Here is a 72,089-nt window from a genome sequence, read left to right as displayed (position 1 = left end):
CATTTGTTAATTGAGTATTTCAACCCAGATTCTTACTATGGAGGAGACTGATAGTGCCATTGAGCCAAAAGGCTTTTGACGAATATTACCTTTCTGTTCACAGTTACTGGGATATTTTTGCAGTACTACATTTGAGCAACAAATTGATTAGTTGAGGAAACATGGCTTGGAGATAAAAAAAAAAATACAACACTACTCATCTTTCTTAAATATTTTGAATCTGAATTTTAGTTGTGCTGTTTAATTTCTTAAATAGTTTTTAACACAATCATTTAACACTTTTCTTTGGATTGAGCAGTTTCAGCTGGCCTTGCTCTTCTTCAATTCTGCAACCTGAATAGCTTCCGGACAAAATTCATTCTAGGCTTTTCCCTCTTCATGGGTCTTAGTGTGCCTCAATATTTCAACGAATACCTTTTGATAGCCGGTCAGGGACCTGTCCACACTCGTTCTATATGGGTGCGTATGTTCACCTTTTCTTATAGCTTCATATTTATTTACTTTTCGTATGGTCAAATTGAAGTTATAAACTTTTAATCTGTTTGCACTTCGGACTACTTTCAGTTCAACGACTTTGTGCAAGTGATTTTCTCTTCCCCAGCAACAGTGGCTGCTATAGTTGCTTTTCTTTTGGACTCCACTTTGAGCCGTAGCCACGACTCAACCCGTCGAGATAGTGGGAGGCATTGGTGGGAGAAATTCAGATTCTTTAACCAGGATACTAGGAGTGAGGAGTTCTATGCATTGCCTTGGAAGCTTAATAGGTTCTTCCCTTCATTCTGATTTTAGAATGGAGAAATTTTAATGAACATCTCAAATTTGTTGTGCCTATGGCAGTCTTTTCTTCTGCCATTGCATTTCCTAGTATAGAATGAGAAAATATATAGCAACAGTTGAGCATAAGACACTGACTTCTTGTTGCATACATAATTGCCTAAGTCTTTGTATATACCTTCTTATAGTCTTCTCAAATATATAATGAGAAAATATATAGCTACAGTTAAATTTGTTGCTTTTATAAAGCCAAAACTACATTAATTGTTGCATTCTATTGTGAAGTGAAAAGTCTGTTTAGACCTCTTATACTAATTGAAATAATTTTTATTTTGACTCCAACCAATTTATATGGTGGAATAAAAAAAAAAAATACTTTTAACAAGTTCCTTCACAATTTTTCATACAAACAAATATATTAATCAAAGGTATCAATATTAAATTTAAGGCAATAATAACAATAATAAAAAAGAAGTAAAAATATACAAATTTGGTAATGAAGTAGTAGATCAATGAAGAATCCTTCAATGAAAAACCACTTCGGGATCCAGTCCTATAGAAAATTCACTATAAAGGAATAGTTACAACAATCTATTTACAAAGTTTCTATACATTTAGATTCTCTGGAATCCTTTTACAGTAATTTTCTCAATGAACTCCTCATTGGCTTGGATTAGAACATTTGGCAATTCAAAGAACCTCTTTGAAGATTTGCTGCAATGAAGTCATTGGAAAAGCTCCTTTCAAGAAAGGATCAAGACTCAAGTTCTATAAAAACATAATTTTTTTTTTTTTTGAAATAAAGCAAAATTATAATTTATTTGTTTATAATTTGGAAGATAGGAACAAAATTAAACCTGTTTAGCCCTAGTATACCCTTCTTTCTTACATCTAAAAGGCGTACAACAAGTAATTTATATAGGTGCATTAAGTAGGGTTAAAACTAAGCAAAAACCCCCTTTTCTAAAAGTGGGGACGATAAATTGCCTCACCTAAGCAAAATTGTTGTTTGCTTGAGCGAAGTTCTTGGATTTAGCATAGCTGCACTAACTTTAAACAATCATATCTTAATCGTTTCATACCAAATTGGTTCAAATTTGTTTCAATTTGAAGCAGCGAATGTTTACTTTTTAATGAAACGATTTTCACTTAAAAAATTCATTACAGTGCAAAATATGTGGGGAAAAGATCATCAACTTCTTATCTTTGAATATATTAAAACATTATCTTCTTTGAACAACTTTTGATCCAGATTCAACCCTCACAAAATTTATTGATTCAATCAAATTTTAATATGTTTTGTTTCTAGGATTTGCCAACATATCTTTGAACCCTAACAATCTCCCTATTTGACAATTCCATGACAATACAAACTCAATGTACTACAATTAAATCTCAGAAACCACATACCAACCTAGACCTTTTTTTTGTTGAGGGAATCATACCAACCTAGACTTAGTTTCAGCTACATGACATGTCTAGATAATAAAATCTGTCTTTTCCTGAAACATGGACAACCGCATTAAAAATGCATTAAGAAAAGGTATAGGTAAAAGTGGTTAGTCCTTATTAAAAAAAAAGAAAAAAAAAAAAAGTCAGCTTTCAAACTTTAACATAACACAAGATTGTTCTATGTAAATCACACACAACTAGCCGCTTAAAAAAAATTAATCCTATTCCCAATTTTGTCCGCAATGACAAAAGATATGAATTCATGAAAGTCTATACAACTCTCCCTTAATAGAGAACCTCCATGCTTTCTTCCCCTATGATGAACATGGTTTAAAAAAAAAAGAACTCTCCCCTATGGAAAAATACATAATGATTTCAAAATACTCTTTAGAAAAACAATTTGGAGAAAAAACTCACAGAAACAAAATGCTATTTAAAAATAATGGGAGTCCATAGAATACTAATATTTTGTTTTTCCTTATATGCAGTTTTTTTTTTGTTACTATGTGACCCATTAACGTCTTTATTTAGACACTTCTAGGCATAATTATTTAAGAATATGCATCGTATATAACAATGATATAAGAATTCAAATATGCAAAGTTCTTTCATGTGTTAAAAATGTTTTGTGAACTCAAACCAACCTCTAAAGTAGAGGAAAAAAAAAATTATGAAGTCAAATATTATTAAAAATTCAAGGTTTTCAAATCAATCAAATCTATTTAAAATTGACTCCATTTTTTTTTTTTTTTTTCACATGTTCACTTTATCTCTATATTAAGAGCATTCTTATCAAGAATGCTAAATATTTTAGTATTTACCATTTCAAAATCCTACTTTATCAATTTTAACATACTACTTTACAATCCACCAAACATCAAAAACTTCTATTATTTTACAACTTCATTTAAATATTCTTTTTTTATTCTTTCTTTATGTTTTCTTTGTTCCTTTTTTTTTTTTTTTTTCTTTTAATGTTTTCAAATAACTACCATTAAACAAATACTTTTTTTTTTTACAATCTTGCTACAGTGAGCTGCTAGACATAGCAGTCCACTGTAGCTGAATTGCAAAATAAATAAGATTTGAAAGTATTGATGGAGTATACTTTTTAGTATTTATAACATTTTGTATGTTAAATTTTAGCATTTATAGCATTTGCCCTTCTTGATAAGAATGCTCTTATGTACTTAAGTCTTAATTGAGTGGTGATTTTCACAATATTGAAACAAAACCTTCTTTATAATTCATACATCATAGTGGCTTTACACTAATTTAGAGGTAACCATTTCCATTATCTTTTTAAGGGATTTTTTTTTTTTTTTTATTATTATCAATGTTCACATCAATGCTTGAATTAAAAAATCAACCTTTTATATAAATGTTTGTTACATAAACTTAACCTCAATTGAGTTTAAATATTAGTAAACAAGTGTGAATTTGATGATAGAAAATACAATATGCATACATGACTTATACATTAACACCATAAATTTACATTTATCTTAAAATTAGTCATGCACTTAGTTTTGATACACACTCACACACACCCACTTTCTATGTTGTTCCACAATGTCAAACATGTTCTAAGTCAAGAGAGAGGGATTTATATTCATGTTATACACTTTAAGATTTTCAAAAATAAAAATATCAAAATACACAAAACAGATTGAAAGGATTGATATAGGAGTAATGCAAAAGAACATTCATTTGAGAGAATCTTTCTTCACCCACATAACACGACTTAAGGCTTTATAGGTGAAGAGAGTCGAGAAAAGTGGAGTGACTATCAAAAGATTTGGAAGTCCTTTGAGAGAATGACAATTTTATCATTTGTTTTGCAAGGGTCAGTAAGCTCATGCTTCTCAATTGAACATGATTAAAGAGATCCAATTGTGTGGAAATTCTACCACAGGGAGGCGTTCTTTCTCCTTCATAGGTTTGGAACACATTTTCTATAGTGTGACATTGAGTTTTACAAACATCACCCACATTCACATTAGGATTTTGAACAATATCAACTTTTGGTCCTTTCACCTTTAGGGTATCAATTTAAAATTTTCCTTGGCTTGATAGGCAACATATGATACATACCATTTATATCTAAGGAGGAAACAACTTGGTCTTAGAGCATTTACATCCGAGGGTGTAAAAAAAGACTTATTTTAATTTTTACATCCTTAAATACTACTTTATTTATTTTACTAACACATTTATGTGACCAGCAATACCATAATGGTAACAACTAACAAGTAAGAATAAACTTACATCTATTTTGCTTCCTAGGAGGGGGGTCAAGAATGGCTCCGTGACTTAAACTTCATCTATAGATCTTTTGCCCTTATCTTCTATAGCAAGTTCAATCTAGCTATTCTCCTTGAAAATATCTCAATTAGATTGATAATTTTGTATGAGCTATGGGCTTTCGCGGTGGTGGTGGTGGTGTCAATCTAGTAGTTGCTTAAAGGGTGGCTAACCAGTATCTTCAAAAAAAAGAAAAAATGAAAAAGAGGGCCTAGTAGTAAAATGAGCTTATTTCCCCAATAATTGCATTTTGGAGATCTTATCAAATGCACAAAATCGCATTTAAATTAAGCCAACATCATTTTTGGCCAAATTAATGCTAACCAAACGGCCACTTGAGCTTTTTTGATTTAGGTGATTAAATTCAGGACTGTGTGGGAAAGAAGGGGAATGTGTATTGATTTTGAAGAACAAAGCTGTGTGGTGACCATGATGGAGCTATTAGAGGATTAGAGACTAATTGATCTCTGTAGTTGGAGAAGGGGTGGTGACCATGATGGAGCTATTCAATGGGAAAGGAGAAAGGAAAAAAAAACATTTGGTACTAAAAACAATTAAAAAAAAAAAAGAATATATATACACACACATAAAACAATGTAATTTTAATGTATTAAATTTACGTCGTTGTCCACCTTATTAATGGACATGAACGGAAAAATCTTTTTCAAAATACAAGATAGCGTTATGGTTGCGAATCAAAATTACAAAAATTTTATAGAACATAATCAAAAGACACCAAATTTTAAAGGTGCGAATTTGTAATTTAGTCAAAAAGTAAAATACCATGTTAACATCATGGATATTATTATAATGCATGGATTGTAATGTGTGGAGGAGAGGAGAACTCGTGGTTAGCAAGATGAGAGTATAGTATGGTATAAACGTATAGTATACTCTCAATTCAAAGTCTCAAGTCAAGTATCGTGGCGCTCCTAAGTCATAACTTGAATTCTGGCACGAGTTAGACAAAATTTTTTTTCTTTTTTAAGAGAGAATTAGAGCCTGTTTGGTTTAATTGTTTCCGTAACTCAATTCTCAGTTTCCATAACTCATAACTCAAAAATGGTGGGACCCATAGCAAAAAGGTTGTTTGGCTAAACGATAACTCTGTTTCCATAACTTTGTTTCCATCACTCAATTCTCTGATTTTTGAGTTATGAGTTATGGAAACTGAAAACAACAAAATGCTGTTTTCAGTTTCCATAACTCATAACTTAATGACATTTCCGTAAATAAACACACATGAGGGACCCATAGCCGCAACTTTTGACCACCTTTTTTTTTCTGGGTTGGTGTTGGCTGTTCATTCTTTTTTTTACTGGTTCAGTCTGTTCTGTTCTATTCTTTTTTTTTTCTTTAGTACCTAGACTTACCAAACCTAGTGAAAAAAAAAAAAAAAAAAAAAAAAAAACCAGACCGAACAGCCAACCCAGGAGGAAAAAAGAAGAAGAAGAAGATGCTAGTGGAAAAAAAAAAAAAAAGTTGCACTGTGACAGGCGTGGGCCCTCCAAATAGTGTGAAAAATAGTGAGTGATGGAAATTGAGTGATGAAGGCAAACGGATGTGAAAAATTGAGTGATGAGTGATGAGTGAAGGAAATTGAGTGACGGAAATTTGTTGGCCAAACAGGCTCTTAGGCAAATCAAATGCTTAAATGCATTGGTAAAATTCAACTCTAATTTAGACTGAAATTCTACTACAATTTTTTGGGGCCTTGCATTTATATAGTTATCTTGCGCTTTCAAATTCGTGGGAAAAGTTGACAATTTTGAGGAGAAATTATTCCTTAAATTTGATGTATTCCACATTCCTTTTCCTATTCCTTCTGACTAATATATGTGTGAATCTCATGAGCAAAATCTATAGATTTTTTTTTTTTGGGCTAATAGTGCAGAATCTATAGATGAAATATAATACACAATATATATTTATTAATTTCACGAGTTTTATAACTTAATTTGTAAGGGCACGATTTGGTTCCTAAGTCCAAAAAGTAAAAGGACCAAGGCTCAAAGAGCCTAATACAATGAATTTGTAAAGAGTGGGCTAGAAACTAGACTTCAATGAGTAGGATAACAATCACAGTAGGTTAAAGGTTGCTAAAAAATGAAAATAAACGGGTTTATGTAAGGAAAATCTTCTTTGGCAAAGTCCGAGGAGAGTGGTTCTTATATATTTCTTTTGAACTTAAAACACAATTTAGAGCTCTTATGACCACGGTGTTTCTTCTACCAATTCTTAGATGATCCTTTTGTAATGAGGTTTTTCTTCTTTATATTCCCTTGCTTCACTTCATCTTAGCCTTCTATGTGTGAATCAAGTTGTTGGTTTTGATCATTGTCCTATCAGCAGTTTCTTGAAGTCCTTGGGGGTAGTTGTAAGGTTGAATATTACTATTCAAATATCACCTCCACATTAATGCGGTCAGAGAGTTAGTTGCAGAACATTCAATGTGGTGGTAATAGCTTTTTCTTAAATATTTCTCAGCTTGCTTTTGTCTTATTCCCTTTTGATACTTATCCTTATCGGTATGACCGTCTGGTGCGTTGTCCTTGATGAAAGGTTAGGTCTTTGACCTCTGCCCTGCTTAGCCAAGGAGGTGTCTCTCCTCGGACTACACTTCCAACCCTTTACAACTAGACTTCTTTCACAGCCCACTAATTTGTATGTCCTTGTTAATGTCATCTTGTTCTCGGACAACTTAATGTCATCGGATACGGCCCATGGCCCAATATCCCTTTATGGGCCTTTTATCCTTACATAATTGATTGATATTTGTTAATAGATTATTTTAAGAAAGTTTTTAAACAATTTTCATGGAAAATATAAAAAAAAATGTCAAAACAATTGATTATTATTTTTTTCATTTTTTTATAAAAAGTTTTTATAAATATTTATATTCATTTTCCACAAAAAAAAAAAAAAACCTTATTCAAGAATAAATAGCACTAATTACTTTGGTGGAAAACTGGAAATAAACAACTTACAATCATGATGTTTATATTAAAAGTAATTGACTTTATTCAATATATTTATTAAGAAGTGCAAAAGATTCCTACTCATAAATGCATACAGTCCCAAAGAAAAATCACTGATTCAGGAAAAAAAAAAAATCAGAAGAAAAATACTAATTTTGCGGACCAGATATATTTCGAATTGTTGGTCCTTAAATCTTAAATGGAGAGAGAAATATATTTGACAAAAAATCTCCCATTTCCATTTCTTTCTTTGACATTTATTTATGAATAAGTTTATTGACATGTATATATTTTTATATTCATTAAATAATGTAAGTAGAAAAAGAAAAACCTGCAGAAATTAGTACATCCCGACATCTCAACTATTAATCGCCATTTACATTAAAAGCTTACAGCTACCAAAACCAAAACTCCGCCTTTCATCTTTGTCCACATGACCTCTTCTCGTTCCTCAACACCCACACCCTTTTCTATTTCTGTAATCCACCAACACCCTTTTTCATTGAAACAAACAAATTGAGTTATTACTACAAATAAACTATATTAAAAAAATTAAAAAAAATAATAATTATAATAGAAAATAAATTAGTGAGTGAGAGACAGAGACATATATATGTTTTCCCATTCAGACCCATATAGAAAGCAATGACCAAAACCTTAAAAGACTTCTCCGCCACCACTCTTCGTGTCGCCGCCGTCACCAATGTCGTTAAATCTCCGTTAGTTTCTCACTCTCTCCGCCGCCGCACCAATGTCTCACTCTCGCTCCTCCACTTCTGCTACTAACTTGTACTGCGCCGAGGACGCAGACGGCGTCGTATCATGGGAAGCTGGTAATGACGACGACGACGACGACGACGACACGTGGATCTCATCCAATCACCGTCCATCCTCCTCCGATGATGATGGTTTCGATATTTCCAGAGTCTTCGAGTCGGAGCCCCACCACATGCCCCGCCCGGATTACCTCTCACGCTGTCGTGACCGCTCCATCGACGTCACCGCTCGCCAAGACTCCATCAACTGGATCTTAAAGGTATGGGCATTTATCTTACTATCAGCGCGTAACGTGTGCGACGAGTAGGCTAGTATGATTTTTCATGTGTGGAATTTTTTATTAGGTGCACGCTTATTATCACTTCAGACCCGTAACGGCGTTTCTGTCTGTAAACTACCTCGACCGTTTCCTCTCATCGCATTCTGTATCGGTAAGTATAAGACTAATTTTTTTCTTCAGTAAAGAAATAATATATATGAATGTTTAACTATGTTATAGGAAAATGTCTGATATTTCAGCAACAACAACCAAATGGGTGGCCATCTCAGCTGCTTTCGGTGGCATGTTTGTCATTAGCGGCCAAATTGGAAGAGCCCGATGTGCCACTCATATTAGACCTACAAGTATCGGACGCCAAGTACGTGTTCGAACCCAAAACGGTTCAGAGAATGGAGCTCCGAGTCCTGTCATTTCTCAATTGGAGATTACGCTCCGTCACTCCCTTCGATTTCCTCCCCCATTTCATCTCCAACCTCCCTTCCACTTCTAAACCCCACTCCTTCAATCGGGTCTTCTCCGCTTCTTCGGATCTCATTCTCAGCACCACCCGAGGTAACTAATTTCTAATATTACAGATATTAATAAATCAATCTAAAGATTAATTTTAGATTTCACATTGCAGTTATAGATTTTTTGGGTTATGCACCATCGACAATAGCAGCAGCGGCTGTGCTTTGCGCTAGCGGTGAAGCTGGTTCATCTGCTTGTCCGGTGGTTTTTGATAAGAGAGTAAACAAAGTATTATTCTGTGGTCTTTTATATAATTTCTTTATTTTTAAGGAACTGTTGTATAAATAATTGTTTTCTTTTTAGCAAGACTATAATGCTCTAGAGTGTTGACTGTTTTGTTTGAGTAGCGAAGCATAGAAAGTTGTGTAATATTTTTTTAAAAAATTTTGGGGTCTTTTGTTCTTTTTGTTTTTTTTGGGACAGGAAATGGTGAGAAGCTGTCACCAACTGATGGAGGAGTATCTGATCGACACGTGTCCTTTAGCTCGCCTTAAAGAGCGGAGAGCAGAGCAGGCGCCGCCTCCAAGCCCAGTTGGCGTGCTCGACGCCGCAGCTTGTGGTAGCTGCGACACGCGTTCCGAGAACCCCAGCTCAACTGGCTTAGTCGAAGCCGAAGCGGAAGCCGAAGCCGAGCCGCCAATCAAAAGGCTACGATCCTCTACCCCGGATGTACAGAATCGGTAGATATAAGGCACCCAATCCAAAAACAAGCCGTAGTATTTCTATCTCTTTTCACATCTTTTGTCAGAGAGAGAGGTTTTTTTCTTTTTTTTTTTTTGCTGTCCCTTTTCTACTCGGCATTAAATTCTCATTTTGTCGTTGATTGTAAGATGGACGGTCAGGATATCAGGAAGGGTTAGGGAAGAGGGATTTTTCATTTTTATCAGCATCTTATATAATATTGGAAAAAAAATGATATAGCAAATATTTTTAATTTTTAATTTTGTAGTATGTGGAGGGCATTTTGGTCAATAAAGAAAGTGTATTTATTATTATTGTTATTATAATTTTTATTTTTTGATAAGAATAAAGAAAGTGTAGTTAAGTACGAAAAAACTGTATCTACAGGGATACGCTAATGATTTTTCAATTATTCCCGAAAGCCACTTCAATTCTCAATCATATCTGCATAGAAGAAATCCAATGGGTCATGATGGAACCCAACTGTTTATTGAATGTGTTTTGTCCAAAATGCCCTTGTGAAATGGTATTTCCATTTCCGTGGCATAAACCATGAAAGAAAGGAGATTATGCTCCAAAAAAAAAAAGAAAGGAGATTATATATTTTGATGGGTATGTGTATCTCTACGAGGGATTGAATTTGAGGGTAGTTTTGGACCGTTGCTGATTGGGAGTAGGTGTGTTTATTTTATTTTATTATACTAATGATCCAAAATGGACCTATACAGTGCCCGACAGGAAGTACGGTCAGTGGGTTGCAGTTTAGGGTAATGTCTCAAATCCGTAGATGTGGAACAAGGATCCCTTAGAAAAGCGCAAGGGTAGTTTATAAATGTTGTTTAACGGACAAAATTTTAGGCTACATGTTTTCGGTTTGGTTTTTAAACAACATTATACAAATTTTTATACTTTTTTATGTATATGTATTTTTTTAAAAATTAAAAATTATTGTTTAAACATTTATACCAAACAGGCTCTCAGTGTTTAAATAATATTACATATATTTTTATATATATTTTTTACTCGCATATATTTTAAAAAAATTCAAATAATGCTATTAGAAATCTTTTATCAATCGGACAACAAATTTATGAAAAATTGGACAGCAACTAAAGATATTGTATTTTTATATAGGATAGGATAGATTGTTCTTGCAATTAAAAAAATTATTTTATTTTATTTTTTTAATAATAAAAAAGGTATTCACAAATCTCTTTATTGTTTTTATGTGTAAACAATCAAATATATGTGGAAATAAGTGTTGTTAATGTGCTAAATACGTGTCAATCTTTAGAATTGTATTTCATATAAAAACATATATATACATCAAGAGTTTTTTGGTATACTCAAAATTATAAGGGTGTGCACGTTTGTGTTTGTTTCTCCAAAATAAATAAAAAATAAATTGTAAGGGATTCAAGAATCAAGATATTAATGTGTTTTATCAAAAAAAAAAAAAAAAAAAAAACATAATAATTTGTGAATGTTTATTTATTTTTAGGTGGAATTAAGGATGAGGTTTGTAGGTTTTATTCTTAACTAATTAACAATGATCTTTAAAAACACAAATTCGTACTTGTTTGTGATGTGAGATTAAATATATGAGACTTAAAAATTTGATATCACTTGATATGTAAGATTTATAAAATTATGGAGTTTTGAAGCTAAAGGAAAAAAAGGAGGATAATTTAACGAGTCTTAGAGTATTATAAAATAATTTGTGATTACAATATTAACAGACACTACATTATATAATTTTTTATGAAAGTGATATCAAAATTTTTTATAAAAAAAAACTAATTAACAAATGCTGCAAAGACATTCATTAGTCAACCAAAAAAATAATTCCGCACACATAACAATTTCCACACGATTGTTAATTTTCCAAATTACAACTTCTCTGCGTAAGTTATTAAACCGTGAAATAGAGTGCGAGATTAATATTTTTTTTTTTATATTAATTCATAAAGAAAAACGTAATTAGCTCTAAAAAAAAAAAGAAAAACGTAATTGGTGGTGGGGGTCGTACATGTCCATAAGACACATGTGTATTCAGGGTGACAGTGTGAAAGATATGACGTGGGCAATGACGGGTCGAAGCCACGTAAGAGATAGTGAAAAGGCCGAAAGAGAGAGAGGAATTGGAGGGAAAAGATCTGAGTGGAGGGGTTGATGGGAGACAGAGAGGTAAATTCAATCAGGACCGTCCAGCTGTAAAGAAGATCCCAGCAGTAGTACTATTTCCACTGAGGCAAAGATTTGATTTGATGGAGGGTGGAGCCACTACTTGTCACATCACCTTGGAGCTCGAATGGCAATTTTATGTTATGTTAAATTATAATATAATTCAGGAAAAGACTTGTTTCGTCTCCTTGCTTGTAAGTTTATCAGTCTTTTTCATTTTTTTTTTATTTTTTATTTTTTAATTTTTTTTAATGAAAGTCCGGAAACATAATTTAACAATAAAAATTTCAATGATAAATTATTAATAGTAAATAAATAAAAATTTTAATTATAGATAAATATTAGTAAAAATTTTCCAAACCCTGTGAAAAATATAATGAAATTTTTTATGTAAGTAGATTTATTTATTTATGGACTTAGTTAATGGGTTTTTTTAGGATATTTGTTAATGAATATTTTAGAAAAAAAAATTAAAACTAATTTTATGAGAAATATAAAAAATTATCAACAAAATGAATTTTTTTTTTGACCATAAAAAGTTTTTGAAAATATTTTTTTAAAATAATATCCTTAAGGGTAAGAGTTAGATATAGTACTTAGGTGTTGTTCCTTAGGTTCCCTTTTTAAAATTCTGTCACGTGGATTTTTCTTATGAGATGGAAGTGTATTTTTTAGTAAAGTAAATAACTGGATCTTAAGAGAGAAACTTAAAATGTGTTGTACCTAAGTTTTGTCATATTCTTAAATTATTAGTTAAAATTTTCTTTTATTTATTGTTTATTTTTAATATTTAAAAAGTTGTTGGTTTATCGGTCTATCCACGGCCATGGGATGACTTTTTTTTTTTTTTAAGAAATAGTAATACTTGTTAGAACATACAAACATAAAAGTAGTATTTAGAGTTTTTTAAACGGACTTATAATATATTATAAACCTAATTAAAAAACTCTATATACTACTTTCGTATTTGTGTGTTTTAATAAGTATTACTGTTTTCTAAAAAAAAAAAATGTTTATCTCATATTAGTTGTGTATGTTAGAGTTTCAGTTTTTATAACCTCGGGCTATTACTATAAAGGTTATGCTATTATGTAATATATAATAAGTATGTTTTAAAAAACTCTATGCAGTGTGGCCGTGGGATGACATTAATGTTACATAGTACATACACAGAAAAAAGAATTCCCATACCCTTGAGCTTACTATTCCTAGTACGTGTCAAAAAATTTGTCTGAGCTACAGTGCACCTCCTTGTAGCTAATAAAAAAAAATAGTTTATTAAAATTTATATTATTTTATTGTGTTGGTGGTAGTGGTTATTATTTATTGTAAGATATATTATTTTATGGACAAAATTTAGTTACAAAATTGGTTGTAGTTTAAGATTACAATTTTACTCAATAAAATAAACATTATTTTATGTTTTGAAAATTTAATAGGTAAATTGCATGTTTTTTATGCTCTTAATACACACATCAAACTTTGTATCAATCAGATATTATTTACTAAATAATTTATAAACTTATATTTTATGCATAATTTTAAACTATAAAAATTTGCAATTTAAACAATTTATTGATAACATTATCTATTGATCTTTAATTTTTTTTTGAAATTTTGTAATGATGCAGGATATAAGAATTAGATGTAATCCAATAGTAGATTTATCAAAATTCATTTCTAATAAAAATATATTGAGTAAGGTTGTAGCCGAAGATTATAACTAATTTTGTCCTTATTTTATCGTGTTGTTTATATTATTTTATTGTATTAAATGCAAAAATAAAACCACTTATATTGGGTGTTTTGTAAAATAAGGTGATAAAATAGATAAATTAGCTTTTTATAGTATCAAATTGCTAAATTTTTGACACCACCAATGCTGATAGCCTTATGGTAGTTTAAGGCTTTAAGGAGTCTGAAACTTTGAATGGCTCCTAAGAAAACACATTTCTGTTAAATATTTCTGTTAAATGTTGTGAAAATGATGGAACAGTGTTACACTTTCAATTTAATCCGTCCAGCTGAGGTTGGAATTGTCAATTTTTATAAGCATTAGATTCCAATTCTAGAAATGCAAGGAGACACATTTCCATGAATGGGACTCCATCTCATTCATTACATTTAGTGTCCGTTTGGCATAAGTTGAAAATTTTAGTTTATTTACAATTTCAATTTATTTTTGCTACTATTTATGGGTCTTACTGGACTTTTTGGTATTATTCATGGGTTCCACTATACTATTCAGCTAACTTTTACTTTTATTTACAGTACTTTCAGTAAAAAGTTTACTACATATGTCACCTTATCTACATTACTTTTTTTATTTGCAATTTCAACTTATTTTTAGTACTATTCATGGGTTCCGTTACATTTTTTGGTACTATTTATGGGTTCTACTGTACTATTCAGTTAACTTTTACATTTATTTATCGTACTTTTAGTAAAAAGTTTTCAATTTCAATTAAATAAGTCGTTCCAAACGGAATTTGGTAGTGCCAATCTTGAATTGAAAAGCTTTTTGGAAAACACTATTTAATAGTGACTTTTGTTTTGCATACCCAATTAATTAGGATTGGAAATACAGGATTTTCATATATCTAAAGGGAGCTTTCAAAAATAGACACATTTGTTTGAAAACTGACCCAACATGAAAATGCCCTTAACTTTGTTTTGGCTTTGGGTATTCTGTATCCACAAGCACCTCATCAAGATGTCGATTTAATGAGTGTTGCACCTTTATTTACCACTTTTATTTTTTATTTTAATAATGAGCCATTCATCATTCATCAGGTGCTCTCTCTTAATTGAAAATTCCCAATAGCACTTTTTGTTCTGTATTGTTACATCAAGATTTTATCTTTTTCACCTTTGATAATATACATATAATAAATTCTTTCCTTGCTTGTAGTTCCCAGCTTAAACATGATATTTCAGTTTCTCTCCCGGCATAGAGCTTTATATTATTTGTCTTTATGGCTTCATCTTCATATGCCTTCAAGAGAGCTAAAATGGGGCCACCAATTTATGGCTCTGATCTACAAGGTCGGTCAAGGTTGGGCCCCATTTCCAGGCTGTATGAAAAAAAAAGTGGGGGTTGAGGAACCAGATTTATTCATATCAACTGGAGGAACAGGATATAAATGAAGCAATTTTTTTTTTTTTTTTTTTTGGGTATGTTTTAATGTCCCCAATGCAGTCCCACGATGTTTTTAATATCCCACCCCCCCCACAATGTGTATACATAATACAATGAAGCAAAATAGTATGTTATCAAAAAAATGAAGCAAAATAGTAGAGACACAATTATTTTTCACCCAATTTTTCAATTTGTTAACTTGTGTAATTATGATTGATCAATAATTATAACAAGTTGTGCAAAATTGGATATATGATTGGGTATGTCTCTAGAATTATTCTACAACAAAACAAAGTATTAATTGTTGCAAGAATTTTTTATTTCTATTTTTGTGGTTTTTATTGGGTGAGGTAGTTCTGTTGTGTTGTGATTTGGAATTTAGGAAAGTGTAGAGTGTACATGTGAAACCTGGGCTGAGACAGGGAATGGACCCCTCAACGCCCACAAGAAGACAAGAGGGCTCACAAACAGCCTTTTAGTAATGGTACTAAAAAGTCCCTTACGTGCAGGATTTAGGGAGGGGTGCCCTGACCATTTAGGACATGCTCTATAGAATGGAGCCAACGCATGAGACAAACCAGCATTAACAGCCCTTCACAAGCACCACCAACTATGTCCCTCCATATCATAATACCTATTTCCTTCACTTGCATGTCCAGTTGGGATGTCTCTCTCATCAATATTCCCGTTTTAGCTTGTGGGTTTTTTTTGTCCCTGAGTCCCTTGCTTTGGTCTTTTAAGGAAGAGAAAAAACCAAAAAAAAAAAAAAAAAAGGCGCAACATTTTTAACCTAGTGTATTTTTACATCACCTAGGCCTAAAGCTTCTCTCTTGGAATGGCATTATGAAGCTTAAGAGGAGAGTGATACAAAGTTAGGAAAAATTATAGCTAAGGTTGTAATTACAAACTTGAGTTTTAATTTCCTTCTTGCTCCACTACTAAATGAAATATGGAGTTAAATTGAACTCTTGCCGTTGCTGATAATACTAAACACTTAACAGTGAAGTGTGCGCTTGGTAATTGTCAAAAAAGTTTTAGTTTTTTACCTTTTATCTTAGCTTTTAGTTAAAAAAAAAAAAACCTTTAACATAAAAGTTACTAAAAATTATATATTTTGATAAATACTATACAAATATCTATTAACTATATAAAAAGTGGCTATGCCATTACAGTATTTATGTACCATTCATTTAACATATTTGTGGAAATTTGGTGAGGCACTTTGCTTTTGCTTTTATTTTTTTTATTTTAAGTTTCAAACAGTAGCTACAGTACCAGGTGGCACTGTAGCTACAATATTACAGTTTTTTTTTTTTTTTTTTGGGTCTTCCATTTGTACTTTTTTTTTAATATATATTGTTATACTGAGACAACAAATTTCATAATATTTTCACAATTATTGAGGTGCCAATTTCTTATAAGTCAAAATAAAATAATAAAATATGAAATTGTGACCAACCACAACTGAAAATAAATATTTTGTGAAAATGTTGTAACACTTGTTAGGTGAATGTGTAAAAGCTATAGTATTTTTAGTTTGTTCAAGTGGCACTGTAGCTACAGTAGCTACAACGTTTTTTTTATTTTTTTATTTTTTTTTCTTCAGTCTTCCTTTTGTATTTTTTTCTTTTAAATATTTATAAGAACCCGCATATATATTGTTATATTGATACAACAAATTTCACAATATTTTCACAATTATTGAGGTATTAATTTCTTATAAGTCAAAATATAAAATAATAAAATATGAAACTGTGACCAACTACAACTGAAAATAAATGTTTTGTGAAAATGTTGTGACACTTGTTGGGTGAATATGTAAAAGCTACAGTACTTTTGGTTTGTTCAATATGTACTGTTCATCGCTTTTATTTTTTCCTAGTCATCGATTTGTGCTATTTTTTCTACAGTATTTTTGCACGGTTCATACAGTGTTTTTTTATTGTTCATCTACAGTTCCATTTTGGTTAGCCGCTTTGTCTTTTTTATTTTATTTTTTATTTTTTTAAGTTTTGAACAATAGCTACAGTACCAAGCGGCACTGTAGCTATAATTTATTTTTTTATTTTTTATTTTTATATATATCACTGTACATCTAGTGTTTTTGCGCTATACATCTACAGTGCCATTTTGTTGAGCCACTTTGTCTTTTTTTTAAAAAAAAGTTTTGAACAGTAGTTACAGTACTAAGTTGGTTTACTCAACTTTGTTGAGCCAAAATTCACTATTCCACGTACAATTTTTTTGGGTTGCCTTTTTGTATATTTTTTTCTTTACACACTATTTTAAATAAAAACACACACAAAAAAAAAAAAAAAAAACTTAGGAAAAAAACATTTTTCATCCTTTATGTTTGGGGTAGTTTACAATTCTTCCTTAAACTTTAAAATCATTCAATTTTTCCCTTAATATTTTGGAAAAGAGTAAATATATCATATTATTATTCTCTTAGTTAAACCCTAATGAAAGTTTATGATTCTTAAAATATTTTTTTTGTGTAATGTCTAAATTACTCCTGCTAAATTTTAACATCCTAAAAATTTTCTTTACGTATTTTGAGTTTTAAATGATAAAAATTATTAAAAAGATAGAATGATGATTTTCAATGACACAAGCCTTTTGTTATTTTTTTTTAAATTTTTTTTAATAAAAATTTCTTAGCAAAACTCAGTTGTTTATTGTTGAAAGATGATGATATTCGTTATCATTCTTAGAAGTTTTTAGAGAATAGATATATTATCTTTAGCAAGTAGGTACTAAAAAACTATTATAGTTAAATAAATATTTATATGTTAAATAGGTACCCTTACTTTGTGGTTGATCAAAATTTTTAAATGAATGAGATTAACTTTTTTCGACATAATTATCAAAATTCTTAAAATTAATGTCTCTTTTGATTAATGTAAATCTCTCTATACTTTAAAAATCAAATGATTCATATCTTTGTTTTATAATATAAATAAAATCTAGAATTGACCTTAATTACTACAGTACTTTTTTCCCACGACAAGCACGTGTCTTGCATGTGTTGCCCTAACTAGTGCTATAGAAAATTAACAATTCTTAAATGGAAGCAATATTGGTGATCATTTGATTCTTTCAAATAGATTGTAATTGCAAGACATTAGACATGGCTTCGGTCATTTAGAATATTAGCTCATTAGTATCACGAATCTCAATTTGTAGATGTAACATTATAGGGTACTGAAGGGGTAAGAAATCGCGGAACATTGGGCCTGACGGATTCGGACTCATGGGCCAATATTAAGCGTGGGCCCAGGGCTTAGCATCACTTGAAATACTTGGTGTACACGTTTGGAATCTGAGGGAATCCTAGGGAAATCAGGATGTTTGCACAAGGATAATTCTAGAAGATCCGCCTTAATGAAAAAACCCACTCTACAAGGAAATATTTGTCCATCACGTTTGGGATTGTTAGAGGAAGAGTCCCATAAGGAAAAAACTTCTAGTCCAAGGAAGGGAAGCCGGCTTTCTTCTACTATAAAAGCTTCAATACCCTCGCAAATCAAGGTACGCATAATTTACTCTCTTTAGCACTAGAGTTGAGAACAGTTCTAATTTGATCGTCGGAGGGTATTTGGTCGACACCACACCGGTGCCCACAACGAGATCACTTTTTCTTCTTGCAGGTTGTTAGCGGGAGCGAGCGTGGATTGTGTTGCTCACTGGTGATATTACGGCATCATCAGTTGGCGCCGTCTGTGGGAAAAACGTGAAAAGTCTAAGCTAGATCATTGCCTCCCGGACATAAGAGTCGCATGGTACTCACTCGCTCGATGGCTACCACCAACAACGCTCAAGAAGAGGAACCACCGAGATCTACTGCATTAGAAAGGCAGGTCCAGACACTCATGACAGCAGTAGAATGACTCACAAAGCAGAACCACGATCTGGAGGAGCAGCTACGACAAAGGGATGTAGGACCCAACCTTCAGGAGCAAAACCAGGAAGGTAACAGTGCCGAGCGAAGGGAGCAGGAGAAGCCTGAAGGCAGCAATGCCCCAAGCCGACTAGAGCGGCAAAACGTGAGCCTTCCGTCTCTCATGGATTTTGCCCCCCCGCCTATCGTCGCCGAGATGCAGGTGATGAACGCCCTCAAGGGGCGAGTATCTTCTGATCTCGACGATTTAGTGAACAGGACCGACTCACCATTCACCATGTCCGTCAACTCATTCCCCCTGCCACAAAAGTTCCGGATGCCGCAGATCGAAAGTTACGACGGGGTCAAGGATCCACTCGATCATCTAGAGACCTTTAAGACCCTGATGCACCTTCAGGGCGTACCAGACGAGATCATGTACAGGGCGTTCCCGACCACGCTGAAGGGGCCTGTGAAGGTCTGGTTCAGTAGGTTGACACCAAACTCCACCAATACTTTCAAGGAGTTGAGCGCCCTGTTCACCTCACACTTTATAGGCGGACATCGATACAAAAAGTCCACCGCTTGCTTAATGAACATCAAGTAGCGAGAAGACGAGACGCTGCGAGCCTATATAACTCGTTTCAACAAAGAAACCCTTTTGATTGACGAAGCTGACGATAAAATACTCGTAGCCGCGTTCACTAGCGGGCTACGGAAGGGTAAGTTCTTGTTTTCCCTATACAAGAATGACCCAAAAACCATGACGGACGTCCTGTGCAGCGCTACCAAGTACATGAATGCAGAAGATGTTCTGCTGGCCCACGAGGAAAGGCCTAAGAAGAGGGAAAGGCAGGAAGACACGAGAAAAGACAGGGGATGAAAGGTCGCTAAAACCAGGGATCAACGTGATGAAAAGCGCTCCAGACCACCCACTGGAGGGTTCACCAATTTCACCCCGTTAACCGCCCCAATCGACCAAGTATTGATGCAAATCAAAGATGAAGGAGCATTGAATTTCCTTGGAAAGTTGAAGGGAGACCCCAACAAAAGACCAAGAGACAAGTATTGCCGCTTTAACCGGGACCACGGTCACGACACAGCTAACTGCTATGACCTAAAGCAGCAGATTGAGGCCCTAATTAGGCAGGGGAAATTACAGAGCTTCGTCAGCAGGGAAAGAACTGATACGCCGGAAGAACAGGCTCTACGAAGGGAGAATGACCGCCCTAGACCACCCATAGGAGACATACGAATGATCGTAGGGGGCACAACTGCAGCCGGATCCTCCAAGAAAGCTCGCAAAACCTACCTCAGGATGGTCCATAGCGTCCACCTCACAGGATCAGTACCAAAGATGCCGCGGATAGATAACCCCGTCATAAAATTTTCAGAGGATGACGCTCAAAGACTTCACCATTCTCATGACGACGCACTAGTAGTCAGCCTGCAGATTGGGGATTATAATATGCACCAGGTCCTCGTCGGCAACGGCAGCTCAGCAGACATCCTGTACTATCCAGCATTCCAGCAGATGAGGATTGACAAGGAACGATTGTCCCCAACGAACGCCCCACTCGTAGGATTTGGGGGTACGAAGGTCTTCCCTTTGGGCGCAATAACGCTAGCTGTGACGGCAGGTGATTATTCTCAGCAGATCACTAAGGAGATAACGTTCCTCGTAGTCTACTGCTCGTCTACTTACAACGCCATCCTCGGGCGACCCACTCTCAATTCCTGGAAGGCGGTAACCTCAACATACCATCTAATGATCAAATTTTCGACGGAATATGGGGTAGGAGAATTGCGGGGGAATCAAGTAGCAGCACGAGAATGCTATATCGCCATGTTAGAGATGAAGGATCAGCAGCAGACAATGTGCATCGGGAAACAGCGAGCGTTAGCAGAGCCGGTTGAAGAGCTAGAAGAAGTAAGACTTGACGACACACGGCCTGAACGAATGACTAAGATTGGCACACTAGCTAGTTGGCTCGTACGCCAGACGATCACAACTTTCCTAAGAAATAACCAAGACGTATTCGCCTGGAATCATGAAGACATGCCGGGAATTGACCCATCGGTCATGGTCCACAAGTTGAATGTGTCGCCCTCCTTCCCTTCAGTCTGGCAAAAGAAACGAGTCTTCGCCCGGGAGCAGGATAGGGCCATAGCCGAGGAAGTTCGGAAGTTACTAGAGGCAGGTTTCATCCGGGAAGTATATTATCCCAAAGACAGCTACCCGCTCCTACGGATAGATACCCTTGTGGATTCGACTGCAAGACACCAGTTCCTAAGCTTCATGGACGCTTTCTCTGGCTACAACCAGATCCGGATGGACGAATCTGATCAGGAGAAGACCTCTTTCGTCACAAGCCAGGGATTATTCTGCTACAAGGTGATGCCTTTTGGACTAAAAAATGCTGGAGCAACATACCAAAGGCTAATGAACAAGATGTTTGCACATTAGATTGGCAAGAACGTTCAGGTTTATGTTGATGACATGTTGGTTAAAAGCGTTCACGAAAAAGATCACCTAGACGACCTCAGAGAAACATTCGATATGCTTTGATCGTTCAACATGAAGTTGAATCCGAACAAGTGTGCATTCGGAGTAACTGCGGGAAAATTCTTGGGTTACATGGTATCCCAAAGAGGAATAGAGGTCAACCCGGAGAAGGTACGGGCGATAATGGAGTTGGAACCACCAAGGACGGTCAAGGAGGTCCAAAGTTTAAATGGGAAGATCGCAGCACTAAATAGGTTCGTCTCAAGGGCGACGGATAGGTGTTTGCCATTCTTCCGAACTTTGAGAAAGTCATTTGAGTGGACGGATGAATGCCAAACGGCTTTCAACGACTTGAAGACGTATCTATCGTCTCCACCGCTGCTCAGTCCGTCCATACACGGAGAGGAACTCTACCTTTATTTGGCAGTCTCGAGTGCCGCAGTAAGCGCAGCCTTGGTAAGGGAGGAGGACGGTATACAGAAACCTGTCTACTTTACCAGCCGTGCGCTCCACGGAGCAGAAGAAAGGTACCCTTAGTTGGAGAAGTTGGCTTTTGCGTTAGTAATTGCTGCGCGGAGACTTAAGCCATACTTCCAGGCGCATACAATCATTGTCTTAATGGACAAGTCGCTGAGAAAAGCCATGCATAGCCCAGAAGCAGCAGGAAGGATGGCCTTGTGGGCAATAGAGCTAAGTGAATTCGACATCCAGTACCGCTCGCGGACGGCCATAAAAGGACAGGCAGTAGCTGACTTCATCGCCGAGTTCACACTCGGGGGGGACCAGTTGGTAAAAGAGAAGGAACAGTGGAGTATCCACACAAACGGATCCTCAAACAGACAAGTCGGAGTAGTGATTAAAACTCCACAGGAGGACACGGTACAGTGCATGATCCGACTGGATTTCCCAACAACCAACAACAAGGCAGAGTATGAAGCCCTGGTCACGGGGCTAGACCTTGCGAGGGCCGCGGGTGCAAAAAGCATAATTGTCCACTGCGATTCACAAGTGGTAACAAGTCAGATCAATGGCAACTACGAGTGCAAGAACGATAGAATGAAGAGATATCTGGAAGAAGTAAGGTATCGAATCAACAGCCTCGAAGTCGAATTCATTCAGGTCCCAAGAGAAGAGAACGAATGAGCTGACCAACTAGCAAAAGCTGCATCAGCCGAATTCATGCTGGTTCCCGAACAGGTATTATCATTCGTCCAAATATCTTCACTTATCGATGACGGGACAAATATGCAGGTGGTGAACTCTGAACATAACTGGACCACGCCATTGATCTCCTACCTAAGGGAAGGGGTGTTACCAGAGGAAAAGGGGCCGCAAGGAAGTTGAAGGTCTAGGCGTCACGGTTTGTGCTGATGAAGGATGTCCTATATAAAAGGGGTTTCTCTCGACCGTACCTAAGGTGTTTGTGCCAAGAAGAAGCAGATTATGTGATGTAAGAAGTACACGAGAGTATTTGCGGAAACCATTCAGGCGCACGATCATTAGTACACAAGTTGATCCGAGCAGGATACTACTGGCCTACAATGATGAAGGATGCGCAAGCTTATGTCCAATCTTGCAACAAATGCCAGAGGTTCAGCAATTTCATAAGGCAGCCGTCCGAAGAGCTGACACCTATGACGGCTCCCTGGCCGTTCGCACAATGGGAACTTGATATTATGGGTCCGTTTCCGACGGCTATCCGGCAACTGAAATTCTTGGTCGTTGGCATAGACTACTTCACTAAATGGGTTGAGGCAAAAGCTTTAGCCACCATCACGGAGAAAAACATCTGAAACTTTGTCTGGAGAAATATCATATGCAGGTACGGGATACCCAGGGTACTGGTCTCTGACAACAGAAAGCAGTTCGACAACAGCATGTTCAGAGACTTCTGCGCGAAGCTAGGGATCAAGAATCACTACTCGTCACCCGCACACCCACAGGCAAACGGGCAAGTTGAGGTCACGAACAGGTCCCTGCTCAAAATAATCAAGACCTGTCTCGAGGGGGCAAAGGGTATCTGGCCAGACGAACTACCAAGCGTCTTATGGGCATATCGGACCACAGCGAGAACACCTACTGGAGAAACCCCATTCCGACTCGCATATGGAACCGAACTGTCATTCCCGCAGAAGTGGGGCTCACGAGTTATCGGGTGGAGAGCTACGACGAGAATACGAATAAAGTGGGTATGCGCCTCCAGCTTGATCTACTGGACGAAGTTAGGGCAACAGCAGAACAGAGGTTGGCGCGTTATCAGAATCTCATGGCGAAACACTACAACAACAAAGTGAGGCACAGGGACTTCCAGGTCGGGGACCTCGTACTACGGAGAGTAATGGGTGCTGCCAGAGATCCTTTGCAAGGAAAACTCGGCCCCAACTGGGAAGGACTCTACAGGATCGCATTATGGCAAAGGAAGGGAACCTACCACCTCGAGATGATGGACGGACGAAAGCTACAGCACCCTTGGAACACGGAGCATCTTCGGAAATACTACCAGTAGAGGAAAATATGGGGAACTGGTGATTTCCAAAGTTTATTTTATTCTATTCTTTTAGCTACAATTTACTAGTTTTTCCTTTTTACTTTTGCTACAATCTACTAGTTTTTCCTTTTTACTTTTGCTACAATCTTTTTGTGCCTTTTTAAGCCCATGGGGGTAGGTACTTTTTCTACAAACACATTTTCTTTAAAGAAGAATATTCAGACAAAGTTTTGAATTTTCACATGGATATTACACAGGCCAGGTCCACAAAGTGGACGGATCACTAAGGTGATGAAAAATGTTTACAAAGTGGACGGATCACCAAAACGGTGAACTAATTTACAAGTCCACAAATGGGACGGATTACCAAAATGGTGAACTTATTTACATTATCCACAAAGTGGACGGATCACCAACAGTGTGAAAGAACTGTCCGCAAAGTGGACGGATCACCAAAACGGCGAACTAATTTACATGTCCACAAAGTGGACGGATCACCAATAGCGTGAAATAACTGCCCACAAAGTGGATGGATCACCAAAACGGTGAACTTATTTACATTATCCACAAAGTGAACGGATCACCAACAGTGTGAAAGAACTGTCCACAAAGTGGACGGATCACCAAAATGGTGAACTAATTTACAAGTCCACAAATGGGACGGATCACCAAAACGGTGGACTTATTTACATTATCCACAAAGTGGACGGATCACTAATAGCGTGAAATAACTGCCCACAAAGTGGACGGATCACCAAAACGGTGAACTTATTTACATTATCTACAAAGTGGACGGATCACCAACAGTGAGAAAGAACTGTCCACAAAGTGGACGGATCACCTAAACGGTGAAATAGTTTACATTCTCCACAAAGTGGACGGATCACCAACAGTGTGAAAGAACTGTCCACAAAGTGGACGGATTACCTGAACAGTGGAATTATTTACAAATCCACAGAATGGACAGATCAATTTAACGATGAAATAACTGCCATAAAATGGACGAATTACCGTGATGGTTAAAGAACTGCCCACAAAGTGGACGGATCACCATGACGATAGAAATAGCTGTCCACAAGGTGGACGGATAACCTAAAACGACGAACTAACCTACAAAGTCCACGCAGTGGACGGATCGCCCAAAAGATGAATATATTCACAAAAATGGACAAGTCACCCAAAGGGTGAGAAAGGTTACAAATCCACATAAGTAGACGGACCCCCTAAAAACTGAGTTTACATCCACAAAGTGGACGAATCCCCATAGTGCAAGACTGATTATACGTCACTCCCAAAAATGGACGGATAGGGGAGAACCCTTATGAGGATAAATGCTCAATTGTCAACAAAGTTATGTATAGTCAGATGTTTATGCTCCAAAAATCATTATTCACTATAAAGGCTGATATAAAGCAGAAATAAAATTTAAAGTAGACAGTGACGGATAAAACCAACAGAGTATAATTGTTTAATACACAAAAGGAGGACAAACCCGTCCTCAAATACCAAAAACATTACAAAAGGTCAACAATCTACATTTTTTGGGTCAACGTTCGGGACATTATTCGGCAGGATTGATTCCCCGTCACCTTGAACTGTTTCATCTCCAAAAAGGTCCTCCGTATTTTCAGAAGCGATGGGAAGAGCAGAAGTCTGGCCTTGATCGTCAACTTTGATCATTGACACATCCAGATCAGGATAGACCTTCTTAATCTGACGGAGCGAGTCGCCAAAGCCTTGAAGAAAAGAGTCCGCCAGCTCGCTCATTAAGGATTCAGAATTATGATACTCCTGAACGACTACTTCTTTAGCATGACAGACCCTTTCCTTCAATTCTTTGATTTCCTTATCCTTCATCTCCAAGGCCGTCGACGCCTCATCCGTCTTTTGCTCTAGCTCCTTCCTTGCTTTTTCCGAGAGGTCCAGCTTCTTCTCCATAGTGGACTTCCACTTGTGAAGTTGACCAAGCTCTTCCTCCGTCTGCTCAGCCTTCGCACACACCCGGTCCAAAGTGGCCTCACGGTTGAGACACCGATCCATTAAGCCCTTCATCATGATCAAGGACTAAAAGAAAAAGAGAGCCCATATCATGATCTGTGCTAAACAAAGACATAGATGGAAACAAACCAGGGTTGATGGTCATAAATTACCTGAGCAACAGCGAAGAGACCCGTCTCTCCCATTGCCTCCGTCGAGTGATTTCCCAGATCCTCGTAGTCCTCCATTGTAATAATAGACGAAAGCTTCTCCAAAGCAAACTTAGAGTCATCACGGAGGAAAGGAGGAGGTTTCTCTTGGTTTGTGGCCGGAGCTTTCATCAAACCCTTTCCAGTCTCGTGCTTAGCTGGGGCGACGGTCTTCGCACCCTCAGCCATCAAACCCATGACAGGTTCAAGAGAGACCTTTTGCTGTTTCAAAGGACGATCTGATTTTGTTGACGGCTTCCTCTTCGAAGATGGGGCCGTCCCCTTGGGAACCACCTTGCCAGTTTCCTTTTTCTTCGCGGCTTGAGCTTTGATCAATGCCCTCCTCTTTGCGTCGTCCATCTCTGCAAAATATGACGGATGAAGTTATTTACATGACGATTAAATAAACTGTTTAAGTAAAACATTGATGGGCTTACGTCTGTGAACCCTCTCGTCGTATCTAATGGCCTCTTGGGTAGGCTCAGACCGTCACAGTACAAATGTATTGTTTTTGGGTTCACTAACTTGGCCCAGATCCTTTCTTCCGGCTTAGTCTTTTGGAAAATCTTTTCAAGGAAACCAAATTCCTCAAGACTAACTTGTGGGTGCCGTCTACCTGCAGAGAAATAGACGGTTATAAAAATTATAATGGACGGTATGAAAAGGATTACAAAATTCGGACGGGTGCATACGTGAAGGGTGTATTACTCCCCAAGTTGTGTCAACAAGCATGTACTTCGTCTCCCCAGGACGGTTCATCCACGTGTTACCCTCTAGAAAAAAGTAACGACTCTTCTAGTCTCTATTTGAGTCAGGAGTCTCAAAGATGACCTTCAACAAAGGGCTTCTACTAGCAAAACTATACATCCCCCTTGATCTATCGATCTCATCTGAATGGTAGCAATGAAGGAATTCACGCACCGTCAACCTCCTACGTCCGTCTGACATTGCTCCATAGAGGATTTCCATCGCTATGAAGACCCTCCAGGCGTTTTGAGATATCTGGGTGATGGACAGTCCTAGATAATATAAGAGTTCTCTATGAAGTGTACTTAGCGGAAACCGAAGTTCTGCCTTCAGCATCTGCTCGTACACTCCGACACCTTCTACGCCTTCGTAGTAACACTTCTCCGACACATATGGTAGACGGATGGAAATGTTGTTTGGAATTTGGAAGTTGGTCCTAAAAGTGCTGAAGTGTCCTTCCTTGATGATGGATCTGAATCTATGCACCGTCCACTCTGGTAGCATGATGAACTCCCTAAGTCCATCAGCACCAACGACGGGTCCTAGTGCTTGATCCCCGTCGTCATTAGAAGAACCTTCTTCTTCAACCATCTCCATATCCTCATCTGCTGAGGATGAAGAAGAGCCAGACGGACTCCTATCTTCGCCGGGACTCTCTTGGTCTTTATGACCGGACGGGTATACCTCCTCGTATTCCGTCCCGTCACGAACCACTGACTGGTTACTTGACGCACTAGACATTTCCTACAAATTGACGATAAAACCTAAGACTGACGGGTCTAAAATTATTGACGGGTGTGTAGGTCTAACAAAAATGTAGATACAAAATGTAACTTAAAAAAAAGATGATGATGAAAAATGAGAATGAAGTACTTACCACATTGTGTAAAGAGTAGTTGACGGATGAAATAACCGACGGGTATAGATTCTCAACGGAATGCTCTGACAAGGCTGACGACTTCGCTCTGACAACGATTTCTTGCTGAAAATGTTAGAAATGAAGGGAGAGAGGTGCGCTATATATATATGAGAGATGCACGGAAGACGAAGCGACGCTTCGATCCGATACACCATCCAATCCAAGAATGACATGTGGCATGCCTCATTAATGTGACAACCTGGCAACACGCGTCCACGGATCGTACCCTTTGAGGAGCCGTCAACTTCATGAATCTTCATCCGTCAATATGTTCCATCTGGAAACGTTAAAGTTTTCAACCGTCACCATTAGCAATCCTTGATCGTCATCCCCAGTTACATTTAACCGTCACCCTAATGATTCGACCACTTAAAAACATGACGGACCATAGGGTGAAGGGGGCAACTGAAGGGGTAAGAAATCGCGGAACATTGGGCCTGACGGATTTGGACTCATGGGCCAATATTAAGCGTGGGCCCAGGGCTTAGCATCACTTGAAATACTTGGTGTACACGTTTGGAATCCGAGGGAATTCTAGGGAAATCAGGATGTTCGCACAAGGATAATTCTAGAAGATCCGCCTTAATGAAAAAACCCACTCTACAAGGAAATATTTGTCCATCACGTTTGGGATTGTTAGAGGAAGAGTCCCATAAGGAAAAGACTTCTAGTCCAAGGAAGGGAAGCCGACTTTCTTATACTATAAAAGCTTCAATACCCTTGCAAATCAAGATACGCATAATTTACTCTCTCTAGCACTAGAGTTGAGAACAGTTCTAATTTGACCGTCAGAGGGTATTTGGTCGACACCACACCGGTGCCCACGGCAAGATCACTTTTTCTTCTTGCAGGTTGTTAGCGGGAGCGAGTGTGGATTGTGTTGCTCACTGGTGATATTAAGGCATCATCAGGTACATAAAAGATAATGTTGTATTTTAGTGATGTGTGAGGACTCGATCAAAGTGACTTCAGGGGTACTTCAAGTGCCATTCGAAGGAGAGGGAGGGGTTGAAGGAGTACGAATAGCATATGGAAACAATGTCTAAAAAGAAAATGATATAATAGAAGATATATGTATGCGACCAGTGGATATATCAAAACACTGGACCCCTTTGATTGACAACATATACCTAGAAAATATATTCATATACGAGTATTAAATTTAAGTTTGGAACAATTAAAGGGAACCATGTAGGAATAAATAACAAGCAACAATAAAAAAAAAAAAAAAAAAAAACACATCCAAAGACACATTATTAAAAATGAAAAAAAGAAGAAGGAAAAGCACAACCAAATAAGAGAGAGAGAGAGAGAGAGAGAGAGAGAGAGCTTTGTGAGGAAAACACATTTCATAAGGAGAGCAAGTGCCAAGCACTTCAAAGTGTTTTATAAAATGTTTTGAAGAATAAGAAATAAATGAGAGAAAGCCTTCTTACTTACTGTAGCAATTTAGATGTGTAAAGTTGTAATTTACAACTATTTTGTGTTGGCTTTAGTTTCGTGCCAAATTTGATTGTAATTATGTTCAATCTTATGTACCTTGTATTTTATGTGGGATTTCTTTGTAAGAGTTGTGTGTGAGAGAGAGTGTGAAGACTCAAGGCAAAATGAAGAGCAAAAAAGTTTTCGTGGGTAGCTCGTGAGAAGCCTTCTCCCGAAGTGAATCATGTGCTCAGCACATGATTGGAATGTGAAGAGTCATGACAGATGGTGAGAGCTGATTTTCGTGAGTGTCTCGCGGGTAAGGCCTTCCCGCGAGATACCCACGAAACATTTTGTTTTGCCAATTTGTCATATCTGATACACTAGGTCTCTACACACACTATATATACCTAAATTACCCACATATTGATGGGAGTGCTTTTCAGAGAGAAAACCCTAGCCACAATCTTTGAGAGATAGAGATTTTTATACCCATAATCCTCTACACAATCCATTGTGGTTTTTCTTAACTCCTATCTCTCTATTTCCAAATCCTTGAGAGGTTGATAGCCCAAACATTTACCACACCCATTCTGAGTGTAAAGTGAGGTTTTGGTGCTATTGGGAAGCATTGGAAGAAGCCATATGTTTGATAGATGCAATCGGGCTAAATTGCGTGATTCGGAGAGTTAGAGAAGACAAGGCTTGGTGAAGTCAGTTGGTAGCAGGAGTTTGGAGGGCTCGAGTACATGGGATAGACTAGCTTGGAGGGTCTTTTGTTATTTGTGTACTCTAACTTATTCTCTAGTGGATCGATTTACCGCTTGGAGGGCGGCGGAGAGGTTTTTCATCGAGGTCTTCGGTTTCCTCTTTGATAACACATCAGAGTGTTATCTTGCGTTTGCATTCTTCTTCCCTACTCTTTTAACTTTCATTTTCCTGCTGTGTTTTAATGAATATGGCTTAAAGTAGTTATTTTGTTTATTCGCTCGCATTTACTCTATTCCGCACTTAGTTTAAGTTAGAGTAAAATTAACTGAGCTGTAATCTTTTAATTTGAGAGTCTAAATAGTTTTTGTGTTTTCACATATTTTCAAGCTTCCAAGATGTAACATGATTTTTATGGTTTGAGGTGCTAAAATGACTTTTTAGTGGTTTTACAACCACCAATGTAAATGCTCTTATTTGGCTTGTTACGGAGTTAACAAGATTCCTTATTTTAGAATAAAGGCTTACAATTTTATAACAATTGAATTTGCAGTGAAAATCCTTACTAGATTTTAAATACAAAAAAAAAAAAAAAAAATTCATAATTAAATCTTGAGTTCGATTGAATGGCAGTTGAAATCCTAACGTAACAACTTCTTTAAGATAGATCTTTATACTTCATTCTTGAACACTGTATGACATATTATAGACTCATAAATTATTACATTGTTATAAAATTTGCAAACGTAAAACCTAACAAATAACAATACAGGAGAAAAATCCTAACAAAAGCCTAATACTTTTATTTTACTAAATACTATATGGGTCCGGTTAACGGATGCCCTTAAAGTATTTGTTAATGGACAATTTTAGAAAAATTTTAATATCACTTTCATGAAAAATATAAAAAATTGTTGAAAAAGTTAATTACCTTTTTTTCCCATAAAAAAATTTCTAAAAATACTTCTTAAACCAATGCCGTTAGGGATCCATTAACTTTTCTCACACTATATGGTACTATTAGGTTTATTTAGGTTACCAACTTGGACCAAAACTTTTTCCTTGAAACTAGAACAGCCAATTGTCTACATTAAAAAAAAGTAGAAGCAAATATTGACCATGTAACACATGGTTGAAGATGTTAAAAAATGGGAGTAAGGCTTGACTCTGGTGCACTGGAGCTGATGCGATCCAAATATGTGTGAAAATCGAACACTTGTCCGCATTGTATTGACAATACACTGAAAGTAAGCCGTGTCCTAAAAGGAGGGGGACCCTAATTGAAGATGTTAAAGCAAGGCCATATTTTTCTATATAGAATGGGTGGTGAAGGTTCTGCAAGTACTAGGCTACTAGAACCTTAGCCCAATATGCACTTTCACAGTCCAATAAAGTTTGGATGGACCATTGTCATTCTTTTTTAATTCCTGTAATCAATATATTGACAGAGGATGATGACATTATGTAATCCTTTTCATGTTTGAATAAAATTGCTATTTTAACTAAAAAGAAATGCATTAGTAATTTTATATTCCCAATGGAAAAACAAAATTAAATTAACTAAGGAAAAAGAAAAAAAGACAACAGCAGAATTACATTACGTACACTCCAAAAAAATTATTGTTATTCAAACAAAAAAAAAAACAAAAATTTTAAATTAAAAAAAATAAATTTAATTGCAGCAGTAATCCATTGATTTTTTAAAAAAAAGAAAATTTCTCATTTAATTTGATACGTAGCCATTACTTTGAGCCTTTTATCAATAAAAATGACTAATTAGTATCTAATTAAATAAAATATATTCTAATAAAAGCGATTCATGCATTGATGACCAATAATCATATATATAAATATATAAATATATATTTTTTTAAATACAAGATAGAATTTCTACTCTATCCTAATCTAAGTATATATGTGCGCAAAACTCCTTCCTGGAGAGTTGAACTCTGGCCCTTGTGGAATGACCATCGCACCAAGGGTGTACAGTAGACTAATAATCATATTGAATACCAAACAATGTTTTAATGCATTAAATTTAGGTTTGTCTATTGTTGAGTGGTCTATTTATGGACTGTTGAGCAATGCTAATGAGATTAGTCATTGTTTTGACTTATGTGCATTTAGCTGGGTTAGAAGAGAGGCAAATAGTGTCACTCATATTACCTTACCTCAATATAACAAATTTGCTTTTACAAATAGGTCTTTTGTTTATTGTAATAAAATTTTGTTCCCTCTCTTTCGGTTTTAATTAAATCATGCATTAAAAAAAAAGAAAGTCATTGCTGTTGGAAAATCTAGTTTTGTATTTCATACAAAACATACAGCGGAAGCAACAAACACGGATCTACTTCATTCATGAAAGATAACATGTAACCTTGAATTATAGAATAAAGAATAGAAAGCGTACCTTGGTACGGTGAAATTCAAAACCAAAACTTGAGAATTACTTGGGAACACTTTTAATTTTCACTCCAATTCCACTTGATGCTCAAGAAGTGTGGTCTCTCAATCAGTTTCCAAGAAGAGAATAAGAGAGTGTCCAACACTCACATACAAACCATTTCATTCCTTGTATGATCTTAATGAAAGACCCTTATGAAAAGTCTCATATGAAAACCTTATGAAATTCTGTATGTTTCTCTCTTTATATATAACTGATTATCTAATTGGACTACCTTTTTGAGCCTTTTCAATTGGGCTTAAGTGTGTGGCTTGGAGTGGGACCAAAAGGGAACAATAAGACACTAGCTCCAATGGGCTTTGAGTTTTTCTGTCAATTCTTGATAAGTCCAAAGTTACCATTAATTGTATATATATATATATATATATTTTTTTTTTTTTTTTGAGAAAGCCATTAACTATATTTAATACCACTATATAAATATAGTTGCACTCTAGGCCTTATCTATAAATTATATTCTAAGACTTTATTATACATACAACCCCTTCATTAAAATATTCATAGTAATACAAAGTTATGAATGTAGACTGCCACTTTGAAGATTATTACATCTTAATCATTGAGTACCCGGTTTAATCCTTTATGTTATTCATCATATATTTATGAAATCCAATTTCATAAATATATACTTTAGTAACTTTTTACTAAAGTAGTTGGGCCCAACACTCTGAATAACCAAACTCATTAAATTTATCTTAAGAGAATATTTTATATCTCCGTTAAGAGATTATGAATTTCATTTTGAGAATATATGTTCCATCAACATTAAATGTGGCTGCCCAACATACTGAGATTTTGACCGTCACTAATAGATCTCACTCCTGATATATCAAAGCAACCTACATCTCATGATCAAGTCCATTATTTTCTCAGGATTTAGAGTTGATATAAATAGAAGTCGTGAGATTTATTATTCATTTGACAGTCGTTAGGAGAATAATAAATCTCACAGCGGTCTAGTTCAATATGTCTTAACTCTTAAAATATATCAACATATCAACTAGAAGTCTCCACTTCCATGACCAAGACAAATTATCTTAGTTGATATGTTATAGTCTTTGCAGATGAAATGCCCAATTTCATCATCGATTACGAACTAAAATTCTGAGTTTACAAAGAACTTGCGATTTATATCTTCTGTGACTTTTCACATAAATCACATACTATGCATCTCATGGACTAAGATAATGTTCCATTAGTTCATTTATAGATAGTCTCATATAATTAAACTATTTAATTATTTATGACATGCCAATAAATTGGATTTTAGGGCACAAATCCTAACAATCTCCCACTTGCCCTCAAAGACAATTTATCATATATCCGACACTTATCTCCCTTTAGAGTAATTTATAGTCACTCTAAGGCAAGGTTTGGAAAAAATTTTTAGCCAGATTTATTGCATAAATTATCTTTTCTACTACTACATCTCACGTACTCATATCTCTCTAATGAAATAATACTTACACTTAATGTGTATTTTCACCACCTAGGATGAACACATATCTTGAAGTCCAACTTCATGAATTACAATTAAACTACAAGTCAGTATTTGTACAACCAGTAAACATCAAAACTTCACTTTTATGGACAAGCATATAATCTCTCATTCTCCTAAGATATTTGAGTATATGCTTTACTCCTACTAAATTAAGTAATCTTTGATTCAATTAATATTTGCTTACCATGCCCACTGCAAAATAGATATTTAGCCTAATATATAGCATAGCATAAAAACTTCCTTTTAATATGGTATAAGAAACCGTCTTAATATACTCTTTCATTTATATGTCTTAGGACCATAGTCCTATATAAAGGAACTTCAAACTTAAAAGGAAAGAATCATTTCTTAAAGTATTACATGCTATACTTGGCTAGAATCTAATCTATTTAAGCAGTTTGAGATAGACTCAACATCCTAATTTCAGAATTTAACAAAGTTTAATTCTTAGGATGTGACTAGTCTTTCCCAAGAACTTTATATCAAACTAGACTAGACAACCGAAAACTCCATTGATGACAATAACTTTACATCATTCTAAATGATTAGAATGTCATCAACATACATTAAGAAATTTATTATTCTATATAACTTTTACACACATAAGGCCTTTTAATATTTGATCAAAATCAAACAACTTGATTGCTTGATCAAAAATGATATTTTATGATTCAGATGCTTGCTTTAGTCCATAAATGGACTTTAAGCAACTTGCATACTAATCACCACTGGTTCTTTGCTATGAACAAGTCTAGTTACATCATATAAACGTCTTCCTCAAGATTGCTACTAAAAGAAGCTTTCTTGATATCCATTACCATATTTCATCCAAATGAAATATAATGAATAAGAGAATCTAGATAGAGTCAAAACTTGACTTTTGGTGAAAAAATCTTTTCATAGTCAAACCATTTCTTTCTGAATAAATCTTTTCGCCACTAGTCTTGACTTTGAAGGTTTGCACCTTCAAATCTATCAATCTCATTTACTTGTAGACCTATTTGAAAACAATAGGCTTAATGCTGTTAGGCGCCTCTATAAGTTCTAGACTTTAAATAAAATCTAATTCTATTCACATAACCTTGATCTAGTAATTCATATTTATATCATCCATTGCCTTTACGTAGGACCAAGGATCAAATTCATATCCTTGTACTGGTGTAATAGTTATCTACAAAATAATGTCTTGTGGTGTATCTAATACAACCATCTCATTTCCAAATGTATTTTATAGTTGTCCTACAACAAATTCTGACATTTTTCTTCTAGAACAATCTACCTTTAAAAGAGCCCTATTCCTCCCTTATGTATGCACTAACTTAAAGAAGTCATTGGAACTTCATTCCTTTACAAAAAGGAACCCTAGATCTTATTATCCTCTAAATAGAATTCATAGATTGAGAATATAATGAAATAATGGTTCTAAAACCCATCTTTCACCAATCTTGAATATCATTTAGATTAATAAGATCTATAGACATAAGTGCCAAAACATACAATTACAAAGGATGAAAACTTTCTCTTTAAAAAGTAAAACATGTAAATTTCCATCTAGAAGACAATCATGGACAATGCTTAACTTTACCAAAATAGAAATACTTTCCTTTTGGTCATTCTTTAGAGTCTAATTTTTTTTTGGCAACTACTAGGGCAACTAACTTGTCCAATTGTTTGGTATTATAATTCCTCTTTTTACCACTCTTACCTTTCGGTTTAGGCTAAGAATTTGAATTAAATCATATTGATCCTAGCCTTAGCTTTTTGGATGTCTTTCATTGCGTAGAACTCACTCATTAATTCAGGTAACATAAAAAGAATTTAGTTTCAAAACAATCTGAATTGATCAAATGATTCTAACAAGGACTTGTGGATCATATCCAAATGAGATTAACATTTAATCTCTACATCCAAGAATTCAAATTCATTTAAAAATAAAACATTTTCATAAAATAATTTAGAACTTGAACTCCTTAAGCCTTTCTTAGCACTCAATATGATTCATACCAAACATCTCATTTAGACTTAATATAAAGTCTAAGTCTTGTACTATCTCTTGCATCTCATACTGTAGTATAATTGAAATTGAAGCCAATGTAGCATATTAGCATTTCAGTGGAGACTATGATCATATCATATGCTATCTTCCATCAATGCATCATGCATAGGAAATTATGACAATGCTGCTCAATCGAAACATAAATATGTACTTCAGCTCCTTTAAGCATCATGTCCAAAATTATTTCTTAGTTAATGTGATTCAATTAAAATAGTAGCTAGAGAACAAAATTTATGACAACTTTATTTTGAGACAATGAACATAAATGCCAAGACATTATCATTTTGCATCCATAACCATATAATATGAAACCTGAAAAACATACTATACTAGGTGCAACGACAACCTAATTCCGCAATTAATATTCCTCAGAAGCGAGGTCATACCAATCACTATGATTAGGAGAGAATTATTCTCATTATTAATGCTATCATGGTAACTGTGGTGGGTAAAGTCTGTCAGTTGATGTTGGGCCGTAACTCATGTACCAAGCCCAGCCGCGATAAAGAAGAAAAGGCATGGGCGTAGGATATCCCGTCCCAATCATGATGGGCCGGGCCTGCTAAGGGGCGTCCGAGGAGGAACACCTCCTCGGACTCACCAAGTAAGCATCCAATTTGCACCCCATACTTAGCGAAAGGTCGCCCAATACGAAGAAACAATGCGTGACACTCAGGAAGGAGGAGGGGACAATCACAACTGCCGCATTAAATGCCAAGGAACTACTTTTCCAGCCGCATTAATGTGGAAGGGACAGGAACGTAGAATGACCTTGGCCAGTGCAACTCACAGAAAGGAGGGAGGATGACCTATGGGACAGGCACTCGAGTGGAGGATCGGATGACTGACAAGTGTAGGGACATGATCTCAAGAAGGGTGCTATATAAGGGAAGGAGATCCCCATGGAAAAGGGATCGCAAGCAGAAAGAAGAAAGGATAAAGAAGGAGAAAAGAGAGAGAAGTAGCAGGAACAACCTCAGGGACCGTTACTCCAAAAGCTCGAAGGAACATCCCTACGTCCAACTGGTTGCATGGCTTGGTCGTAACTTCGTTTCTCCTGTCAAAGACCTAGTTCTATAACCTGCTCTCTACAAATTCATTGTTGAGGGACTTTTGGGCCAGAATCTCCCACCTGTTGGGCCTGAACCCCAAATTCGTCACCCTACAATTGGCGCCGTCTGTGGGAAGAACTTGTGTCTCGACAAGTGAAACAGCAAGGGATGGAAGGATCAGGTCCGCGCCAAACCGGACGTACTGAATCTCAACGACAGGACAACTTTGTAAACCTTGAACGAGCAAAAGACCAAAATGATCAACGAGAGGGCAGTGTGAACACCGCTCACACGAGTAAAAGTCTCTCGAAAGGGAAAGACCATGCATCCCACCAGCACAACGAGCATAAGGCTCTGCAGCAAGAGATTGAGGATTTGAAGAAAAGGCTGCGGCGAGCCCAACAAAAACGTCCTTTGCCCATTTCGGATACTAGCAGTGATGAGGATGATGAATACAGACGAAGGAGGAGGACCCCCCCGAGCGAGACGTTCTCCTATGAGGAAGAGAGGCCTCACAAACGCGGCCGCAAAAGCCCACCTTACCAAGGCTTAGTCAATGACGCCATGAGCAAGGCCCTGGATCGAATCTCCCAGTCGCCATTTACCCGTAGGATAGAGCGGGCGGTGCTCCCTCGGCGATTTAATCAGCCAACGTTTAGCCTGTACAATGGTCGAACTGACCCAGTGGAGCACGTGAGCCAGTTCAACCAACGGATGGCCGTTCACTCCAGGGACGAGGCGTTAATGTGTAAAGTGTTCCCCTCCAGCCTGGGGCCCCTGGCCATGAGATGGTTTGATGCCCTCCCACCAAACTCTATAGACTCCTTCAAACAGTTAACGCAGGCCTTTGGCTCCCGCTTCATCACCAGCACTAGAGTCCCTCGGCCCCTCGATTCCCTTTTATCTCTGTCCATGCGAGAAGGAGAAACGCTAAAGGCCTACTCGGACAGATATTGGGAGGTGCACAACGAGGTAGAAGGGAGTCACGATGACGTCGCCATCAGTGCCTTTAAAAGGGGCTTGCCGACAGAGCATGGCTTGAGAAAGTCTCTCACAGGGAAGCCAGCCACCAGCGTGCGGCAACTTATGGACAGGATAGACAAGTATAAGAGGGTCGAGGAGGACCAGCAAACCGGGAAGGGAAAGGCGAAGTTTGTCCCCCAGGAGAGAAGGGACTTCAGGTCGGACCGCTTCAGTAACAGTAATAAGCCGAGAAGAGATTATGCAGAACAGTCGGGATCTACAGGGGCTCAGGTAGTCCACGCTGTGTTCCGAGAGCCATTACACGTGATCATGGAAAAAATAAAGCACGAGCCCTATTTTCAATGGCCAAATAGGATGGCAGGTGACCCCTCAAAACGCAATCAGAACCTATATTGTGCGTATCACCAAGAGCCCGGCCACGTCACGGACGAATGTAGGAATCTGAAGAACTATGTGGATCGACTTGTCCGAGAAGGAAAGTTAGGGCATCTGTTGCAGCGCCCTGAGCAGTCAAATGTCGATACCAGGCAAAGCACCTTGAGGCCACCCATCGGCACGATAAATGTCATTCTTGCCGCACCTGGGAGAACCGGTTCCGGCCCATTCAGAGTAATGTCAGTAGGTAGGTTCCCGATAGAGCCAGGCGAAAAGGAATCCAAGAGGGCTAGAGGGAGAGTGCCATTAATTGGATTTACGGAAGAGGACAAGGAGGGAACTATTCAGCCCCATGACGACGCCCTAGTCGTGACACTCAGAATAGGAGGTTATGACGTGAGGAGGGTGTTAGTTGATCAGGGCAGCGCCGTGGAGGTGATGTACCCGGACCTATATAAAAGGCTGAATTTAAAGCAGGAGGACCTGTCGCCATACAACACTCCTCTGCTTAGCTTTGAGGGAAAAATCGTCATCCCTAAGGGCATGATCAGATTGCCTGTGCAAACAGACATAGAAATAGTGGAAGTGGACTTCATTGTGGTGGACGCATACTCACCCTACACGGCTATTGTGGCACGGCCATGGCTTCATACGCTAGGGGCTGTGTCGTCTACCCTGCACCAGAAGGTGAAGTATCCCTCAGAGGGCCGAATCAAAGAGATAGTGGGGGATCAAGGAATGGCCAGGCATTGCATGGTATCGGCCATTGCTCGACGATTAAGCGACGCGCCTTCCACTTCAACCGGGAATACCTTATAGCAATCAAAAACCCCGGTCCGAATTGCAGGTAATGAAGGACCGGACATGGAGGTGAGTTGTGAAGAGCTAGAGAAAGTGCTCGTCGGATCAGACCCCGAAAGGTTTTTCCAGATTGGCTCGGAGCTACCAGCACAGGAGAAGTCGGCGCTAATTGATTTTCTGCGTCGAAATGAGGATGTATTCGCTTGGGATCCTTATGAAGCCCCTGGGGTTGACTCAGACCTAATACGCCATCACCTTAACGTTAACCCAGCTATTACCCCAAAGAAGCAGCCCCCTCGGCGCCCGTCAAGGGAGCATGCAGACGCGGTGAGGGAAGAAGTGGCGAAATTGAAAAGAGCTGGGGCTATCAAGGAAGTGTTCTACCCCGAATGGTTGGCGAACACAGTCGTGGTGAAGAAGAAGAGCGGGAAGTGGCGAGTCTGTGTGGACTTCACGGACTTAAATAAGGCTTGCCCGAAGGATCCTTTCCCAATGCCGCGAATAGACCGACTGGTCGACGCAACTGTCGGGCATCCCCGAATGAGTTTTTTGGACGCTTTCCAGGGCTACCATCAGATATCCTTGGCCACGGAAGACCAGGAAAAAACTGCCTTTGTCACCCCAATTGGCAACTATCATTACAAGGTGATGCCTTTTGGCCTGAAGAATGCCGGTTCGACCTATCAAAGGATGATGACTAGGATGTTTGAACAACAGATGGGAAAAACTGTCGAGGTGTATATAGACGATATGGTAGTAAAGAGCAAATTGGTTACTGACCACATCAGGGACCTTGACGAGGTGTTTCACATCCTGAGAAGGTACAGGCTGCGACTGAACGCATCCAAGTGTTCATTTGGAGTGGGATCGGGAAAATTCCTTGGCTACATGGTAACCCATCGGGGGATCGAAGTTAACCCTGACCAAATAAGGGCCATTCATAGTATGCAACCGCCTCAGAATCCCAAAGAAGTCCAGAAGCTTACCGGCATGATAGCAGCTTTGAACCGTTTCATCTCCCGCTCGGCGGACCGATGCCGACCTTTTTTCCTCCTATTGCACAAGTGGAAGGGTTTCGAGTGGACTGAGGAGTGTGACGTGGCTTTCCAACAGCTCAAGGAATACCTCGCCCGACCTCCGATCATGTCCAGCCCCGAGGCCGACGAGGTACTCTATGCATACATCGCAGTCGTCGATCATGCAGTCAGCCTAGTACTGATCCGAGAGGACAACGGCAAGCAGCGGCCCGTGTACTACGTAAGCAAGTCGCTACAGGAGGCAGAGACCCGGTATCTCCCCCTCGAAAAGGCAATATTGGCTGTCGTGCAAGCTACAAAGAAGCTTCCCCACTATTTTCAGGCGCATACAGTGGTTGTGCTGACCCAACTTCCATTGAAATCAGTCCTCCGCAGCGCCGACTACACTGGGAGAATCGCTAAGTGGGGAACCATCTTAAGCGCCTTTGACATCAGATATATGCCGCGCACCGCCATAAAAGGTCAAGTCCTCGCTGATCTGGTAGCTGAATTTGCGGAGCCAACCGTGGAAGGGGTGGACGTGTCGGAATCACCTAATAATGATACGAGACTGGTCAGCACGATTTCTGTGCAAGAGCACGATGAGTGGAGAGCATACATTGATGGTGCAGCGAACCAAAAGGGGTCCGGAGTGGGGCTCGTTCTAATCTCTCCCGAAGGTATAACCCTGGAGAAGTCGTTGAGATTGGGATTCCCAGCAACGAATAACGAAGCTGAGTATGAAGCACTGCTAGAAGGGATGTCGATGATCCGGAAGCTGGGTGGGAGATGCGCGAGCATATTCTCGGATTCAAGACTCGTAGTGGGGCAAGTAAGCGGGGAATTGGAGGCGAAAGACGAAAGAATGCAACGGTATCTTGCCCAAGCTAAACGCCTACGCGCCCACTTCGATGACTTCCGTTTGATGCATATACCCAGAAGCGGGAATACTCACGCCGATTCTTTGGCAACACTGGCCACATCCTCGGCTCAGCCCCTTCCGCGGGTTATCTTGGTCGAGGACCTCTGTCGCCCCACGGAAGAGGAGGCTAAAGGTATTCGGATACACAATGTCGGCGAGGGGCCAAGCTGGATGGACCCTCTTGTCCAATTCTTGAAGAATGATTCCTTACCAAACGACAAAGTCGAGGCCGACAAAATCCGGAGGAGAGCTTCTCGATTCTGGTTGTCCGAGGACTCCAAGCTCTACAGACGTTCATTCTCGGGGCCATACTTGCTGTGTGTACACCCAGGCGCAACTGAACTCATTCTGGAGGAGTTGCACGAGGGGATTTGTGGGAGCCACACGGGGGGCCGGTCCCTCTCCCACAGGGCTATGACGCTGGGTTACTGGTGGCCAAGCATGCATAAGGAAGCTCTGGAATATGTGAAGAAGTGTGACCAATGCCAACGGTTCGCTCCGAATATACATCAGCCCGGTGGGGTACTTAACCCATTGTCCAGCCCTTGGCCATTTGCACAATGGGGCCTAGACATATTAGGTCCGTTCCCCAAAGCTGCCGGGAACAAGAAGTTTCTTCTCGTCGGCACCGATTACTTTACGAAGTGGGTTGAGGCTGAAGCGCTGGCAAACATTAGGGATGTTGATGTCAAGAAGTTTATCTGGAAAAACATTGTCACCCGATTCGGCACCCCACACACCCTAATCTCGGACAATGGCCTGCAATTTGATAGCAAGGCCTTCAGGGAATATTGCAGTGAATTGGGGATAGTCAACAGGTACTCTACACCAGCCTACCCGCAGGGTAACGGACAAGCCGAGGCAGTTAACAAAACCATAGTGAATGGGCTGAAGAAGAGGTTAGACGACGCGAAAGGGAGGTGGGTTGAAGAGCTCGCCCATGTTTTGTGGACGTATCGCACCACGCCCCGCCAATCCACGGGAGAAACCCCCTTTTCGTTAACCTACGGGACCGAGGCCGTCATCCCATTAGAGATAAACTTTCCCTCCCAGAGGACTGCTACATTCGACCCTATTGTTAACAACTGGCTTCTAGAGAAAAGCTTGGACCTCCTTGAAGAGAGAAGAGATTGCGCGATGGTGCATCTAGCTCAGTATCAGCAAAAGCTCAAGCGGGGCTATGACGCCAAGGTGAAGTCAAGGCCGTTGACGCCTGGGGACCTAGTGCTGAGGAAAGTCCTCGGCAATGCGAGAAACCCTGCATGGGGAAAACTCGGGCCGAACTGGGAGGGTCCATACCGTATCACCTCTGTGGCTGGCATTGGAGCATACTATTTGGAAGACTTGGACGAACGTGTAGTGCCACGTCCATGGAATGTAAATAACCTGAAAAGGTACTTTTATTAATGAAGAATATTTTACTTGATGTCGTTCTACTGTACAATTCTCAATAAGAGTTAAACACACAATTCTTTCATCAAGGGTTAACCGTTTATGTTTCACGAAAAGCGTTAAAGGGAAGCCAAGTCCTGCGCGGATTCTTAGCCACGGACTTGGGAAAAAATCAGCATTGTAATCGTTGTTGCTCGACTACAAAGTGTCGCAATTTTATCGTCTTTATTCATTATTGTTCGACTTTAAGCAGTAAAAGGGTAAGACCGATATCCATTCATGATGAAAACAAAATAAAGTAAAGCAGCGATATATGTAATTAAATAACTTTTGTCATATAATGTTCAAAGTAATTCAGTCCAGAAATATTATCAAGGATCAAACAAAACAAAGTACAAAAGCGGGACAGACGAATTCCTATTCTACGTCCCTAAGGGCCCTGAGTTGGGGAGGGCTGATCATCCACTGCTGGGTTCTCCGGGGCGATCTCCTGGGCCTGGGCAAGGATCTCGCTGATGCGAAGACTGTCCTCGGGTGACTGGCCCTGCGTAGCTTGCTCCATGCCTCCAGTCTCGAGAATGGGGGAATCTGCTGGAAGAGGTTCAGTGGAAACGACCTCCCCAGGAGTCTCACGTATCTCCGCAGGGTAAAAGATGTTCTCAGCTTTCCTGAGATCAGAATCTGCGGGGACGGCTGCCCTATCCATGGCCAACCCCCAGGTCGAGGTGACATAATCCCTGCAGACAGTGGCGATTTCCTCAGTCAACCTTTCCTCAGTATCGTGAACCCCACGTTCATACGAAGCCGCCACAGCCTTCTCGGCAACCTCCCTGGACAAGCGGGCTTCCTCCTTAGCCCTTGCAAGCTCAGCCTTAAGCTCCGAAACCGCTTGTTGCTCCGCTGACAATTTTTCCTCAGAGTTTCGGAGCTGCTTGCGCAGCTCTTCGGTTTGCTTTTCAGCAGTCTTCAGGCCAGCCTCTGCACTCGCATTGGCCTTCTTCACCTCTCTTAACTCATGATCCTGACGATCAAGATCACGTTTGAGATCGCTCGCGGCCCTCTCAGCTGTAGCACGGGACTGAGCCTCCCTATGCACATCCTCACGAGCTTGTTTGGCCCATTCCTCAGCAACATAAATTTGTTGGGTGACCTGCACTCAGACGGAAATGAAGACGATACCAAGATAAGACGATAAGAAGGTTCTCAACACAAAAATAAGATAGAAGATTCCACTTACCACAGCCATGTCCCTCTTCAGTGACATGAAAAGTTCTGGTTGACGAATCTTCCTGAGGCCTTCCATATCACGGGGCAAGAGAAGAGGTTGCTGCAATGCTTCAGCCAAGAACGAAGCTGGCTCACGCTGGGTCTCCCATAGGGTCGCATCCCAGAGGATTGGAGCGCCATCTAGCTCGATCCGAGGAGACCATGTCCGAGGTCCTCTCTGAGTGACCGCCTCATCTCGGCTCTCAGTGGACTTTGTTCTTTTTTCCCGGGGCTCTTTCGTTTCCTTGCTCTTCTTTTTAGGCCCGACCTTCTCGCGGGCAACCTCTCCCTCCTCTGCCTCTTCTACAGGCCTTTTCCGCTTTAGATTAGGCATAGGCTTCAGCGCCGCGCCCGACGAGGGAGGGGGAGGAAGAACGGGGGCTTTGGAGACGACCTGTCCTTTTGAGATCTCCTTAGAGGTCTGCCCTTTGGACCTGTTGGATAAGAGACCCCTGAGGCCAGTCCTCGGCTGGAGGTCCATTCCTTCTTCTTCCTCGGTGTCCTCGCTAAGATCAGGCTGTGCGATGACCAAACCAGTACCAGGAGCCGCTGAGGCACGGTCCAAATCAGCGTCAGAGTCGGAGATCTCTACTACTCTGACCGAGGCCTCCCCTTCCTCAGAAAATTGGAACCGGTCTATCTGATCCTCTAAGGATGAATGCGAAGAGCCGGACTCCACCTCTGGGATAACTACTGGGGGAAAAACGTGTTGGGGGGGTAACTGAATTGGAGGCAAGTCTGTATCAGCGAGGAACCCTGGTATGGACACGTCAATCCGTGCTAATCTCGGACTACCGGCCCTTATAGCTTGTCCGGCTTTTACCTGGGCTCGAGTGAGCGGAGTATAATCCAAAATTAAAGGAGCCGACCGTAGTTGTCCATCCCTGCTAACAAAAATCTCGGACCTCAGGAGGTAATTTAGAGCCGGGACATTGACTAGGCTCAGCCGGGGAGTGGTTAGCTTCTTGTCTACAAAGACCGTCAAACGATTTATGTTAGTCCGAGGAGACATGCAATCAAACCAACAAATCTAAAGCAAGTAAAAGAAAAAGGGGTGGAGGAGCTTGAAACCAAAATCCTCCCCATGGCATCTAGTTCTACGACACCCCACCTGGCTTTCCCTCCCTAGTTGGACAGTGAGGGCCGTCAGACCATGGCCCGGAGACGATCAAATGGTCGTCCTTCAAGCCTTTGCTAGACTTCGAAAGGCAAGATATCAACCTCACTGCGTCAACCCTAGACTTTAGATAGTATGTGTCGCCGAGCTTATGGCATTCGTAAAGATGAACCACGTCGTGCCATGAGAGGCCGAGGTTCATCTGATCGTTCAGGGTTTCGACACACCCCAGGATCCGGAATACATTAGCGGTGCATTGATGGGGGGCCAACCTATGACCACGCAGATAGTCCCTAGTTATTCTCCCCATCGGAATAGTCATTCCTCCTTCCACGAAGGCTATCATTGGAATTGCGACTTCTTCTGTTCTCCGTTTCATCAAAATGTCCTCCAGATGACAGTACTCTAACCCTACCTCCGGTGGGATACGATACTTCGCCCTGAAGCCCGCCATACCGGCCGGAGAATCTACCAGTTTCTCAAGTCTACCCATCCCCTCTAATCCTAAAAACAACTTGAAGGCAGTATGATTAATGAAGAATAATGGAGAAGAAGCGCGAACTTACGGGTAAGAGGTTCGAAGGAGTCTTCAAGAGAATGGCAGCGGAAGCAAGAACAGACTGAAGGAATAGGCTCTGAGAAGCTCTGAATATTGGAAAGCTCGTCAAAAATGAGAGACGAACGCCCTCAAAACCTATTATACTCGGTAGAAGTCGAACAGACGCGCTCGCGTCTAAGGCATGCGAGACGCTGTCCACCGTAGATCCTGCCTCCAACCGTTGGATTGAGCGAGTGTAAAACCTCAAAAGCTGCGGTTACTTCTCCCTGAGTCACCAACTGCCCACAGCATTAATGAAGCACGTAAAGGCGTGCCTTCCCCCTTCCACGTGTGAAGCAGTGGTTCGCCACGAGCCGTCTAGTGGGTATCAAAATCCCGCCTTTTCTCCTCGGACTCAAAAAAGGCAGGCATTTTGAGGGGCTATTGTGGTGGGTAAAGTCTGTCAGTTGATGTTGGGCCGTAACTCATGTACCAAGCCCAGCCGCGATAAAGAAGAAAAGGCATCGGCGTAGGATATCCCGTCCCAATCATGATGGGCCGGGCCTGCTAAGGGGCGTCCGAGGAGGAACACCTCCTCGGACTCACCAAGTAAGCATCCAATTTGCACCCCATACTTAGCGAAAGGTCGCCCAATACGAAGAAACAATGCGTGACACTCAGGAAGGAGGAGGGGACAATCACAACTGCCGCATTAAATGCCAAGGAACTACTTTTCCAGCCGCATTAATGTGGAAGGGACAGGAACGCAGAATGACCTTGGCCAGTGCAACTCACAGAAAGGAGGGAGGATGACCTATGGGACAGGCACTCGAGTGGAGGATCGGATGACTGACAAGTGTAGGGACATGATCTCAGGAAGGGTGCTATATAAGGGAAGGAGATCCCCATGGAAAAGGGATCGCAAGCAGAAAGAAGAAAGGATAAAGAAGGAGAAAAGAGAGAGAAGTAGCAGGAACAGCCTCAGGGACCGTTACTCCAAAAGCTCGAAGGAACATCCCTACGTCCAACTGGTTGCATGGCTTGGTCGTAACTTCGTTTCTCCTGTCAAAGACCTAGTTTTATAACCTGCTCTCTACAAATTCATTGTTGAGGGACTTTTGGGCCAGAATCTCCCACCTGTTGGGCCTGAACCCCAAATTCGTCACCCTACAGTAACTCTTACCAAACAAAAATAATTTTCCAATTTTCCTTTAGCCTCTAAGTAATAATGACATAGCTTCGAAGGGAGGTTAACATTACACTTAGTCTAGTGTACACCATTGCCTAGAATCAATGTGAGTCACCAAGTAACTCCACGGAAGCGTGGTCGTTCTCAATGTAAAAACACACTTTATCCATCATTAAGAAGTTTAATTTGTAGTACCATGAATTAAACACCCTCCGAAGGGAGCAAGGCATATACGCCAAGGCGAGGTGCCTAATCACATTACTATAAACCAGCAATGGAGGCCGTGAGAATTAACCCTTGAATCTCTCTCCCACTAGAAATTTTAAAACAAGTGGATTGTTCTGAAATCATTGTGATCTCATCACAATTTTAACCCTACACATCAAATGTGTTTAATTGTTTAAATTCGATGTGATATTACTAAGTCACGTGCATAACGAATAGTCGCGCAATCACAAAGAAGTTTAACCTTGTAATCCATGAAATAAATACCCTCCGCTTGGAATGCAAGACTCGAAGTCAGGACAAGGTATCTATTCACATTACAATAAACTTAACAAAATGGTGATTTTAGAACTCCCACTCATTATTTGGGTTTTTCTTTAATAATTGTGAACCCATCACAACTAATAACCTTGCACTTGATGAAGACTCTAATCTTATTAGAATCACTAACTAAAATGGAAGTCCTAAACTATTTAGGATTCCTTAAACACTAATGAATCAAAAATTAGTTATATAGAACTCTATCCTTAATTTACTAGATAAAGTATTCTAATCTCATTACAAACTATATAACTTTAATTAGAATTTTAATCTCATTAAAAACCTCTAATTAAAATAAATTAAGGACTTTTAATCATAAAATGATTTAGTACTAAGAGTTCTATTTAACTAACCTCTTTGATCTCATTAGGTCTTTTAGTTAGATAATGATTAATAAATGTCCTTAACTTTTAAGGACTATAAAATTAATCACATAGCTTTTCTTTTAATCAAAGTTTTAACACAGTCAAAAACAAGTGAAAATTCAATAAACAGGTATCAGAATTTTTTGGTGACTCGCCCAGTCGCGAGTTTTGGCGACTTGCCCAGTCGTGAGTTCATCTGGAAGCTTTGGCGACTCACTCGCGACTCGCCAGTCGCGAAAACGCCCAGAAACAACTGTTTTTTCTGTTAACCGTTTTTGATGTTTCCATTGTTCTTCTATTAAAAACACTTTTTTGATTTTATCAATGAGGATTTATAGATCAAACATTAGGGTTTTCAATATCAAGATCAAGAACCATAATAATGCTAGAAACCTTGAAAACATAATCCTAATCTCATTAGGAATAAATTTCATTATCCTAGCATTAACATATTGTTTGATCATAAAAAATATATATTACTAGACTAACATCTGTACATGTACATCATTCAATGTATAAACAATTCAATCATACATGTAAGTCCAGTAAAAATATAAACCAACAAGCATTAATAGCAAGTTGTATATGAAACATGGGTCCCACGATATTCATATCATGATATTCATCCAATAACTATATCCAAGCAGTTGAATTTAACGTGTTCATCATTAAAACAAATACTATGAAAACACGGTACTGTAAGTAAGAAACATGAACATGAGCCACTTCGAATGACGCATATAGGTATACTGAACATAAATTCATAAACAACAATCATTGAATAAAATTCAACAACTAAGCCCAATTGCCAACAAACGAAGCAGTTCAATAATATTCATATTCTTAAAAATCAAACCATGTCTTTCATTAAAGAACACGACACATGGATCCATTGATAACAAAAATTATGCAGAATTTTACTGCAGAAAATTAAATCATCAAGAAAACTATTTTCTTTGATTCTAAAAACTCAATCACATGTTATAAAAACATGATATTGAAGACCGCTCTGATACCATTTGTTAGAAAATCTGGTTTTGTATCTTATACAAAACACATAGCGGAAGCAACAAACACGAATCTACTTCATTTATGAAAGATAATATGTAACCTTGAATTATAGAACAAAGAATAAAAAGCATATCTTGGTGCGGTGAAATTCAAAACCAAAACTTGAGAATTACTTGGGAACACTTTTAATCTTCACTCCAATTTCACTTGATGCCTAAGAAGTGTGGTCTCTCAATCAGTTTCCAAGAAGAGAATAAGAAAGTATCCAACGCTTACATACAAACCATTTCATTCCTTGTATGATCTTAATGAAAGACCCTTATTAAAAGTCTCATATGAAAACCTTATGAAATTCTGTATGTTTCTCTCCTTATATATAACTGATTATCTAATTGGGCTAACCTTTTGGGCCTTTCTAATTGGGCTTAAGTGTGTGGCTTGGAGTGAGACCAAAAGGGAACAATAAGACACTAGCTCTAATGGGCTTTGAGCTTTTTTGTCAACTCTTGACAAGTCCAAAGTTACCATTAACTATATATATTTTTTGAGAAAGCCATTAACTATATTTAATACTACTATATAAATATAGTTGCACTCTAGGCCTTATCTATAAATTATATCCCAAAACTTTATTATACATACAACCCCTTCATTAAAATATTCGTAGTAATACAAAGTCGTGAATGTAGACTGCCATTTTGAAGATTACTACATCTTAATCCTTGAGAGCCCGATTTAATCTTTTATATTATTCATCATATATTTATGAAATCCAATTTTATAAATATATATTTTAGTAACTCTTTACTAAAGTGGTTGGGTCCAACATTCTGAATAACCAAATCCATTAAACTTATCTCAAGGGAATATTTTATATTTCCGTTAAGAGATTATGAATTCTCTCTTGAGAATATATGTTCTATCAACATTAAATGTGGCTACCCAACATACTAAGGTTTTGACCGTAACTAATAGATCTCACTCCTGATATATCAAAGCAACCTACATCTCATGATTAGGTCTATTATTCTCTCAGGATTTAGAGTTGATGTAAATAGAAATTGTGAGATTTATTATTTATTTGACAGTCGTTAGGAGAATAATAAATCTCACAACAGTCCAGTTCAATATGTCTTAACTCTTAAGACATATCAACATATCAACTAAAAGTCTCCACTTGCATGATCAAGACAAATCATCTTAGTTGATAAGTTATAGTCTTCGCAGATGAAATGTCCAATTTTATCATCGACTACGAACTAAAATTCTGAGTTACAAAGAATTTGTGATTTATATCTTCTGTGACTTTTCACATAAATTACATACTATGCATCTCATGGACTAAGATAATGTCCCATTAGTTCATTTATAGATAGTCTCATATAATTAAACTATTTAATTATTTATGATATGCCAATAAATTGGATTTTAGGGCACAAATCCCAACAATTGCTTAATACATTGATGATGAAAAAACATCATCGAAAAACTGAAATTAGAGTCTATATATATGTCGGCCATTGTAAGCCATGTCAAGCTTTGGCGAACTTGATTGCTACTTTCTCAGTTGTGGGATTGATCTTATAAAAGTGCTGCAGATAATCCCCCACAACTACGTTCTTGTAACTCTCATTCTCCATGGTTGTATTCCTTACAGGTACAATCTCAGCTAGGGAGGCTGGATTGTAGAACAAAGCAACTGAGAATCGCTCAACATCCATTTGGGTCACAACCCTATGCCATGGACTCTGTAACCTCCCATTGCTCATAATCTCTAGCATGTCTCCCACATTCACTAGCAATGTGTCCCGTGGCCACTTCACGGGGAGCCATTTTTGGTCCTTGAGTACTTGGAGTCCACCAGAGGTGTCAAATTCCATTAAGATAGTGAGAGCACTTGCATCTGTGTGTGGTGTGAGGCCCAGGGTTTGGTCAGGCCTAGGACATGGTGGGTAGTAGTTCACTCTCACATTGATTTCACTCTCATTAGTGTCAAACTGTTGGATAAAAACATGTCTTTCTAGTGATAATGATTCGGCAAGGACTTCAAGCAAGTCATCCAACACCTTTCTTGCTTCCCTGACGTATTGTTCTATGGCTTGCCTGTCATTATATATAATGTCACTAATTGTTGTGACTTGTGAGAGGATTAGAGGACAAATGTGCACGCATGTGAAGATTTATTTTTGTTTATTAACAATTATAAATGAATATGTGTGTGCTAATATATTAAAAAAGTGGTTTCAAATACCAATTTTATTCTATTTTCACGGTTCAAATGATGTTCCAATGATAATAATGTTCTTTTTGTGGTGCTTAGGATCTTTAGATTGTTGGCAAAATTTATGACATTTTTAGATGTATTTTTTAATATTATTTTTGCATTGTATTTCAATACTTGTGGTGGGATTAATTTTGTATTGGGTTCAAGTGGTTTCAAGTTGGAGATTGAAGTGCATATCGAAAGATTTCGCTGGGTGAACAAGCAAAAGTGTCTGGCGAAATCAGATTTTGAAAAAAAGTTATTCCGATGGATTTGTCTGATACTTTGCAAACAATTGTTGAATGAAAATGCCAACACATGAGAGTAATTAGTTACGAATTTTTCTGCTATGCTAGCCCTTTGCCCATCTATTAGCCCCATTTACCACGAAATTTGATACTAAGAAATTCCGATCCTAATTGAAGTGTTAGAAAGCCAAATTAAATGTTAGTTTAACTACCCATTTCTCTCTACCTTCGCCTTCTCTACATGCCACATACTAATAGAGAAGATAAAGACCATCACATTCATTACTACCTCAGAGTGGTATGAGTTGATTGGTGTTTGGGAACCATTGGAGCAACCCAAAATCAGCCATGGAGGCTTGAAGTTGTAATTGGAGCATAATTGTGAATTTCGATGAATGCTTGAGTATATAGATATTACTAGACTAGAAGAGTTTTGTGAGTATTATGTACTGTAACTATCTATTTTAGTGGATTGTTTTTGATAGTGAGAGGTGTTTTTATGCTTGGTACTCAGTTTTTTTTTTTTTTTTTTTTTGAGAAAGCAATTTTTTCTTTTCAATAACACATTGTGTGTTATGATTTTTTGTGGGTTGTCCATTTTATATGTTTATTCATGTTGTTATCATTAATTTTTACTTTAATTTGGACCAAATTGTTAGATTAGGTTAAAATTGACTAAACTGTAATTTAAAACTTGGGGTCTAAATCATAATTAAATTTGATTGTTCTCATATTTTGAACTCCACCTTCCTCTCCCCAGTATTTTCCTAGATGTTAGTATATGTTATTATATATACCCCCAAACTCCCAAACCAATATTTGCATCAGGTGAGCTTCATTTGCTGGCAGTTAATTTTGGGCTGAGCTTATGAATGATTTTTTTAAAGGTTTATTTGTAGTTTCTACAGCAAACAATGATATCAGCTTTTATTTTTTTTACTTTCCTTTAAAAAAAAAAAGCTTTTATATCTTTACTTAAAAGAATTTTTTTTAAAATTATAAATAATTTTAAATTACAGGAATAATATTGATGAGTTATTAAATCTACTAGAGAATCTTTTTTCTTTTTATAGATATATTAGAGAATCTTTCCAAACATAAGTAAGAAGATAATGTTGAGATCTTCATATCCTTCAATCTAAATTATTCATGCCATTTCCATTAATTTAAAAAACACAATATTTTAGGAAAAATCTTCTAGAGAAGTGATGATGGTCCATCCAATTGAATTATATGGTCAATTTAGTTTTTTTTTTTAAAAAAAAAAACTTATTTATGCAAATTTGTTAAAGTATAATAGTACTTACAAAAAAAAAAAAAAAGAAGAAGAAATTTTAAGAAATCATATATAAAAAAACATATAAAAAAAAGAGTAAGGGCTATTTTTATTATATGAAAAAAAGAAAAAAGAAAAAAAAAAAAAGAAGCCAGGCAGGCCATTATTGTGTCTAAATTATTTTGGAGGATAATAGGAACTACTTGCCGGTACAAAGTTGCACACCAAGACAAAAAGCATGCACGTTTTCTGTGGAAAATATCTGAAATTTGTTGGTTTTTGAGGCCAAACATGGAGTCCTTTAGATGTTCCTTCAGGTGCTGCTTTCATGGTCAGCCGATCAATCCAATCCAACGGCTGATCTTCCGACTTGACAAAATTCCGGCCATAACCCATGTTTTCAACACTGGCATAAGATCCAACACTTGCTTTTTTCTCTTCAAAGGGCAAACCAAAGAACCCTTTCACCACATCCTTAACACCATGCAAAACATTAGAGGGTACACCATGGTCCATAATTAGAAACATGCCCCACTCTTTGGCAACACTGGCTAGCTTGGCTAACTCTTGGGCTCGAACCTTGGGCTGAGGCTCAGCTACCGACCTTAACTTGGCCATATTTATGGTTGGAATTGGAAGGGCAAAAGAAGGTGTGAGTGGTTGGTGATCAGGATGGACCCTTTTGAACTTATCTGGCAAGTGGTTGAGCCCTTGGAGTTGGCGTGCTAGTTCCTGCACCACTGGAACCTTTAAGGTTCTTAATTGGCCTTCTTTGTCTATGAAGCTAGCTTCATGGAAGTAACCTTTATCTTCCTCCTCCATGTGTTTCTTTAGGAATTTGGAATCGGAAGCCTAAGCCTCTGTGTGTGTGTGTGTGTGTAAATAGGAATATTTGGTCAGTAGTGAGATTATTAGAGGACAAATTTAGTTGTGGGGGAGAGCTACTTTGGCACGGCTGACAATTCATCCATATATGGCCTGTGGTCCGCGCGCGTGGGTTAAAATAAAAATTGGGTCATACAAGTGGCGTTTTGGTTGAGAAGTTATATTCTTTGTGGGACAAGTGTCTGCATTCTCTTTACCTCAAAGAAAAAAAAAGAAGGGTGCCTACATTCTTTCTTCTTATTTATTTATTTTAATAAGAAGACTGCAACTTTATTAATTAGCAATAAAAGAAGATATATCATAAAAAAGAACCCGTTCTAAGAAATAAGGATTTTTTTTTCCATCCAAGTAAAATAATTAACAATACTTGTGATATGTTTAACTAAAAGGTGAGCAGACTTGTTCTCTTGACGGCCTACATGTGAGAATGAATCCTGATGAAACTCTCCACAAAACGGAAACTCTCCACAAAAGGACTACAGGCCTTTCACCACAGAATCCATAGTAGTTGGAGGTAGCGTTAAGCCAGCCAGTGCATGATAGATAGTAAGCAAGTCACCCTCCAATATAAAGTCTTGAATGCCTATATTCTTCGCAAACTGTGATGTAAACCCCGTCAGGAATAACGAGACCTAACAACGAAAGGGAACCTAAGATCGTTCTATGGACAGATTCAAATAGGAGACCTCGACCCGTTGTTTATGACAAACAAGAACCTCAGTATAAGGAAGACGCCACAAACGGTGGTGGAAACTCCGTTTGATAAGTCGAGATGAACGCCATGGGAATTCCCGATAAGTTTGAGTAGTTCTTCAAAGAACCAAAGAGAATAAACCTCACAAGTTTTATCAATAATATCTGAAAAAACGTTTACATACTTAGATGACTATTTAAGGGCTCCTTAAAACTTGACAGACAAGAAAATATATTATAAAATAACTCCTAATTGATACCTAACCATATTAGGAATAAAGTTTGACCTAAAGTTCTTCAAAGAACCAAAGAGAATAAACCTCACAAGTTTTATCAATAATATCTGAAAAAACGTTTACAGACTTAGATGACTATTTAAGGGCTCCTTAAAACTTGACAGACAAGAGAATATATTCTAAAATAACTCCTAATTGATACTTAACCATATTAGGAATAAAGTTTGACCTAAAAAGCATTAAATGCACCTAAAAACAAGGAAATAAATCACCTAAACCTAGAATAACCTTTTTTACATAGATCCAAAATATTTCATGCCAATTCTTAGCCTTGATCTCCATCAAACTGTATCCCTGCTTTAAACGCCTTCGCTTCAGTCTCGATCGCTCTTAATGGTGTTGGAATCTTCTTGCTTTAAGTAGCTATAACCCATCCTTGATCATCCCGTATTATTACCCCAACCCCTGCTGCCTTCTGCTTCACAAAGGTTGCACCATCTACATTGACCTTGAAGTTAGGTGCTGTTGGAGGAACCCAGGATAGGATTTGTGCCTTAGGAGTTGGAGTGCTCAATGATAAATCCATTGTCGCATTATACTCCTCCAAATACTGCACAACCCACTTCATCAGAACAACCCCTTCTTTCCTTACACCGCCAACCCGAACTAGTGGCGACTCTAGGAATTTTGTCCAAGGTGTTCCTATTCCATTTTGAAAAAATTTCGAGTAATTTTAGTCTATTTTGGGACATTTCGGTAAATACCGGCTGAAATTCAAGATTTGGCCAGCATGAAGTTTGTGCTTAAAAAAAAAAATGTTCATAAAACTAAAACAAATTTGCATTCTGTACACGGAAAAACCTCAAAAGGAAAAAAAAAAAAAAAATGAAAAGAAAAGAAATGAACAAAGTTACCTGTACAATAAACTATAAGTTCATTTGAAATATTAATAAAATTATTAATTATTGTTGTTTAGTTATTTCATAAATTTGTTTTTCTTTTATAAACTACAATTTGTTGTATTGTTGTTTCATTAATTATTAAATTATTAATTGTTGTTTAGCCTAACATAATTTAATTTGTTTGTCTTTTATAATGTATTAGTTAATTAAATTATTAATTATTGATGTTTAGTTGCTTCATTAATTTTTTTTACTAACTATTAGCAGTCTAGCACACACCCAGCTAAAGAAATGAAATATTTCGGTACCGGTTAATATTGGTGTACCATTTTGAAATTACTGCTAAATATATATTCTCATAAAAATTTTATATATTCTCATAAAAATATAAAATGATGTTAAAGTTGATATAATAATTCCTTTAAATATTAGTAATAATTATGGTTGTATAATAATTTTTTTAAAGAAGAGTTGTAGTTTAATAATACTACCAAGTACATGTACTTACTAAATGCAGTAATGAAAAAACAAAAGAAATAAAAATTAATGTGCAAAAGTTAAAGCTAGGCACGTGGGTGGTTGGAGATAAGCTTGAAAACTTTTAACTCATTAATGGCTTCAGTATTCACGTGGGGAGTGGGACTCTGGTGTACAAAACAATACACGGCAATTGGCATTCAAAACTAGAAATACCAAAGAACAGAGAAGCAGAACAGTTGAAGAAAAACAGAGAACAGAGAAGAAAAGGCAAGGAAGAAGAAGTTGAAGCAGGTGGGGAGACTGCGATTGACCAAATGGAAGTGGTCGGAGACATGGAAGTGACCGGCGATGTGGTGGTGAGTGGCTGTGACAACAAAAACTGATGATTTTTTTTTTTTTTAAAGATTTTAGTTCAAAATTTATTTGGCATAAAAATTTTGAGGGTGTTCCTGATATTTTTTGAGAGTGTTCCTATTTTTTTTTTAAAGGATAAACAAATAAAAAATTTAAATTATTTTACATAATTTTTTTTTCAAGTCAGGGTGCTCCTAGGAACACCCTGGACTCTGAGTAGAGTCGCCACTGACCCGAACCTCATTTCGATTGTTCCATAGACTCCATGCACCAGTGACCACCTTCGCTGCAGTTTTTGTACGAGTTACATCCCCCATTAGCAAACTCCATATCAGGTCTTTGCAGGATTGACATTGGTCATGTTCAAAAGGGATGGCCATCTTTGAGCAAGTCCAAAACAAATGACCTGTAGTTTCTGCTGTCAACCCACACTCATCGCATGTACTATCCTATAAAATCTTCCGAACCAACAAATTAGACTTTGTAGGGAGAATGTCTCGACACTCTCTCCATGCAAAATGTCTAATTTTATGAGGAAATGGGAGATTCCACAGAAGCTTCCAAAACCCTCTTTCATGGCTGATATCGGAACAGCTGTCAATACGATCGAGACAACTCTAATGCCCCCCAATACGCACTCTTCACACTGAATAAGCCTTTAGGATCAAAAGCCTAAATCTGCTTGTCATTGGGTAAGCGTGTACTGATTGGTATACCTTTGATTACCTCAGCTTCATGGGGCAAGAATAGATTGTCAAGTACCTCGGAATTCCAGCAGGCTTCCTCCTTATTGATCAGCTCTCCCACTCGCGTATCTGGATGCAAGAATAACCTTGGCGAAGAGACTTTATATGTAGATGGAGTTAGCAACCATTTATCACCCCATACCCGTACACTATCTCCATTGTCAATCCTCCACTTCAACCCGAATTTTACTAAATCTTGTGTTGCCTAGATGCTTTGCCAAGTGAATGATGGGTTGTTTCCCAAAGGGGCATGTATATAGTCACACATTGGGAAGTACTTTGCTTTAAGGACCCTATATGCCAGTGAATCTTGCTGTGTTAGAGATATATTAGCCCATTAGCATAGGCTTCCATGTTAAATATTAGTATTGATACACCATGTTGAATATGCTAGTATGGATGCGGAAGCGAAAGTATAAAATATAGAACATAGTAATACATGAGAGTTACGTGGTTCAGCCTAATGGCCTACATCCACAGAGGAAACCCTAAAGGGTTACATCAATAATATATTAGAGTGTAGTACAAATCCTGTATTACAATGAATTATAACATGTGTATATATAGTAGACTAAACCCTAGACTAATAGACTTCTAATACAAGTAGGAGACTTGGTTTGCACACAAAGTAGAATTAGGCTTGGGCCTATGCTAATGGGCTAATATATCTCTAACACCCCCTCTCAAACTCAAGATGGAAGCTTGATGAAATCTTGAGATTTGATAAGGTTGAGAAGATCCCTTGAATAAAGTTTGGCTCAGTGACGGTAGTTTGAGGAAGGCAATGGTCTTACAGTGTTGATGCGACTTCTTACGGTGGCTTGATTATACCGGAGAGTTTTGACAGCAGCATTAGGAAGCCAAAAAAGATGAACGCAGAAAAAAAAAAAAAAACACCGTGGAAGATAAAGATTGCTCTTAAATATACCGTAAGGACAGAAAACCATGACCACAGGAAGGTGGCTCTGATACCATGTTAAATATTAGCATTGATACACCATGTTGAATATGCTAGTATGGATGCGGAAGCGAAAGCATAAAATATAGAACACAGTAACACATGAGAGTTACGTGGTTTAGCCTAATGGCCTACATTCACGGAGGAAACCCTAAAGGGCTACATCAATAATATATTAGAGTGTAGTACAAATCCTGTGTTACAATGAATTATAACATGTGTATATATAGTAGACTAAACCCTAGACTAATAGACTTCTAGTACAAGTAGGAGACTTGGTTTGCACACAAAATAGAATTAGGCTTGGGCCTATGTTAATGGGCTAATATATCTCTAACATGCTGCATTTGGAGTCGCCATCCTTGCTTCGTCAATAAAGCCAAATTGAATTGTTTCAGCTGTTTTATTTAAATGGTTTTTATTTTATATTAAACTTTATTATCACTTTCTCTTCAACCAAATTATAAAAGTTGAATTCCAGAAGTTGTGAGTGCATCTAGTAGGACATGTGTCTACACTCTTATTATACAAAACTAATTAAGAGAGTTTATCCTAGGTTGAACTCCCTTATCAATAGTTTTTACGTAAAATTCTATAATCTAAGTTTTAAGAGATTTAAAATTTAAAATCAAGTGAGTTCTATTACCAAGAGTTCAACTAATTTAAAATAAAACTTAATATTTATTTTAAATATCTTGATTATCATAGTTTTATGTTATAATATAGTAAATTTTACACACTACGCACTGTGCTTGTCTCGATATATCGTATATGTATGTATTACAAATTTTAGAATTAACGTACATACAAATTTTGGAATTAACGTGGTTTTGTCATGTGTCTCATTAATTTTTAAAATAATTAGTTAATTTTAGGTAAAACTCTATTAAAGTGTCAAGTGGCTTATTAATTACTTACAGAGAAATGTTATTTTCATAATAAATCTTAGGTGTCAAGTTGTTATTAGCTGTTATTAAGTAGTGGATTCAAATTAGAACTAGTAACAATTTACCATCTATGATTTATTGTGAAAATATTGTGGACATAACACTTCTCTTATTTATGGGCATGTTTAGTAGATTGTAATGAGCACGGTAATGTAATAGTTATTCCAATGATTTAACTATTTTTAGTTTTGTTATATTTTTATTGCAAAGAATAGAAATTCCTTATAAAGAGCTATTTTTTAAAATGAGGAATAAATATTATTTTCTACAAGGGTTGTAATAGTTATTCCTTAATAGGTATAATAATTTCTAAAATTAATATATTTTCAAATAAACAAACTTTCCATGTAAACATAACAATTATAAAAATAAAAAATTATAAAAAATAGCTCATCTCATAGGTGTAATAATGCTAGAGATATAAACTTTTTTACAAAAAAATTTATAAACTGGTGATGTGGTGAGTAATTATTGGTAAATGAAAAAGTGATGTTAATGATGGGCCTAGATGAAAGCCAATAAGAAACTGGCCACATCAACAATTTGCAAAATATTGTAAAATAGTTTGTGACTGTAGCATTACTTATCTCCCAAACTCTAAAAATATTACTTTTATGGAAATATAATTGTATGATTAAGATATTTTCTAAAATAAATCTTAAGTTTTATTTTAATATTACAACTCACAATCAAATTTATGAATATGTTTAGTTATTCCATTACAATATATTTTATTCCCACTAATAAAAATTACAATTTCTGTCATAATTTTCATTTAGTGTACCAAACGTGCCCATAATGTTAGTTATGTTGATATGAAGGAGATCAATTTCATGATATACATATATATTTTTTTGAGTGTGTGCTGAATGTGAAATAAAATAATCAAATAATAACCCAGCCTCAAGTCTGATAAAAAAAAATGTGAAAAGTTCTTGAAACATCAAGTAGAGTTTAGACTCTAAACGAGCTGAGTTTTGTCGAGTAGTGTATGTTCAAGCCTGGCTTAGTGGGAAAAGTCAAAAGCTCAAGCTTTGCTCGAGCTCGTGACAAGCCTAAAAATAATGTTTGAGCTTGAGTTCGTGAAAAAACCAAAAAGCTTGAGTTGCTTGGCTTGGCTGGATTAATTAGTCAAGCCAAGCTCAAGCTTAATATCAAGTTCAAACTTGAACTTAGGTCAAGCTTTTGAGCTTAAGATCTAAAAAAATTACATTATCAATCAAATGCTTAAATATCTAAAATTAAGAAAAAAAATAGTATACTTATTTTATCATGCATCAAATCTTATGATTAGCGATTATTCAAATTAAAAATTTACATAATTAAATTCATTTATTCATCATTCTTTGTTAACAGCTTCAACAATTGTTCAAAATACAATTTTTATATTCACGTTAGATGGTCAAGAACTAGAAAAATACTTGTTTGTAAGTATTATGAATGAGAAAATACTAACATCTTTCATAACTTTACATAAGATAATTGATGAGGAAGGATCATATGTGACCCACTTAATTAATTAATTAATTTTTAAATGTAACTAAAGTCTAAAGTGGTTTTTGGTCAGTTTAAAGGAAAGGAAAAAAAAAAAAAAAAAAAAGATAAAGGGTAGTGGTCCTATATTGGCCATGTGATTAGATTTGTGTAATGAGTATATTTAGCTAACACATATAAACTTATAAATGAGTTTATGTTTGATTTGTTTTGTATTAAGCCTTATAACTCATGAGCTTGCTCATGAATTTTTTTTTTTTTTTTGCTTGAGGTTGGCTTTTTGATTAAACAAACCTAAAACTAAGGTTCAAGCTTGACTTATTTATAAAAAAACAAATATGAACAAGATTTTATTAAGCTAAGCCCAAGTTGTTCATGATAGACTTGGTTCATTTACAGCTTGTCATTTAGTCAAAATTGGTCATAGTACTAAAGTTATAAGTTCGTGGATCTTTCTTCTCTTGAAACATTGAGTCAAAATTGGTCATAGTAATAAGGTTAAAAGTTCTTTAATTAGTGTGTTGTGGTGGGCCTTTTTTGCGTCTTGGTCTAGATTGCTCTTGCCGTATTGCAGCCCTATGATTCTGGGTAGGAGAGTTGGGACTGGCTTAATTGAAACACTCCTTAGGCCAGCTTGTGCGCAAGTTAGAGCGTTGGCAAGAATCTTGGGTGTGTCACGTGCCCATAACAGGAAATACTGTTCCAAAACGTTATAGCAGGAAAAACATAATACGACAGGATAACTAAAGTACTTTAACTAAAATATTTTCTACTAACAATGATAGTACTTGAACCATTCCACAAAGGAGAAGTATGATAACATGATTACAGCAGGAATAGATTAATAACAAGAAAGTTATGTTAGTCCTTAATGAACCATGACAAAAGAAAGGAAGATTAATCTGCTAAAGGAACAGACTTGACCCCTGGGCAGATTCAAGTCTAAGAATGGAACCAATCTCCGATGTGGGTAACCTCAAAGGAGAATCCTATTGTAGAAGTTACTCACTTTGGAAAACAGATCTAAGTGGCTTGATCTCAGATTCTTGACTTGCTAGAGAGTGGGCTATTGAGAGGAAGAAAAGTGGGTAGTCTATTGGGTAGTCTTTTTTTTTTTTTTTTTTTTTTTTTTTGTTCCTTCGTTGTGGTTTACTGTGCATTTCTATGACCTTTTATACTGCTTGCTATGACAAGATTTATCATTTTTACCCCTCAGTTACTTTTGGCTTGTTGTGGGTGTCCTTTCAGGACTGCCTATTGGTTTGCTAGCTACCTAGTCATCACCACTACATTGTGTTGGCCATGCCATACCTCATTCCCAGACAAAATTAGTTTTTGTTTTGTTTTCTACTTCCTTTTGCACTCCCATCTAGATAAGGGCTGGGCTTCACTCTTAACAACTCCTATAGCATGCACCTAGTGATTCCAGCTCATGTTTGCTTCTTTTAGGTGATATGTCATCCCAGCAGGACATTTCCCCCAAAGGAGTTTGAGCGGGAACCCCAAAATAGGCTCCTTATTTCTCCCTACCGCTAGACCACACCCTCTCTTACCACAGACCCGTGGTTCACCTCCCTTGTATTGGCTGGGTACAAGTAGGTGGTGCCTGAGCCTTGTGTGCCTGCTCCACTTCCATATGAGTCCATTGCTTTTCTGTCATTCATGCGTTTGCCATTGCCTGCAGGTTTGTTTGACTCTGCTGCAAACTTTGGTGCTTGTTTAACTCTTGTGGCATGGATGAGTTCTTAGGTCTTCATTCTTTGTAGCTAATTTCTGTAAGGTTGAATTTATTCAACCATCTAATTGGCTTTATTCCGTGCCAAATTTGCTTGTAATTCAGCATTTAGTAACCCTGTATTTAGGTGGGATTGTTGTAAAGGGTAGTGATTGAGATAGTGTGAAGATTGCTCAAGAGTGTGCAAGAAAACAGAGTGTCGCGGCTGGGACTCGCGACTGGACTCGCGGCTTCAACCCGCCAGAATCTGCACACGTGCCAAGCATGCTGGAAGATGAACAGTCATGCTAGCTGGAGCACTACAGGACAAAACAGGACAACTGGCCATACGGTTAACTCGCGACTGGAACTCGCGACTTAGTCAAGCCGCGAGGTCAAGCCGCGAGCCACCCCTGTTTTGGAAAAACCTGACGTTTCGCATTCCACTCCTCTTCAGTATAAATACCCTTTTAACCCACGATTGAAAGAGAGCTTCCAGAGAGAATTTTGAGAGAGAAACCCTAAAGAAAAACCAGATTGTTTTACCCACAATCTCTACCTTAGAGTCTCATCAAAATCCCTCACTCTCTTCCTCTCCATTGTCAAATCCTTGAGAGGCCTTTATACCAAACCTGGTTCTCACCATTATCATCTCTGTGAGACAGACGTTTGGAGTTCTGGGAAGCAGTTAGGAAGGAGCCAATATTCATTGGTTGATGCTACGGTGAAGTAGCGGAATCCGGAAAGCTAGAAAAGAAAAAGGTTCGGCGCAACCTCGTTGGAGCAAGAAGCTTGGAGGGCTTAGGTGCATTGGGTAGATTAGGCTTGGAGGGTCTATTGCTGTCCTTGTATCCCAACTGTATTTTCTAGTGGATTGATTACCGCTTGGAGGGCGGCGGAGAGGTTTTTCGCCGAGGTCTTCGGTTTCCTCTTCGATAACATATCTGGTGTTATCGCTGTGCTTGCATCTTCCTTCCTCTCTATCTCTGCCTTTACATTATCTGCTGTGGTTTATTTTGTTGTGGCTTAGATAGTTGTTTAATCAATACCATGTTATAGCATATGTTAAGTTTCCGCACACTATTGTTTAACATATTGCGTGTGTTGATTAAATTGGTTTTTGGGGGTCTAAACGTTCAAAAGTGTTTTTGTACACGTTTTTGAACTTTCAATTGGTATCAGAGCGGGTACACAGCTGTTTGGTGTCATTACCATTTGTGTGATCCTAGACCCCTGTGTTGTGGTTGCTGTTCTTGTTTATACCATGTTGAATTGTAGCTCAAGTGTTTGTGAAAATGTCTCTATGCACATGACTGAAAGGTGTCTTACTGATGACCTTGTAGAGTTATTAAAAACTAAGAAACATGCTAGAGTTTTTGTTCACATGCTGAAATTTCTTGAGAATCAGAATCTTGTCTTACACAGTAGCATATCTGAATCAAAATCATTGATTAAGAAATATAAAAGAAAGAATAGAATGTTGTGTGAAATGATTGAGAATCTGAAAATGAAAAATCAATCTAAAAGTAGCATGAAACCTGATGATGAGTTTGTGTTTGAAGGTCAAGAGTGTCTGTCACATGTGAACCTATTTGTGCATACCTCTTTAAAGGTGTTTAATGCTTGTCTGTGGTATCTTGATAGTGGGTGTTCTCGCCATATGACAGGGGATAAGTCACTGTTTAAGTCACTCAAAGAAAAGGTGGGTGACTATGTGACCTTTGGGGATGGAAGCCATGCTCAAGTCCTAGGCAAAGGAACCATTGAGATACCCGGTTTGCCTCTGTTGAAAGATGTGCTGTTCATAAAGGGGCTGAAGGCAAATTTGCTGAGCATCCCTCAAATTTGTGATGACAACTTTCTGGTACAATTCTCCAAGAAAGGATGTTTGATCATCAATAAAGAGGGGATTCAGGTTTTGGAAGGAAATCGGACTACGGATAATTGTTATGGAATAGTTCCCACGGCACCAATATCATGTAGAAGTGCTCGGGTCGATATGTTGGAGCTGTGGCATCACAGATTTGGGCATGCCAACTTCAAACAAGTTGCCAAAGTCTCCAAACTTGAAGCAGTTGAGGGACTTCCTAAGTTTGGAAAAGTAGAGAAGACCATTTGTGGTGCATGTCAAATGGGGAAGCAAACTAAGGCAAGCCATCACAAGGTAAATGTGATAGTCACCTCTCGTTGCTTGGAGCTACTTCATGTTGATCTGATGGGGCCCACCAGAACTGAAAGCCTAGGGGGAAAAAGATATATCATGGTCATTGTGGACGACTACTCAAGATACACTTGGGTTGAATTCCTTAGAGAAAAATCAGAAGCTTGTGAGAGGCTAGGGATTCTGTGCAAGAAACTACAAAATGAAAAGGGGATTCCAATAGCCAAGATTAGAAGTGATCATGGGAGAGAATTTGAGAATGCAAGATTCGAGTCCTTCTGTGAGAAGAGTGGTATTAAAAGAGAGTTTTCAGCTCCCAAAACTCCACAACAAAATGGAGTGGTAGAGAGAAAAAATCGTGTGATTCAGGAGATGGCAAGAGTCATGTTGCTTAATAAGCAAATACCTCAAAACTTTTGGGGAGAAGCTGTCAACACCTCGTGTCACATTGGCAATAGGATTTTCTTTCGAGCTGGTACAAAGAAGACTGCATATGAGATATGGAATGAGAAGAAGCCTAAAGTGAAGTATTTCCGGGTATTTGGAAGTAAATGTTATATCTTAAATGATCGAGAGAATCTTGGGAAGTTTGATGCAAGAAGTGATGAGGGTACTTTTCTTGGCTACTCTACTACAAGTCGAGCATATAGAGTGTTCAACAAGAGAACAAAAACTGTGATGGAATCCATAAATGTCAAGGTTGATGATGCCTTACCTAAGGTGGAAATGATTGATGATGTAGAAGGGCCGAGCACCGAAGAGCCTGATGTTGAGATAGAAGCTTTGGATATAGAAGGTGAAGAACCTATACCAGAAGTAGAATCGACTCCCATCAACCCAAGAAGGGAAACGAGATCGATGTCTAGAACTTCAAGTCCTCTTACTCCACCAGAAGTTCATCCTCCTATCTCTCGTAGTGATGAAGTTTCCACTTCAAAAAGGCCTTCCTCAAGAATTCTCAAGAATCATCCGGAAAGTAATATCATAGGATCACTTGATGACGGTCTTCGCCTCAGGAAAGGAAACATTCTGCTAGCCAATCATGTAACATATCACTGTTATCTTGCACAGTTTGAACCAAAGAGGGTTGAAGAGGCTCTTCTAGATGAGAATTGGGTTGAATCAATGCATGACGAGCTGAATCAGTTTGTGAGAAATGACGTGTGGGAACTTGCTCCACGGCCTGAGAACGTTCATGTTATAGGCACAAAGTGGATTTTTAAAAACAAAACTGATGAAGATGGGGAGATAATTCGAAACAAGTCTCGATTGGTGGCTCAAGGCTACACACAAGTAGAAGGGGTGGATTTTGATGAATCATTTGCTCCGGTGGCAAGACTCGAATCCATTCGAATCCTCATGTCCATTGCGTGCACCTTGAAGTTCAAACTTTATCAAATGGATGTTAAGTGTGCGTTTCTGAATGGATATCTAAATGAAGAGGTTTTTGTTGAGCAACCAAAAGGATTTGAGGATCCTCATTTTCCAGATCATGTATTAAGATTAAAGAAAGCACTATATGGTTTAAAACAAGCGCCTAGAGCCTGGTACGACCGTCTTACACATTATCTTCTAGATAGAGGTTTCAAGAGAGGGTATGCTGATCGAACTCTATTTGTCAAAAATGATGAAGATTATCTCCTTGTGGCACAAGTCTATGTTGATGACATAGTGTTTGGAGCAACTATCGAAGATCGTGCTACTGAATTTTCTGAGGAGATGAAGAAGGAGTTTGAAATGAGCATGGTGGGGGAGCTCACATTCTTTTTGGGTCTTCAAGTCAAACAACAGAAGGAGGGTATATTTGTATCTCAAGAGAAGTATGCCAGAAATATTGTCAAGAAGTTTGGCCTAGACTCCAAAAAACATGCCTCCACTCCCATGAGCTCTGCCACTAAACTGAATGTGGATTCATCAGGAGTTGAAGTAAGTCCCACGTTGTATAGGAGCATCATTGGAAGTTTGCTCTACCTTACAGCAAGTAGACCGGACATTGCTTTCAGTGTGGGCGTTTGTGCCAGGTACCAAGCTAATCCGAAGGAATCTCATCTGACTGCTGCTAAGCGAATCATTCGATATGTGAGTGGTACTGCAAACTATGGTCTGTGGTATTCAAAAGACTCAAATGCGTGTCTTGCTGGGTATTCGGATGCTGACTGGGCTGGAAGTGTAGACGATTGGAAAAGCACTTCAGGTGGCTGTTTTTATCTTGGTAACAATCTTGTTTCGTGGATGAGCAAGAAGCAGAATTCAGTGTCTCTATCTACTGCAGAAGCAGAGTACATCGCTGCTGGAAGTTGCTGCACTCAGCTTCTTTGGATGAAGAAATTACTTCATGACTATGGAATTCCTCAAGAAACGATGTGTGTCTTCTGTGACAACACCAGTGCCATCAATCTTTCCAAAAATCCTGTTCAGCATTCAAAATCCAAACACATAGAGATACGTTACCATTTCATTCGGGATTTGGTAGAGGAAAGAGTTGTGTGTCTTGAGTTCATACACACTGACAATCAAAAGGCGAATATCTTCACCAAGCCTCTCGATGGTCCACGGTTTGAATCCCTCCGTAAGACCATTGGTGTCGGTACAATTCCTTGACTCTCTTGTGTGTTGTGTGCTTCACTGTTTATATATCTGTCTGTGTTGGAGCACACATTTTTTTTGCAACTTGTTTCTTGCTTGCTTGTTCTTTTGTGTTTGCTGCTGGTTTTGTTTGTGTCTGATTCATTCTTTTTGTTTCTTGAGTCAAAAATCCAAAAATCACATAAAGAATTTGAAAATCAAAACACTTGATTGACTTTGTTGAGTTTTTTTTTTTTTCTTAAAACTCGTTTTGCCTTGTACCTTTGTGCTAATGGCTTTGTGCATTGTCGAGCATTGCTTGTTTTCATGCACTCATATCACTTTGGGAAAAATCTTGAAATCTATGTGATTGTTGTAAATAGATCTTCAAACTTGTCATGAATGATTAGTGAATGGTTATGTTGATCTTGAAACTTGCATAGACTTGTGTCTATATCTCTTCCCATTTTTTATTTTTTTGCTAAAAAGAGCTCCCTAAATGTAAATCTCCAAATGAAAAGAGATATTGAGCTGCAAAAGCCTGTCGCACATTCTAGTATTTGACTAGGAAAAAGGGTAAGCGACTTTATATTTAAAGTGAAATTTCTTTCAAAAAGGCCAAAGGCCTATTCTTCTAAGAAAAATGTTATATATCCCTCTCACAATGAGAGATGATTGCCTCAAAAGATCAAATGTTATGGCTGAAAGTGGAGTCAAATGAAAGGCTCCAAGTTATGTTATCAAGTTGTGTGGGAAGTCATATATTCATATTTCTATAATTGAGATTGGTCACATGATCTAGTGCTAATTGTGTATGCCTTGGTTGAATTGATCATTGAAGCTTCACATTAGACAAAGGACTATTTCATTGTTGATATCCACACACAACACACAAGTTTATGTTTGATAAATGCCATATTCATTTGTGTGATTGTACTTGATAAAATGTGTTTTCACATACTCAATCTTTGTTAATTCAAGCACAAAAAGATTTTTGAGTGTTTTAGGTGTTTTTGGAAAGTGTTTTGCTGAAAAATCTGAAAATTTCAAAAATACAGTTTTGCCCTGTTTTGGCGGCTCAGTCGCGGGTGTGTCAAGTCGCGAGTTTCAGTCGCATCTTCGCTGGTCAGTTTTGGCGACTTGTTCGCGAGTGGAAGGTCCAGTCGCGAGATTCACTCAGAGATTTTCGCGGCTCAGCTCGCGACTCACTCGCGGGTAGACCTTCCAGTCGCGAAAAACACTTAGAAAAATTTTTCAAAATTTTCATCTTGAGTGCTTTGGCGGCTTGAGCTGGCGACTGTGTGGCGACTTGAACCAGTCGCGAAAATCGCGTGTTTTGGTCATACAGGGGCAGTTTTTAAAATTTTCTGTTTTCCCTCGATCTTTTTGTGACTGTTCATTGTCTTTTTCTTCTGCACTTTCCCTTTCTCACCGTGCCTTCATTGACGATCTCCATTGTTTGCTTCTTCCCCGCTAAAAATCGTCGACTCACAGGTATGGTTCCTTGTCTTGCACTCTAATTATCCTGTTGTTATGGTTTTCCCTCTGGATTATTCACTTCTGAATGTGGGTTTTGTGTTGGGCTTTGATGTCATCGTTGCCCTTTCTTAGCTTATGATAACCTGTGCTTCTGGTTTTGAGCTCATTTATTTTGTTGGCTGTGTTCTTCATCATATGCTTAGCTAGGGTTAGCTAATTTTTGTCTGATCTGTTGTTGCTATCATATTTCACTTTGATCTTGTGTGGTATCTTGTTAATGTGGTGTTGATTTTGGTCCCTTTACAGCTGTTTTTGTGGGCATATTTGATATCTCTACTGTGTAGTTCTAAGTTGGGCCTTTGGTGTCCCTCATTTTTTTCTGACCATTCTCATCCAGCTGTTAGGGTTTCTTCATTGTTCCTACATTTTCACTAACCCTCTGCTGATATAGTCTGTTGGATTGTGTTTTTGTCATTTCCCTTGTTTATAATACAGACTGGTCATGTCTCCATTCAAAAAGGCTGCTGTGAAAGGAGGTTCTTCCAAAGGGAAGGAACCCGTAATTGATGTTGATGAAGACACACCTCTCCCGAAAGTGACTCGCTCTTCATCACAGCGATTCGATCCCAATAAGTTCAGATCCATTCAGCATATCAGTCATATGAGAACTTCTTTCTTCATGCCACACCACTACTAGAGAGAGCAGTGGATCTGCCTTCACTTCATAACACTGACATCCCGATATGCTTTGCTCACAAGGATTGGAATTACCTTCTCTCGGATCCGGATATCGTGTATGACGAGTTGGTTAAAGAATTTTATGCTAATGCAATTGTGGAGGGAGATGAACTTAAGTGCTGGGTTCGGCAAAAGAGCTTTTCTGTCTCTCCTACATACCTGGCAGATATTCTTCACATTAACAGACCAATTTTTCGTCATTCACCGGTCTATGACGATCTATGTCCTGATGAGGAGCTTCTAAAACAAAGTCTTGGTCAAGACTTGGAATTCTCGCCAAATGGAAAATCCATCAGTGTTTCCTCCCTTTCTCCGAAACTGCGAGTGCTTACAATTGTGATGTTTCACAATTTGTACCCTTTGTCCAGTACTGGGTATATGAATCTCGGACGAGCTTTGTTTCTTCATGATCTGGTTTCTGATGAAGAAATTGACATTTGTGCTCACATCTTTCATGTTCTGCGCAAAACAGTTCTTCGCAGTGAGTCTCGGATCTGCATTCCTTTCTGCAGTCTCATTTCACGGATCTTGAAGCTCAAGGGGATCTATCCATCGACTGATGAGTCTCCTATCCCCAAACCGAGTCCGATCAACATGCGTACATACAATGCAAGTGTTGGACATAGTCGGAAGAGAGCCAAACCAGAAACTTCTGCATCTCACAGTGACTCTCAGTTCAGCAATCTCTCCCTCGATGAGAAACTTGATCGCATTGTTTCCTCTGTCCACGAGGTGAATACAAAGATGTCTGGTCTCACTGCTTCTCTACACCATCAAAGCAACCGATGGGACATGAAGTTTACTTCTCTTCAGACTCAGTTGGATCAGATTCAGAGAAAACTAGAAGAGGATGACTAGCCTATTCCATGACAAAAAGGGGGAGTGATAGGCATAATCAGAGGGGGAGGATATTACCCTAAGGGGGAGTGTCACTATCTAAGGGGGAGTGTCTTTATTTTTTTTGTTTCCTTCTTCTCTTTAAGTTGATATATTATGTTTTGTAAAACTGTTATTCAGGTATTTGTTAGTTTGTACCCATATGCTTTTGTAAGCTTTGAGGGTTTATGTTTTATGCATAGTTTGTAGGCCTTGTGGTATGTACCATGCTTAAGTGCAGCCTTTATGCTATGTGAAATCAGTATTTTAAATCTAAATGTTCTGCATTGTGGTTTATGTACTGTCACTCTTGTGCCCTTGTAGGATTGTTCCTAGATGCATATGCCATGTGAGCTATGCATTGGTTGAGTGTTGAGCATACAAGTGTCTTGCCTTGTGCTTGTTAACTTGTATGTCTTTGTGTTCATTCCAAGTGTGAATGAACACTGTGATCACTACTTTGTGGTGTTCACTTGGTTGATCAAGCCATGGTTTGTTCATTAACTCCATCTTATGCTTGATCTCTTTTTGCCTGTTTCATATGCATTAATAATTTTCTGCTTACAATGATCATGGTGTATTGTTATGTTTCAGGAGTTTATGTTCATATGATTCAAGTGCTTCACAGCTTCTAGAATTAGGTGTGAGTGAGTTTTGATCAACTGTTCCCAACTCACATGTTAAGTCTAGAGTCTGTTTTAGGGTTTTGTCACGGAATAGCCAAAGGGGGAGATTGTAAGGTTGAATTTATTCAACCATCTAATTGGCTTTATTCCGTGCCAAATTTGCTTGTAATTCAGCATTTAGTAACCCTGTATTTAGGTGGGATTGTTTTAAAGGGTAGTGAGTGAGATAGTGTGAAGATTGCTCAAGAGTGTGCAAGAAAACAGAGTGTCGCGGCTGGGACTCGCGACTGGACTCGCGGCTTCAACCCGCCAGAATCTGCACACGTGCCAAGCATGCTGGAAGATGAACAGTCATGCTAGCTGGAGCACTACAGGACAAAACAGGACAACTGGCCATACGGTTAACTCGCGACTGGAACTCGCGACTTAGTCAAGCCGCGAGGTCAAGCCGCGAGCCACCCCTGTTTTGGAAAAACCTGACGTTTCGCATTCCACTCCTCTTCAGTATAAATACCCTTTTAACCCACGATTGAAAGAGAGCTTCCAGAGAGAATTTTGAGAGAGAAACCCTAAAGAAAAACCAGATTGTTTTACCCACAATCTCTACCTTAGAGTCTCATCAAAATCCCTCACTCTCTTCCTCTCCATTGTCAAATCCTTGAGAGGCCTTTATACCAAACCTGGTTCTCACCATTATCATCTCTGTGAGACAGACGTTTGGAGTTCTGGGAAGCAGTTAGGAAGGAGCCAATATTCATTGGTTGATGCTACGGTGAAGTAGCGGAATCCGGAAAGCTAGAAAAGAAAAAGGTTCGGCGCAACCTCGTTGGAGCAAGAAGCTTGGAGGGCTTAGGTGCATTGGGTAGATTAGGCTTGGAGGGTCTATTGCTGTCCTTGTATCCCAACTGTATTTTCTAGTGGATTGATTACCGCTTGGAGGGCGGCGGAGAGGTTTTTCGCCGAGGTCTTCGGTTTCCTCTTCGATAACATATCTGGTGTTATCGCTGTGTTTGCATCTTCCTTCCTCTCTATCTCTGCCTTTACATTATCTGCTGTGGTTTATTTTGTTGTGGCTTAGATAGTTGTTTAATCAATACCATGTTATAGCATATGTTAAGTTTCCGCACACTATTGTTTAACATATTGCGTGTGTTGATTAAATTGGTTTTTGGGGGTCTAAACGTTCAAAAGTGTTTTTGTACACGTTTTTGAACTTTCAATTTCTTCTTTGGGTTGAGCATTGCCTAGGCGTGGGCTTTCTCTTCTTTAATTCGGCCCATGTCTCCTTTCACCTCTTATTTGTGGGCTGGCTGGTGCTCTTGCCACACTACTACATTGTTCCATCTATGATATCATTTACCATTGTTTACTTTACTACTTTTGAACTTGCAGGTTGAAGTGCCTGCCGTGTCAGTTTCACATGTTATTCCTTCCCAGCATTCCCGCTGGGTCAGTTCATATAACATCTTAGGCTTCCCAGACCTGTTTGATCCCTTGGGCATCCTTGGCTCGTTTCATTCTTTGGGCATCCTTGGCCCATTTCATTCTTTCCTACTTCTTACATTCCCATGGGTTCTTGTTAAATCTTTTGGGCTTCCCTAACCCAATTACCACATCCTTTACTTTTGGGTTTATTGGCCTTCGAACCAATCCCATTTACCAATTCCTTTCTTTGGGCTACTCTGGCCCTTTTTTTTTTTTTTTTTCCATGATTCCTATGGGTTTACCACTTTATTCTTTGGGGCTTCCTTGGGCCTGTTTGCTTTCTTTGGGGCCACTTTACTATTTTGTAGGCTTGTGGACCATTATTTCTGCCATTTTGGCCCAGTGGTCTTTACTTTGTTGTTTTCTATCTCTACCTCTTTTCATATTATTGGGCTTCTTCTGCCATTAAACCCTTTTGAGAAAAATGGGCATC

At 38.1% G+C, this 72,089-nt stretch overlaps 3 protein-coding genes across 3 annotated transcripts in view; 2 read left to right on the top strand and 1 right to left on the bottom strand.

Annotated features, from left to right (window-relative positions):
• Window positions 1-1,046, top strand: part of LOC126706168 (nucleobase-ascorbate transporter 4) — an 8,142-nt gene extending 7,096 nt beyond the window's left edge. Inside the window, exons 13-14 of the mRNA XM_050405483.1 lie at window positions 299-459; window positions 565-1,046. Of these exons, the coding sequence (XP_050261440.1) occupies window positions 299-459; window positions 565-783 (380 nt within the window). The 3' untranslated portion in view covers window positions 784-1,046. The remainder of the gene's footprint in view (window positions 1-298; window positions 460-564) is intronic.
• A 6,844-nt stretch (window positions 1,047-7,890) lies between these two features.
• On the top strand, window positions 7,891-10,070 carry LOC126706414 (cyclin-D1-1-like). Its single transcript, XM_050405855.1, has 5 exons — window positions 7,891-8,544; window positions 8,630-8,716; window positions 8,805-9,117; window positions 9,188-9,303; window positions 9,499-10,070. Exons 1-5 carry the CDS (start codon window positions 8,260-8,262, stop codon window positions 9,757-9,759), a joined length of 1,062 nt encoding a protein of 353 aa, XP_050261812.1. The 5' UTR covers window positions 7,891-8,259; the 3' UTR covers window positions 9,760-10,070.
• Window positions 10,071-49,932: 39,862 nt separating this feature from the next.
• Window positions 49,933-53,272, bottom strand: LOC126706897 (protein SRG1-like). Its single transcript, XM_050406474.1, has 2 exons — window positions 52,562-53,272; window positions 49,933-50,633 (listed from the first exon to the last, which is right to left on the bottom strand). Exons 1-2 carry the CDS (start codon window positions 53,137-53,139, stop codon window positions 50,063-50,065), a joined length of 1,149 nt encoding a protein of 382 aa, XP_050262431.1. The 5' UTR covers window positions 53,140-53,272; the 3' UTR covers window positions 49,933-50,062.
• Window positions 53,273-72,089: the final 18,817 nt, after the last annotated feature.

This window comes from Quercus robur, chromosome 11, assembly GCF_932294415.1.
Source record: "Quercus robur chromosome 11, dhQueRobu3.1, whole genome shotgun sequence".
NCBI lineage: Eukaryota > Viridiplantae > Streptophyta > Magnoliopsida > Fagales > Fagaceae > Quercus > Quercus robur.
This window is presented reverse-complemented; position numbering and strand designations above follow the sequence as displayed.

Excerpts from the sequence above, each read along its gene's own strand:
- LOC126706414 (XM_050405855.1), top strand. The coding sequence starts at position 8,260 with ATGTCTCACTCTCGCTCCTCCACTTCTGCTACTAACTTGTACTGCGCC. Across the intron at positions 8,545-8,629 it reads CCATCAACTGGATCTTAAAG|GTGCACGCTTATTATCACTT; the intron begins GTATGGGCATTT and ends ATTTTTTATTAG. Across the intron at positions 8,717-8,804 it reads TCTCATCGCATTCTGTATCG|CAACAACAACCAAATGGGTG; the intron begins GTAAGTATAAGA and ends CTGATATTTCAG.
- LOC126706897 (XM_050406474.1), bottom strand. The coding sequence starts at position 53,139 with ATGGAGGAGGAAGATAAAGGTTACTTCCATGAAGCTAGCTTCATAGAC. Across the intron at positions 50,634-52,561 it reads AGATATTTTCCACAGAAAAC|GCAAGCCATAGAACAATACG; the intron begins GTGCATGCTTTT and ends ATATAATGACAG.